Below are 71,594 nucleotides of genomic sequence, written 5' to 3'. Positions count from 1 at the left end.
GAATCTTTATTGATGGGTTTTAATTTAGAAAACAAAGGTTATGTCAGATTTCTTGCCAAATCGGTTTGCATATTATCACGTATACATTTTTTTAACATTTATATTGTGTTTTCAATGTTATTATTTTTTATTAATATTTTTTCTTGCCAAATTGGTTTGCAAATTATCACGTATAAATTTTTTTTTACATTTATATGGTGTTTTCAATGTTATTAATTATTAATTAATATTTTTAATTTTAGTCGTGCATGAAAATGTTATATGCTTGTGAAGTTTTAGAATTTATAATTTCTTACGTGCACTTTCCTAATAAAATAAAATAAAATGCATTGTTATAAAAAAAATAATAATAGATAAATATATATAGATATATATATATTATCAAATTCGAATTTGTGATATGAATAAATTTAAAACTGATTATATTGGTACATTGCTATTTATTATTATTATTATTATTATTATTATTATTATTATTATTATTATTATTTACGAAGAGTTTTATATAAAATTTTCAAATGTATATGGACTTTAACAATTAATTGTAATTAAATAAAGTGATGAAAAAGAATCAGATTTGAACTAAAAATTTATATATCTATATCTATATTATATTATATTATATTATACATATATAAAAAAGTGAATAAAAGGTCAAAGTTTTACCATTGTGAAATAACAACGTTGTCCTTTATTTACACTATAAGTAAAATCATATAAAAATATATATGGTTATAAAATTAAAAACAACACTTTAGTTATAGGACATAAACGTAAATCAATATTATATTATATGTAAAATAGATTATTATGATAAGATCAAAATTGACAAAGTGTGTGCAAATTAAATAATAATTCAGTTTCCAAAAAGATTGAAATACTTAAATATATTGTTTTTTTATTTTCTTGTAGATAAAGTGATCAATATTTATAAGTAAAATCGATTATTATGATAAAATCAAAATTAAAAAAATATGTGCATATTATATAAAAATTCAGTTTTCAAAAAAATTGAAATATCAAAAGACAACACACACATATTGTAAGTCCCGAAAATATTAAGTTCTTAATTAAGAGATTTAAGATTTAAATTCCGAATAAGAGAGAAAATATGAATTTAAGAATGTATGAAAATTAGAGATTTCAATTTCGAGTCAGAAATATTTAATTTGAAGATTTTTCGGATTTTAAGATTTTAATATCCGGAATTCTTAAATTAAATTAAAAAGATTAAAAATATTTGAATTGATATTTATGGAATTTAAGATGTGAATTCCAAGATTATAAATATCAAGGATGGAATTTGAGGATGAAATCCGAGCAAGGACCCATTTGCAAATATTGAGTAGTTCAAGGACTAAAATGCGATAAGGTCCGAAATGATTTAATTTTAATCCCAGAATATTTAATTTGAGAATATTTAGCGTTTAGAATGAAATTCTATTCTTCTTAAATTATTTAGGATTAAAATTGAATTAAATCGCTTGTTCGGGGACTGAATTGCAATTAGACCAAAGTTCAGGGACCAAAATGCAATTCCCTTGCAACTTGGTCATTAAAAACGTGAAAAGGGATAATATTCCCAGCCAAGAACGAGATAAGAGGGCAGAAAGGGTTCCAAGCCAATTTTTCTCTTTCAAGTCCCGATAAAAATCGATCCGCCCGGTAGAATTTTCGATTGATCGTATATTCGCGATCACAGCTCCGAGTGCTACGTTTTGATGTAAGTTTTATGAAGTTCTACCATGTTTGAATTTTATGATGTTGTTAGAATTAAGATTTGATTGTATAAACATGTTCTAGCATATACGACGATAGCATATCTAAGACGGATCGAGAAAAGATCGTCTTTTGGACATGTTTTGGAATATTGAAAGAATTTTCGAAAATCTGATTTTTTAGGGGTTGCATATTTCAAAAATTCAGCTGAAGAATTTATGATGTTATATTGTTAATATGGTGATGATATTGATGTTAATGTATTCGGAATTACCGATTTCGAACCGTTACGCCGCCAGGTTGCAATTTAATCCGATATCAACTATAGATTGAACTTAGCACTAAATATCAGATTTGATAATGATATTGAGCATGGTTTATACTTCATTTCAGTTGGGAATGGAAGTTATCGAAGTCGAATCGACGAGTTCGAGTTCTAATAACTTGAAGTGTTTAAGATTGAATCAAGAACACCTTCAATTAGCACTGATTGAAATGAGCAGAATTGTATGACCGATTTGGTTAGTTTTGAGATGATCAGCATTGACAACAGATTCAAGATGTTTGAATCCAGATCACAGGTATGGATAGACATTAATAAGATGGGCAGAATAACTCGAGATTGTTTCTGATTATCGAGTTGCCTAAAATCACATACATGCATGTTTTCATATATGTTATTGTTTACGTTTACATAGATGGGATAGATTATTCAAGATAGCTATCTTCTTGAATTCCCAGAATATTTATGTAAATGTTTACTTGTCTTCTATGATTTATATTATGTTCTGTATTGAACATGTTTTACGTATTCCATGTGCTGCTTACAGATTTGTTGGTATCCTTGAGTACTTATGTGATCATATGATTATTTGATTGATGTGTTCAAGATGTTGTTTTAGCTTATGTATATTTAATGCATACAGAATATGTTGCATTCATCTTGAACTCCAGCCTGAATAGCATAGATTGCAGAATGGCCTAGATTGCAGATGACGTTTGGAGAACTGTAGTGAATGGCATGGAATGTATATTTACTTCCAGAGTCAGATGACTCATGGCACGGAATATAGATTTATTTTCCAGAGCTAGATGACTCACTATAGTTGCACCAAAGTCAGAGGAATTGAGATATTTAACACCACCTCGATTGGGATAGTCGGTGGTCGGTTAAAGATTTTATTTCCCCGGGATCCCAGAACTACAATTTATTGATATCAGATTTGATAGCCTATTCCTTGACACATGCATTGCATTTATGCATTAACCTAGAGATTTCTATGGTTTAGAATATGCGTTTATAAATGCTAGCATGTTATGTTATGACATTCAAGATTTGAATGAGTTTATATGCTTGGTATTGAGATGAACAAATATACTATCATTTTTTACTTGTTATCACATGATTAGAGATTTATGAATCATTTGGCATATAGATATCATATGTTTAATTGATGTATATGCATGTTGTTCATACTGAGATTTATTCTCACCAGAGTTATCCGGCTGTTGTTTTGTTTGTATGTGTGCATTGCATCAGGTTGAGGCATAAGCAAGTCAAACTTGGCTTGGATAGCACGAGATTGAAAGATTAGAAGTGGAGACTCGGGTTTTAAGCAAATGACATGTATTTATGACTTGGTAAACATGTTAGAAAGCAAGAACATTTGTATATGTTGTTTTTGTCAAGTATTGATTTCTACTTGAGAGTTCATGTATTCTAGATCACTTGATATTAGTTTGAATGCATGTAAGAGTAATAGCACGTGGTGACTTCGGGTCTTAGCAGCTGTCGTATGATATGGTGAACTTAGATAAGATGACATCTCTTTTGTATTTATGAGTTGTTGTAAACAATTGAGATTTAGATCTATATATCAGTAATGTTTCGTGTAAGTCTTCATTATATATCATATTTGGTATTTGTAGATGGATAGACTTGAATAAACCAACTTAGAACAGCTCAAGAGCAGATTTTCAGCAGGCCGGGCAGAGCACAACTCGCTCGAGCGAAGCCTGGGCTCGCTCGAGAGAGCCATGGGTGTGACAACCCGAGTGGCTCTCGCTCGAGCGAGAGGTGAGGCTCGCTCGAGCGAGCCACCATGGGTTTAAAAAAAAAAAAAATTTGTGCTTGTTGATTATCTTGGGGCTTGATTTAATTATCATACTTTGTTGATGATTATTCATTAATTGCCCTTTGAGATGAGATTAGCAACCCGAGGTCCCCACAACAGGTGGTATCAAAACATAAAGTCTTGAACTAAGATAGAAGTTGAGCGGGGTAGATTGAGTCGCATGCATTGATAGTATTGCATGAGTATGCTTTATTTGCTTTACAGAATTGTATGCGACAATGAGTATTGATTGCCACTGCTAGCTTTACTGATAGAATTACATGCTTATATGTTGATATGTATGCCTGAGTTTTTGAATTCATTAGAATAAGTGAATTCGTTTTAAGCATGTAATATGTGAAAAATCATGAAAAAATGCAAGCATGTGTTCTATTCAGAAGCATGAGATTATATGTATGTTATACTGAAATTGTATTTTATAATCTCTGCCATATATATTGCTTCTGGTATTGAATAAAACAGATGATGTAGATAGCATGAGAACTTCAGACAGAACAGAACCGCGATAGAACAGAACAGTGTTGAGGTATGTTTTTTAGCCGATCGATATGATGAGTGCACTGAGGAGTATGTTAGTTGAACAACTCCAAAGCTATGAATCATCAACTTAGAAAGATACAGAATATGCTATGTCTAGAAAGGGGTTGATTTGAAGAGCTGGATCAGTTGTTCAAGAGAAGAATATTCAGATGAACATAGAATCAGCTTGATTTTATATCAACTCCAGGACTTAGCAAGAAGTTGGTGAAGTTGCCAGAAGAAGTACTGAAATTGTTTGGCAGGTAAGTAAACAGAATTGTTTCTTTCCATATATGCTAAAGAAGATAGAACAGTAGACTTTGCAGAATAGAAGCTAATAAGTTGATTTTAAGCCAGTAATAGAAGAATGAAATCATGAACTGGTAGTATGAGGCAGAGTTGAATTTTTTTTATTCACGCCTCTGTAATTGTGGAAACACTATAATCATCACCTTCATTAAACTTTCATAGCAGTATAGCTATGAAGCAAAAGATAGTGACAATAGCAGCAAAGATCGAGTCAGTCTAAATGCCAGCAGAGGAAGAACTATCAGCATAGTTCCCCTAGCTGAAAGGCTCAAGTTGTATCAGATAAGAATATTACAGGTAAGTGAGTTAATTCTAGTTGACCGCTTATATATTGATTGCATAGCATACATTCATAGATCAGTGATTTGTTATGTTATAATCTGTATCTGATGAGCCTGTATTCATCGTATTTGCTGAAATTTTGCCTTTGAGTAGATGGAATACATTTGTAAGATTAGTCATAGAAGATGAAATACAGAATTGAGGAAATAAGATTGAATGTGCGATATCAGGCGTGAGATATTAAGCTAGAATGCATTATAGATATTAATGCAATAACTGAGTACCAGTTACCAGTTGATTGAATCCGCGCACTGATAAAGAAATAGACATGACTAGAAATTTATGATATGAGTTTCAGAAAGTAGATTTTGTTATTTCAGTACTGGTTATATCACGTTTGACCGTGGAAGAATGTCAGTAGAAGTCTAGTCGATATATTGAACTAGTGCAGAATTAACCTAGAATTGACAGCTCTGTTAGTGGTTAGAATGTACAGACATAGTTCAATGATATATTTCGACCTTTCTACGACATGAATGCAGTTCTATATAGAGTGGTGTCTAGTACAATGGTATTGTAGTGACCCTTACCCGGATCACCTACTAAACAGAATTTAGGCATGCAATTAACTTAATAAAACAGATATCAGAATAAAACTGCGGAAACCAATAACATTATACAATCCCAAGTAAAGGAATCTGTAATTATCCAATAATATACAACCAAATCGAATAGCTGTATAAACCCAAACAACAGTAATAAAACCTAAGCGAAGCTCCAGCCGGCCAACCACTGACTAGCCTCTCCTGGATCCACCCTCCTCGTCCAATCGCAAACCTGCCCCATGGAATAGGGTGTCCAGAAAATACAGAGTACGAGACATGAGCATAAAACGCTCAGTGCGAGAGTATGAGTATACATGCATGCAAAGTGAACTCCCTATAGACTCGAGGTCAAGGATCAGATAACAGAGACAGACCGGGCCCTGGTATGTAGCACGCTGTGCCGTCGCTTCAGGAGGTGGCTCCCATACCGAGATAACCGTGGAAACACCGGACCCAAATCGATGGAAGTCCATCCACTAACAGGATAGGGTACAACCCTACTAACAGACATCTCGAAGGAGATACAACAAGATGCAAATGAATGCAGCATAATATCATGGCATATAAATCATGCAGTCATATAATACATGCATACTCAGTCAGGATATCTCGAACAGTACTTTCGTACCTCAAATACCAGGTAGGCACTACCAGCTCTAAGTCCAAGCCTAAAGTCCGCCTACACAGTGAAATGATACCACTATCATTACAGTGCTCTAAAAGCCTTAACTAAGCTATTGCATACTCCTAAATATTTATAGGAAGCAAAAGCTATACCTTCGTCCGTCGTTAGCCCTTTGATGTCGATGCCTCCAGAACTGGGGCACAACTCCGCTACGACTATCGAACGCCTCTCCGACCTCCGGACCAAGCCTAAGAAGACTAGAACAGCTCGAATATGACTAGAAATAGAGAGGAAATCCGGAATTGGCAAGGAGAAATGAAGTCTCGGCCTTCTATTTATAGACAACGATCGGAGCCTCCGATCCTCGATCGGAACGTCCAAACCTCGATCGGAACGTCCGATCCTGCCATCGGAGCTTCCGAAGATCCTGATCTGCCACGTGTCAAAATATCACTTGTTGACTTCGGATAGGGGTGATCGGAGCCTCCGGTCCTGATCGGAGCTTCCGATCCAGCCACACGTCATGGATGACGTAATATCATCGGTGCCTCCGATCCTCATCGGAGCTTCCGATCCCGATCGGAGCTTCCGATCGTCCCTTCGGAGCTTCCGATCCGTCCAATCCCCAATTTATTTGATTAGCATTAATCCTTTAATTACTCAATTAGGGTTCGGGCTACTACATTCTCCCCCACTTAAGATATTTCGTCCTCGAAATCAGATCTTAAGTACCGAATGCAAATACAGAAATCAGAAACATTCTTTATTCAAATCAAACGTTTACAGAGTTTGCAACTGAATACAACTTAAAGAATGAAATCAAAACAACTCAGGATGGTCTTTACGCATCCTGTCCTCAAGCTCCCAAGTAGCTTCCTCAGTGCCTCGGCGCTGCCACTGAACTAAAACCAAAGGAATGACTTTGTTCCGTAAAACCTTATCCTTAAAATCAAGGATGCGAAGAGGTTTCTCAACATAAGTCAAATCCTTGTCTACCTGAACCTCAGACCGCTGCAGAATATGAGATTCATCCGTCACATACCGTCGCAACAGAGATACGTGGAACACGTCGTGAATACTGGATAGATGCGGTGGCAATGCTAGTCGATAAGCCAAATCGCCAATACTCTCCAAGATCTCAAACGGACCGATAAATCTGGGAGACAACTTGCCCTTAAGGCCAAATCTGAGAATCTTGCGGAAAGGTGACACTCTCAGAAACACTTTCTCCCCGACCTCGAACTGCAAAGGCCTACGCTTGATATTAGCATAACTGGCCTGACGATCCTGTGCAGTCTTAATCCGTTTCTTGATCTGATCAACAATATCTATCGCCTGCTGGATAAACTCCGGTCCCTCACCCTGTCTCTCCCCCACTTCTTCCCAGAAGAGTGGAGTACGACAACGTCGCCCATACAACGCCTCAAAAGGTGCCATCCCAATACTAGTGTGATAGCTGTTGTTGTAAGCGAACTCGATCAACGGCAAATGATCCTGCCAGGCTGAACCAAAATCCATGACGCACGCTCTAAGCATATCCTCTAACGTACGGATAGTGCGCTCTGACTGACCATCAGTCTCTGGATGATAGGCTGTACTCAAACTGAGAGTAGTACCCATCGCACGCTGAACACTCCCCCAGAATCTAGAAGTAAACCTAGGGTCCCGATCGCTGACAATGCTCACAGGCACTCCATGAAGTCGAACGATCTCCTGAATGTACAACCGAGCCATGCGATCCATAGAGTACTCTCGGCTATAGGCAATGAAATGCGCTGACTTGGTGAGTCGGTCCACCACAACCCAGATAGCATCACAGTTCCTCAGGGATACCGGCAAATGGGTCACAAAGTCCATAGTGATAAACTCCCATTTCCATTCAGGAATAGGCAGACTGTGAAGCAATCCTCCAGGTCGTCGGTGCTCTGCCTTGACCTGTTGACACACTAAACATCTGGAAACAAACTGATAAACACTGCGTTTCATTCCCTTCCACCAGAAACGAGTACGTAGATCCTTGTACATTTTGTTGCTCCCAGGATGAATACTCAACTTAGTGCGATGTGCCTGAGATAAAATCTCCTCTCGCAACTCTTCATCCTGTGGAATCACAAGCCTACCAGACAAACACAGAAAGCCATCTGACTGATAATGAAATCCAGACGAACTACCCTCGTTAGCTAGACGAGCTAAACGCTGGGTCTTCGAGTCAGACATCTGAGCATCTCGGATCCGTGAGTACAAGGCTGGCTCAGATAATATCGCAAACATCTGGATACTCTGCATACCTTTCTTATGCTTGAAGGTATAACCTGAAGTACAACAGTCACTTATCGCACTAGACATCGAACAAGTCTGAAGTGCGGATAGTCGCACCTTGCGACTCAAAGCATCAGCGGTGAGATTAGCAGCTCCCGGATGGTACTTAATCTCGCAATCATAGTCCTTAAGCAAGTCCATCCAACGTGTCTGTCTCATGTTCAATTCTGCCTGAGTGAACAAATACTTGAGACTCTTATGGTCGGTGAAGATCTCAAATTTCTCGCCATACAGATAATGACGCCAGATCTTCAAAGCGAACACAATGGCTGCTAACTCCAAATCATGGACTGGGTAGTTGTCCTCGTGAAGCTTCAGCTGTCTAGAAGCGTATGCGATCACATGCCCATTCTGAGTCAGGACACAACCTAACCCCTGAAGAGAAGCATCCGTGTAAACTACATACCCTCCAGATCCTGACGGTAATGCTAACACCGGCGCAGAAGTCAACCGCCGTCGAAGCTCACGGAAATTCTCCTCACACTCGGAGGACCACTCGAAATCCACACCCTTGCGGGTAAGCTGCGTCAACGGTCGAGCTAACTGAGAGAAATTCAGAATGAAGCGACGATAATACCCTGCTAGACCCAGAAAACTACGGATCTCAGCAACTGTCGTCGGACGCGACCAATTAAGTACCGCTTCAATCTTGCTTGGATCAACAGAAATCCCCTCCCTGGATATGATATGGCCAAGAAAGACCACTCTATCCATCCAGAACTCACACTTGCTCAGCTTGGCGTATAACTGCTCATCTCGAAGAGTCTGTAGTACCAACCGCAAGTGAGAAACATGCTCTTCCGTATTACGCGAATACACCAAGATGTCGTCAATGAAGACCACGACAAACTTGTCCAAATACTCCCTGAAGACACGGTTCATCAGATCCATGAATATAGCCGGCGCATTAGTCAAACCAAATGGCATCACTAGGAACTCGTAATGCCCATAGCGAGTACGGAATGCAGTCTTGGCTACGTCCTGATCACGGACTCTCAACTGATGATACCCAGATCTCAAGTCAATCTTGGAGTAAATAGAAGTACCCTGCAGCTGATCAAACAAGTCATCAATACGAGGCAACGGATACTTGTTCTTCACAGTGACTCGATTCAGCTGCCGATAGTCAATGCACAGCCGCATCGACCCATCCTTCTTCTTCACGAAGAGAACAGGAGCTCCCCAAGGAGATACACTAGGACGAATGTACCCCTTGTCCAAAAGATCCTGTAGCTGATTCTTCAACTCACGCATCTCTGACGGAGCCAGACGATACGGTGCTCTAGAAATAGGCGAAGTACCCGGCATCAACTCTATGCCAAACTCGACTTCCCTAGCAGGAGGAAAACCCGGAATCTCATCAGGAAACACATCTGGAAATTCATCCACAACAGGAATGCTCTCTATCCCAATACTCTCAGCGGACAAATCAACTGCATAGATAAGGTAGCCTTCCCCGCCAGACTCCAGAGCTCGACAGGCTCTCAAAGCTGATACCAAAGGCATCGGGGGTCGCGCTCCCTCACCATAGAAAAACCAACTCTCACTCCCTTCCGGATGAAAGCGTACTAATCTCTGATAGCAGTCCACTGAAGCTCGATAGGTAGTCAGCACATCTATTCCCAGAATGCAATCAAAGTCGTCCATCGCCAGGACCATGAGATTCGCTAACAGAATGTTCCCTTCGAACTCTAAAGGGCAACCCATCACTAGACGCTTAGCCAAAGCAGATTGGCCCGTCGGAGTAGAAACAGACATCACTACGTCTAGTGCAATGCATGGTAACTTATGCCTCTTAACAAAACGTGCAGAAATGAAGGAATGAGATGCACCAGTGTCAATAAGTACAAGAGCAGGTATACCATAAAGCATAAATGTACCTGCGATGACTTTCTCATTCTCCTCCACTGCCTGATCATGTCTCAGGGCAAACACCTGGCCAGAAGCTCGTGGCCTCAAATGAGAACTCCCAGCAGACTGTCCCTGCGACCTCTGCTGAACGGTAGCCTGAGAACCCGATCCTGAACCAGAACCAGAACCGCCTCCCCCAGACAGTGGACAATCCCTCCGGATATGACCAGTCTCTCCACAACGGAAACAAGCTCCAGAAGCTCTGCGGCACTTGTCGGATGGATGGTTCTTCCCACAGTGATCACACTTGTCCTTCTTACCGAAACGGACAACACCTCCCGAACCAGAGGAAGAAGTAGACCCGGACTTCTTGAATGACTGGGCACGGGGGGCCAAAGAACTAGCAGGTCTCGACTGAGAGAAAGACCTGTTCCGCCGAATGCTGTCCTCCGCCTGGTGACAACGGCTCACCAAACCCTCGTAGGACATATCGTCGCCAACCGCCACACGGTCATGGATCTCAGGGTTAAGGCCCTGAAGGAACAGATTATACTTCATCTCTGAGCTATCAGCAATCTCGGGGCAATAGGATAGCAGATCAAAGAACCTCTGCTGATACTCATCGATAGACATAGTTCCCTGTCGCAGACTCAGTAGCTCGCCTGCCTTCGACTGTCGGAGTGCAGGAGGAAAATACCGCTTTTGGAAAGCTGTGCGAAACGCGGCCCAGGTGGCCACTCCTCTCGCCGTAACAAAAGGTGCAGAAGTAAACCTCCACCATCTGCGCGCACGCCCATCCAGAAGATAGCCAAGGGTCTCCACCTTCTGCTCATCGGTGCATTGGAAAGTCTGAAAAGTCGTCTCCATGCGGTCTAACCAGTTCTCCGCATCCTCCGGAGACTCACCTCCAACTAAGGGCTTAGGACCCATAGCTAAGAATCGACGCACAGTGAAACGCTCGTCGTCATGGTGACGATGACGCCGTTCTCGACGAGGCTCCCGGTCGGCATCTCCCCAACGCCCACCAACACTGCCATGAGAACTCTGGTCGTCACGATTTGACATCTAAAAAAATACCTCAAGATGAGACTAAATCCCAAGAAATCTTTTGCATGCTCTGATACCATAAATGTAGTGACCCTTACCCGGATCACCTACTAAACAGAACTTAGGCATGCAATTAACTTAATAAAACAGATATCAGAATAAAACTGCGGAAACCAATAACATTATACAATCCCAAGTAAAGGAATCTGTAATTATCCAATAATATACAACCAAATCGAATAGCTGTATAAACCCAAACAACAGTAATAAAACCTAAGCGAAGCTCCAGCCGGCCAACCACTGACTAGCCTCTCCTGGATCCACCCTCCTCGTCCAATCGCAAACCTGCCCCATGGAATAGGGTGTCCAAAAAATACAGAGTACGAGACGTGAGCATAAAACGCTCAGTGCGAGAGTATGAGTATACATGCATGCAAAGTGAACTCCCTATAGACTCGAGGTCAAGGATCAGATAACAGAGACAGACCGGGCCCTGGTATGTAGCACGATGTGCCGTCGCTTCAGGAGGTGGCTCCCATACCGAGATAACCGTGGAAACACCGGACCCAAATCGATGGAAGTCCATCCACTAACAGGATAGGGTACAACCCTACTAACAGACATCTCGAAGGAGATACAACAAGATGCAAATGAATGCAGCATAATATCATGGCATATAAATCATGCAGTCATATAATACATGCATACTCAGTCAGGATATCTCGAACAGTACTTTCGTACCTCAAATACCAGGTAGGCACTACCAGCTCTAAGTCCAAGCCTAAAGTCCGCCTACACAGCGAAATGATACCACTATCATTACAGTGCTCTAAAAGCCTTAACTAAGCTATTGCATACTTCTAATTATTTATAGGAAGCAAAAGCTATACCTTCGTCCGTCGTTAGCCCTTTGATGTCGATGCCTCCAGAACTTGGGCACAACTCCGCTACGACTATCGAACGCCTCTCCGACCTCCGGACCAAGCCTAAGAAGACTAGAACAACTCGAATATGACTAGAAATAGAGAGGAAATCCGGAATTGGCAAGGAGAAATGAAGTCTCGGCCTTCTATTTATAGACAACGATCGGAGCCTCCGATCCTCGATCGGAACGTCCGAACCTCGATCGGAACGTCCGATCCTGCCATCGGAGCTTCCGAAGATCCTGATATTCCACGTGTCAAAATATCACTTGTTGACTCCGGATAGGGGTGATCGGAGCCTCCGGTCCTGATCGGAGCTTCCGATCCAGCCACACGTCATGGATGATGTAATATCATCGGTGCCTCCGATCCTCATCGGAGCTTCCGATCCCGATCGGAGCTTCCGATCGTCCCTTCGGAGCTTCCGATCCGTCCAATCCCCAATTTATTTGATTAGCATTAATCCTTTAATTACTCAATTAGGGTTCGGGCTACTACAGGTATTATGATAACTTGTATAGAAGAGCATTACTTAAACTGAAGAACTTTAGAAACAGCTAGCAGATTGCGTAGAAAAGAGTTATGTATTACCGAAATGATGATTAATTCTATGACAATAAGTTAAGTCGAAAAGAGTATATTCGACTATTGTCAGCTGAGAATTAAGAATTAATAAATGAACTCATATCAATAGAGAATAAGAAAAATCAGTTACAGTTGAGCTTTTTCTTCAATTTTGCTGAAGCTATTCCATCATAGAAATCATGATTTTTGAATTTCTTGCTATCGATTCTGAGGTTTTTGTATTCGACCTCGATCGATTTTGATTGACTCTTATTCCTTTGCTAGAGTTTGTTTTGATTCATTTGCGTTGAGTTTTGAAATGCAAGTGAGTTGTTTTCACTTAGCAGATTTTGTCATTTAGAATAGTTGATTTTGGATGACTTTGAATTGAGCAAGTTCCTTTGATTTAAAATTTGAGAATTATTGATTATTTGATGTGTTTATTCAGTATATCTTGATGTATTTGGCTCGTAACTGATAGAAATTCAGATTCAAATCATCAGTAAGATTTATAAGTTGTAGCTAATTGCTGGATTTATTGAGTACATATATATACTTGTTGAATGTTTATGCTTGACAGATAATCAAACGATCAGAATTGTTGCGATCCAAGCTAAACTCAAATTGGTTTGGACAGATAAAAGCAACATATTGCTTGAGAACGCTAGATTAAGATAAGAGATAAGACAACAGAGCAGAACAGATGAATTTTTGCGGTGAATAATCATTTGATTATGCCAGATATTATAGATATGGAATATCAGATTCTGAAATAGGCATATGACAACAGATTTAATATCCATTCAGTTGTCTAAACATGTATGACTTACACGTAGTCAGTACTTGGAAATTAGTATTGGAAGAAGAACTGAAAACAGACACGACAGAATTGACAGTACCAATACTAAAATTCTAGTAAAAGAAGCAGAAAAGAAGAACGCAAGTGGTTTATGTAACAGATTAGTTACATAAGAGTTGAAATCAGATCAATTTTGTGAAAGACTTTAGTTTGAATCTACTCGAATCGTCATGATTTTGCGGTTTAGAGTGTAGTAGATTTCGACAGATTTATGAATATGTTGTATTAGATATGATACAAACATAAAAGATACTTGTCATGCATTTAGCAAGATGATCAGATTACATGAATTATGGAAATCTATTGTCAAGATAGAGACTTTAGATTTGTTTTCTAGATTGTGGCATTGATTGTCAGATGTTCTGAGTGTTTGGTTGTATGAGATTTCATTATACCATCCTCTGATTAGTGGACTATCAGATATGATTATCCAGATTTCCGAGGATATGCTCAGAACTATAGTACTAGATTCGGTACTAGTTGATTGATTATTTGCCACGTGATTACTATGATTCCTGTGACAGCTATTTGATAAATATAAGACAATATTTTGATGATTGATTGATCAGAAACACATAATTGTCTTTATATTGAAACAATCTTACAGAAATATCAGCTATCAGACCAGATATGAGTCAAGAAACGATAGAGAATGTGAAGATTGCTTCGAACAGAATAAGAATAGAGCAGCATTAACAGAGCTAGTAGATGAGTAACAGATAGAGATTTGAAGCCTGAACATAATGATCAGAAAAGAAATTTTTTCCCAAGAATCATTAGGTTCAGAAAGATATTTTAGAAGCTATGAGTATTTGATCTAGCTAGTTGATTAATACTCAATCGTGAATTGTCAGATAGATGAATTGTTATCCATATGCATTGGCTGAAGAATATCAGCTAGAATATGTATGTGCATTCAATTCAGATACAACAGAAGTCGATAAGATTGTAAGCAAGACAGACTAACTAATGCAGAGTTAGATCACGAGAAAGAGCAACTTAGATATAAGTTGACTCAGTGATTATATGTATTGCAGAAGCAATCAAAAATAAGATTAGGATACGATAGAAGAGAAGATATCAGAATAGATATCGAAAGCTCAGAGAATTGAAGTCAGTATTACTTCAGTCAGCTATACATCTTACGAGAATCCGCAGTCAGATCGAATGCGATTTCGAGGACGAAATCATTCCTTAGAGGGGAGGAAATGTAAGGCCCGAAAATATTAAGTTCTTAATTACGGGATTTAAGATTTAAATTCCGAATAAGAGAGAAAATATGAATTTAAGAATGTATGGAAATTAGAGATTTTAATTTCGGGTCAGAAATATTTAATTTGAGGATTTTTTGTATTTTAAGATTTTAATATCCGGAATTCTTAAATTAAAAAGATTAAAAATATTTGAATTGATATTTTGAAATTTAAGATGTGAATTCCAAGATTATAAATATCAAGGATGGAATTTGAGGATGAAATCCGAGCAAGGATCCATTTGCAAATATTGAGTAGTTCAAGGACTAAAATGCGATAAGATCCGAAATAATTTAATTTTAATCCAAGAATATTTAATTTAAAAATATTTAGAACAGTAGACTTTGCAGAATAGAAGCTAATAAGTTGATTTCAAGCCAGTAATAGAAGAATAAAATCATGAACTGGTAGTATGAGGCAGAGTTGAGATGAGATTAGCAACTCGAGGTCCCCACACATATCATATATATAAAAGTTGAAATTAAAATTTTAATTAATTTTCCTTCACATAAAATCTAAAACCATTTAAAAAAATTATGATGATCTTGCATTTAAAAATATCATATTTCTAATTTTTTATAAAGTATTATTTATAAAGTCACGTGAAATATCAAAATATTTTTTAAATACTTGAAATATTTATTAGTTGCAATGTTAAAGACTATATTGATTATTATGATAAAATCAAAATTGACAAAGTATGTGCAAATTAGATAAGGATTCAGTTTCCAAAAAGATTAAAATACTTTGTTTTTTTATTTTATTGTAAATAAAGTGATCAATATTTATATTATATGTAAAATCAGTTATTATGATAAGATCAAAATTAAAAAAAGTATGTGCATATTATATAAAAAAAAATCACAAAATCTTAATTAAATACTATTCATGTTTTTTAAAATATTGAAACACCAATTCTTGATTTGTATTTGTTTGTATACTGAATAAACATATTTTTTTAAAAAAAATCTTATATATTTTAATTCGTGTAAGGACCTATTGAAATAAAGAATTATATCATGAGTTCATATTTAAATATATACAAATATTAGATTTGGAAAAGTTATTAATATATATATATATATATATATATGAGCTTCTTTCAAGTGCCCACCTATCATGCCCACCAATGATGTGGCACTATTCTACTGGATGTGATAAAGATGTGGTTCAATAGAATAGTGTCACATCATTGGTGGGCATGGTAGTGGGCATGATAGGTGGGCACTTGAAAGAAACTCATATATATATATATATATATATATATATATATATATATATATATATATATATATATTAAATAATATACAAATGTTGAAATAAATCAATTTAAATATAGTCAAGTTTTAATATAAAATAATAAATAAAAAATACATCAACACACACATATCACATATATAAAATTTGAAATTAAAATTTTAACTAATTTTCCTTCGCATAAAACCTAAAATCATTTTAAAAAAATTATGAGATGGTCTTGCAATTAAAACTATCAGATTTATAATATTTTATAAAATATTATTTATAAAGTTCCGTGAAATACCAAAATATTTTTTTAAGTATTTGAAATACTTATTAGTTGCAATGTTAAAGATTATATTGATTTCATAACTAAACATGTAATAGTTTTTCTTTCAAATAGTATATATATTACTAGAACGACAACACTTTAATAAAGTGATGATAATGGACCGGGTCTAAACTTAGTCTTATATTAAACCCGTCCCGGAGAAACGAGTTTAGACTCGCCCTAACGTGTTCACAAACAAGTCCAAGTGGGTCTTCGCGTTTGACCAGCCCCACCATATAAATTATTGTTAATAAAGATGATAAGAATATTGATTTTTTCATAGAGAAAAAATAATGCATGATAAATGGAAAAAAATCGTGAAATAGATAAAAATTCATTATATAGAGGAAAATATTTATTAATAATTTAAATTAAGGTTTAGAATACATTATATATGTTATTATTTTTATTACATAAATTAATATTTGTAAAACAAGTAATTAACACATAAATTAGAACATTACAAAATGAATATTTTATTTAATTTGATTAACATATCTCATTTATTAGCAAATACATAAGAAATCATATATATCGATTCAGAGCAACATACATAAGAAAGAAAATAAAACAAATGCATGATACCAAAAATGTCATACTTTGTCAATATTAATCAACCAAATAATTAAAATTCGAGTTAATAATTGCATAAGAATCAATATCAATATTTTTCTAAAATAAAACTATATTAAAATTTAAACATTATATTTATAGGCTAACATGAGTTATTGATAATGTATTATTTTAAACTGTTATAATGATGACTGTAAATTGAAAATGTAAACTTTTGGTAAAGTAACAAACGATTGGTCATACAATTGATATCAAAGATAAGGTCATGTGTTCGATTCTCATTAATTACAAGAAGTGCAATGAAGATTGTTGAGTGCAATAATTGTTCTTGCTGTGTAAAACAATCAAACCATGACACTTGATTGTTGTGCGGTTTAAAAGATTTGAGTTGCATTACTACCGCCAATTATAGCTTTTGGTAAAGCAGTAAACTATCAGTCCTCTATATTATTACAAACTATTAATAAAATCTTCTTTATTTATAGGACAACATTACTTCAAAATAATGCAAAATTTTAAAGGCACTAAATTAAAAAGAATATATATTTATTCTCAAAATGGATAAGACAGTTGAAATACAAGATGAAATGTTAACATTTTTAATCAAAAATATTCAAAATTCGAGTAAAAATTTAGCAAAAAAAATTATTGCAAGAGTGGATTTCAAACAACTTAACATTAAATTAAAAATAGAAAAAAGCGTCCAATAACACATTGATTATTAACGATATTGACTTACAAGTAATAGAAGATAATAACACAAGAATGGAGGTTGGAAACAATGAAATTATTTATACTCTTGCAAAGAATTTTTCCAGTATAATCCAACAAAAGAATCAAAGAATAAAGATATAAAAATAAAAATAATTGATAGAGAAAATATCACAAAAATTATTATCGAAGATGATGAGAAAATTAATTTTTTTTATAAATGGACTGTAAATGAAAAATCGTGAAAGAAGGAAAAATTGTTATGTAAAGAAGAAAAGACGTTGTAATTTAATTTAAAATTTAGAATGCATTATTTGTATTATTATTATTATTTTCTCAAAACCAGTAGTTGTAAAATAAATTTTTCAAAATTATATATTATTTGATATATTTTTTCTTAAATTTTATTTATTAAATATGTCACGACGTCATATTATATATTTTCCTATTTTTTTAAAAAAATTATATATTTTCTTTAATGTCTAATTTATACAAAATTATAGAATTTTTTACAACTATTATTTGCAACAACGTCTATAAATTCAATTAGACTTGCAACATATAAAATTTTGCAACAAAGATTCTTCGCACTCATTTTATAATACATGTTGTAAATATCATATTACATTGAATTTAATATTTACTAAATATCATGAAAATTATTAACTAACTGCATATTTATTTTTTCTCATCTCAACTTATTTATTTAACAACGTTGATCGATAATAGAAAGCATTCTCACGTGCAACGCACGTCACTTTTACTAGTTATTATAAATATGTGAAACTAGTTATTATCTATTTTTTTAACAATATATTAAATGTATGCTAATAAAAATAGATAATAACTGCATGTGTTCAAATAAAATAGTTAATATCCATTTTTCCAAAAACAGAAAGCCAAATGTTTGTCACAAGATATTATCAATTATATATCAAAATTTATCTTTTTACATATCAGAGATTGTTGTCTTTTTATATTTTATAATTTTTTTTTTAATCCATAGCCAATAAAAATATGTTAATTGAGAGCCACAATATGATATGAAATTTCATGTTGTTATTATTAATTTTTATGTAAAATAAAATAAATTAACAAAAATGGTTACCAAACACATTTTAATTTTTTTAACCTATAAAACACTAAAAAAAATGTTTTTAAAGTTATAGTCCGATCCAAACGGAGCCTATATCTCTTACGTACATGTGACATCAATCTAAACTTAATTAATTTATGTTGTCGTAAAATCTCATCTCCAATTGCCAAATTATGTCTCAAAGCTAGTCAATGTTAGTTTCCATCCTTGAATAGTTGAATATCATCAATTACAACTTCAATGTTTAAACAGTCGATCGATGATGCACAAATTTGAGCAATTATTTAACCATATTCGTTGGTCTAAACGTACTTAAGAAAGTGTTTATCCGGTATTATGATTTTGTAAAAGTAATAAAGTTTACAAATTATATATGAAAAATGTGAAAAAAAGAAAAAGAAAACTATATATAGTTGACAGTATATATATATACATACATACAGGTATATATTTTAACAAAATTCCTTGTGTTATTCATACAATTGGGAAGGGACAATATGTAACACATGGGAAAATACAGGGACGGATCGAGGAATTTTATCAAAGGAGGGCAATCGAATAGAACCAAAGATCACAATATATATATATATATATATATATATATATATTAATTACTTATACTAAAAAATATATATTTTGTAGTTTGTCGAATAAAGTTATTATTAATTAATTATTTTCAAAAAAATATCAAATTGTAAAAGTAAATTATATATATATATATATATATATCTTCATTCGACAAACTGCAAAATATATATTTTTCAGTATAAGTAATTAATCTTCGTAATAATTTTCACCGCAAAATTTACCAAACTCACAAACTTGTAAGAAAATGAGTATGTCACATCTTTTCTTGCTTCAATAATTTGTTTTTAGGTTTAAAATATTTAAAACTCATTTGTGTTTAGGTTAAAAAACTTATTGCTTGGACTTCAATTTTTTTAAGACTATGAGCCACAAATTTTTAAGTCACTTTGTACATATTAAACAATAAAAATTAACTTAATTTTTTTGGGTTTTCTTTTTTATTTTGGTGTTTGGTACTTAATTTATGTTCATAAATTATTATTTTTAAATATAGGAGTATATTAATAATTTTATTAAAAAAAATTTAGTGTGAACGCAATATTGCGATTTTTATCCAGAATGAATGGAGGTCACTCATTCTGTACGGACGGGACGTTGCGTGTCAGTTGAATATTAATATTCATCACTTGCAAGTGTCTATAAATAAACATATATTTTAAGTTATAATACAAGCCAAATGAAGCGCCGGCATTAATATATATATCATCATGGTTGAGCCTGACTTGCATCGGAAGAACGCAGCTCTGCTTGTCATCGACATGCAGGTCATGTCCAGTTATTGCCTATAATACACACACACACACACGTATGTCACCATGTATTTTTTTTTTTTTTTATATTATTTTGGTTGGATGGGGGGGAATATATAAAATAAAATACTAGTGAGTCTGAGTGAGGGGATTTTAACGTTGGAAATTATAACACACACACAATCTAATCTATATAATTACGAGCGTATTATCTCTGTATGTTTTAAAAACGTGACATTTAAAATAGTTATGACTTCTCGTCAGTTCCCGTAAATATTCCCTCATCTTTGCACTCACCACATTCAAATCCCAATCTTTTTAGTGTTGTTTTAAGAAATAAAAATATTTGAATTTTTTAGACACAATTTTAAATTCAAGTTTCTTATAATTAGGTTGGGATTTGTGAGAGCCTAAAATTAAATCAACATGAATGCATTTAAAAGTAGTGTCAAAAACTTGGGACAAAATCTCGGTTCAGTCCTAAATTTTTGGACACATTCCCGGTTCAGTCCTAAATGTTTGGACATTCCCGGTTTCATCCCAAATGTTTCCCAAAAATTTTCGGTTCAGTTCTAAATATTTTTACGTTTCCGGTTTGGTCCCAAATATTTTCCAAAAGTTCTCGGCTCAGTCCTAAATATTTTTACATTGCCGATTTCGTCCCAGATATTTCCCAAAAGTTCCCGGTTTGATCCTTCCATCTACATCGTGTGTTAAAACTAACATCGCGTAGTGTTTATCATTTATGATTGAGTTTTATATTATTTATTATATATTTAACATTACACAACTTGTAAATAAAACAAAATTTTATTAGAGTTTTTATCCAAATTTAAATCAATTTTACACAATGTTCAAAATGATAATATTAAATTCATGATGCTACAAAATAAAAACTTAAATAAAATAAACGGAACTTGAGGAATTAAAATTTAATGATGTTATTTCACATTTCTATTAATTTTGTTATATTCTCATTCATGATGTTTGCACATTTAAGGAAAAATTTGGAGGTTGAAAAAATATATCTTTTTAAAACTCTTTTTATAAATTAAAAAATTAGGATATGAGAAAAATTTACTATTAAATAAAACTTAATTTCATCTCACTACTTCAACGGTGGTCAAATAATTCATTATATTTTATCAATTGTTAACCATAAGTATTTCTTCTCTTGAAAAGTTTGTTGAAAATTTCAAATATTTTGTGAAATAAGTAATACTAGTTATTTGCTAAAACATTTGTTTATTTCTTTATGATTGATAATATTTTTAACTATAAGATTGCACGGTTTAATTATTGTTTTATTCTATAATTTTATTTTGCATAATTTAGATTATATTTTCATTTGAAAGACATTATTATTATTATTATTATTATTATTATTATTATTATTATTAGCTTCTATTTTATTTAACTTTATCTTTTGTTTGTAATTTTTTTTTATCACGCTTTGTTTGTAGATGGAAGGACCAAACCGATATCTTTTGGAAAACATTTGGGACCAAACCGAGAATTTTTGGGAAACATTTGGGATGAAACCGGAAACGTCCAAACATTTATGACTAAACCGCAAATGTGTCCAAACATTTAGGACTGAACCGAAATTTTCCTCAAAAACTTGCTTATCACATTCACCAAATTTGCTTTATCAAAATGATGTATTAAATACACACAGGGCGGAGGCATGTTACGGTGGCTCCCAAATTTCCATTCCTTCTCTTTCCTTCCCTTCTCTTCATCTTGTTTAAAGACTACAAAATAAAAGGTGTGTTCCATTTTTATTTTTTTTTTTACTCTCTTGAATTATAATTCGCTTTTAAATTTTTGTGAGACGTGTTTATTTTTAAAAAAAATCCATTTTATTAATGTTTTATTACGGAATTTTTAAAATAACTTTTTTTGCTTCATTTATTTCTAACATGTACTCGAAAGGATTCTTAATATTTTGAAATATATTGATTTTTTTGTTTTTTTTAAATATGTAATTATATTATAAATATAGTCAAAATTATCCTTCATAATATGATGAAAGGTGAAATTCTTAATGATTGTTTGCTAATGTATATTGAGAATCAAATTTCTGAAAAGTTCAATATAGTTCACTTGTCGTTGTAGATGATTTTGTGATTTGGAAAAAGAATTTTTAAATTCTAATAGATTCGTGAAATAATGATATATTCATAATTTTTTATGAGGAATATTGATGTAGTATTTGATACAAATATAATATATTTAAAATTTTATTGTTATATATAATAAATGTTTCATTTTTCTCGAGTTTCTTATTGGCCCCCTGGTATCTAGTTCTGGCTCCGCCCCTGAATACACACACACACACATATATATATATAAATTTTCAATTATCTGACAAATGATGCACAATGCACATTTCATGCCCGACCACTAAAAATAAAAAACAAAAACAACTAAAACCCGAGTTTTAGTAGTTTGGAATGAGATTGATATGAATTTGTTGGGTATCTTAAAGCTTCTATATATATTTATATATATGATGACACAAAAATGAACGGGAGCTTCTATATATAAACAAAGATTGAACTAATTTATATTTTTCATTATAGGAGAATTACATTTTTGGTCCTATAATTTGCATTTTTCATTTTTGGTTCCATGTTAAAAGTAAATTTGCAATTTTATTCCTTAAACTTGCATTCTATTTTTCATTTTTCGTCATATTAACATTGAATTCGCATTTTTAGTCATGTAATTTACATGATTTTTTTCATTTTAAGTCATGTTAACACTGAATTTATATTTTTAGTCCTGTAACTTGCATTATTTTTTATTTTTAGTCATGTTAACACTGAATTTTTATTTTTTTTGTCTTGTAACTTCCATATATATTTATTTTTTTGTCATATTATCAATGAATTTACCTTTTTAATTCCATAAATTTCATACTTTTTTATATTTTTAATGATAATATATCATGATTTACATATTTTAAAATTTTTAAAATTTAAATGAATTAAATAAAAAAAATCAACTAAAAATTATTCAAAATAGTTTTACACTAATTAAACATCATCTTATAAAATACATAATATAAATAAAATTATTAATCAAATGTGAATTATGTTTTTTTCGGTTTAGTTTTGATATATATAATCTGAAATCGAACTACATAGTTTTCGATTTTAAAATTTATATCTGAAACTCCAAATTTCGATTTTCGGTTCGATATTTTGTTTTTTGGGTGTGAATTTATGGTCTTTTTTTTGTTTTAACCAAAGTTTAAATACTCAAATTATGCATCTATGTTTGTCACATACAATTTTTGGCAGAAACTACAAATGAAAAATGAAAAAAAAATTACAAATTACGTGATCTATTAATGAAAATTCACCTTTAATATGAATAAAAATAAAAATAAAAATATACGGAAGTTACAGGACAAAAAAAATAATAATTCAATGTTAACAAGACTAAAAATAAAAAAATGCAAGTTACAGAACTAAAAAGGTACATTCAGTGTTAACATGACTTAAACTAAAAAAATCATGTAAGTTACAAGACTAAAAATGCGAATGCAATATTAATAAGAGCAAAAATGGAAAAAATAATGCAAGTTACAAAAATAAATTGCAAATTTATTTTTAACAGAATCAAAAATAAAAAAAATGTGTAAATTATAGGACGGAAATACACTTCTCCCTTTTCATTAGGAAGATATATCGAGAACTTGAGAATACTACACAATATATTTAAAATTATAAAATTATCTATACAGTTTATTTGAAAAAAATGTTTTAATAATACAATTTTTTTTTATAATTTTATAATTTCAAAGAGTATATCTCGTTGCCATTTTCGTAATCAAATGGATACAACAACAGTGAAAGTTGATGGTAGTTAATTTAGCCACGTGGAATTGAAACTAGCCATGCACATTTTGTGTGTGTGTGTGGTATCAGATTTTATCATTTATAATTATAACAATTATTATCATTTATAATTATAACAATTAAATGGGAGAACTATATATATTATTTATGTAAAATCATGATAATGCTGAAAATATCTTATAACTTAACTATTAATATTTTATGTTTTTAAATTTTGATTACAAATCCCTGAAAACACGTACGGGCATTAAAAATATGGGGATGTATGTGCTCAATATTAAAAAATACAGACAACTTATAGATCGTTCTTTTTTTACATGAAGATTTAGCAATTTCGATATTCTACGGGCATAGTATATACAGTTACCTCCAATTGCATTAACTGAATTTCCTATAATTAATTGACAGAATGATTTTATATTACCAAGTAGCACGATTCATCTACAAGGTGCCGAAGCTATCGTTCCAAATGTAGTGAAGGCAGTTGAGGTTGCTAGAAGCCGGCGCATTCACGTTATTTGGGTACATTTAATTTTTTTTTAATTGTCTTCTATAAAACTTCAGAAAAATATAAATAACATTTTGAACAGAATTCCTTTTTTTGAATTTAACTATTTTTAAGAAAAAATTAAATTGAATTTGCAGGGAATTATTTAAAGGGATTTAAATGCATATACAAACATGCACGAGGCGAATTAAGGTTCCCAAAATTCGCTGCAAAGTGATTTTGTGGTCTTGTCTACGGGTGTGTGTTACTCTGATTTGTAATCACCTTTTTGTTAGAATTTAAATATTTATGAAAATATGATAAGCGTAGCCCAAAACTTTGGAGATCAGAGTCAAACTTCATTTAAAAATTGAACCCCTTTAAATAAAAAGTTATTTTTTCAATACTTTTTTTTTTTTGAGAATCTAATAAAAAAATTTTTTACAACATGACATCGCAAAATTTTCGAATCATTTGCGAGTTGCTTATTAAAAAAAAACGTTAATAGTTTTGCCAAATTTGTCTCGATTCTTTATATCTTCAATATTCAAGAGAAACAACTAGATTCATATTTACATGTGAACCAACTTCGATGGCATTAACACTATATTTTTCATTCAATTAGTTTTGTTTTCACAATTATAGCTCGAATAATTTTATTATTATTATCATCAATATCATCCGTAAATAAATCTGCTTCTTCAACGTTACCGTCGTTTCGATTTTCTCTTCCATATATATCTATCAAACTACCAATTATTTTTTCGTCGTTACTTTATTATTCCCACTAAATTATTTATTAGTATCTCTAGCTAGTTGAACTCTGGGTTAACAGTACTTGAGTATACTTCTTCGCTAATTATCTTCCTCTCCTAATTGAATCTTTCGGAATTCGAAAAAAAGTTTGAAAAATTTTGAATTTGTTGATAATTCTGCACGTCTTTATCCAATTTAAAATATTATATGTACTATGAAAATTACACACATGCGTACGTACAGGTGGTACGTGAGCACGATCCTCGAGGGAGAGACGTAGAGTTACTGCGCAGGCATATGTACGCTTCCGACGAGCCAAAACCCGTTTCTAAAGGGAGCCACGGGGCACAACTGGCTGATGGGCTGCTGATGGAAGAATGCGACTATAAGCTTGTGAAAACACGTTTTAGCGCTTTTTTCAACACTAACCTTCATTCATACCTCAAGGCCCTTGGAGTCCACAATTTGGTCATCACCGGTACTAATAACAAACTCTACTATTTATATTAATTTGTACTCACATAATCATGCAACCAAATTAGAATTCAATCCCCCGTCTGCATATCAATTAGGTATCCAGACTCCCAATTGTATCCGGCAGACCGTCTTCGATGCGGTGTCGTTTGATTATTCATCCATTACTGTTATAGTCGATGCCACCGCTGCCGCAACTCCAGATATCCACAATGGTACGTAAATATAAGTCTCATTTCATCTTTTTTTTCCTTCTTCGCTAAAAAAACGAAAGGCGATCGAAATTTATATTCATTCCGATCCTACTATATAATTAATGGTTAAAGATATATATATGTGTGTGTGATTGGTGTCGCAGCTAATATTTTGGACATGTCAAACGTTGGAGTGGCGACACCGACATTGGAAGAATGGTGCGGTGGGTGCGTCCTTTAAGAGCTAGCAGCCTAGCTAGCAATTATGAATTATCTAGTGCAAGTGTGCACAAATATGTTAAAAGGTCCGATAAAGCCTCTTAATTGGTACACTGTTAATTTCTTGTTGCATAGATGATTAACTGCAGTAACAGTACTATTACTAAGATACAAGAGCGCAAGATGATTTATTTACATAATTATATATATTATATGTTCCTCAATTACTTGATTATAAATTCAGAACAAGGCGTGATGGGGTTGGCATTCCACCCTTTTACGTTCTCTTACATACATATATATGTAACATATACAAAAATAAGAAATGAATCCTACATAATATTTACATATCCCGGCGGTTCTTGATTATATACATTCCAACATGGAAATTAAAATATATATATCCCTAGCTAGCTAGCTAGCTACGTACCTTCAAGGAGAAGAGGGAGGAGATGAAGAGGCTTTGAAGATGAGGAAGTTGAGTGTTTCAAGTGTGAAGTATATGAAACTCCCCTTTTTATGCGTGAAAAAGCACCCAAAGTTGGATCCCACCACACATTGCCATCCATTCCCATATTCCTTGTCAAATTCCTGCACATATATATACATACAAAATATCTTCACTAATTCATTGATTTGAATTGAATCAAATATATATATATAAAAAGGATATATATATATTTAATTAACTATATATATATATATATATGACCTTCTTGATGTGGGCAGCAATAGATTTGTAGTCCAAGACATCGTACAGATCCAGAGCTTGGGAAGCAAAACTCATTGCTTGGATCTGCATCTTCAATGACATATCTGTATCCTCTACCAAACCTTTTCCTTCCAACATCTTTCTCAACTTTTTTTTTTTTTAATTCAAATTTTCTGCATCTAGAGCTTAAATCTTGAGAGCCCGGGAGAGATATTGCTTATATAGAAAAAGATTAATGTGTGTGAAAGATTGCAGAAAATGTTGAGCCAAGTGTTTCCATGCAGCCATTTTTTCTCAATGTACCAGGTTTTAATATATAGGCGGTAGAAGATGCCATAGGAAATGGACAAATGACAAATGTTCCATTCTTCAATTATTATTGTAGTTTGTAATTCTTGGATCCTGATGAAAAAAAAAGTTGGTTACTATAGCATGTGGATCAGGTTCCCATATTGTTCAAAATCTAAACTCAAAAAATTTAATCGATCATATAATATATTCATTGGAAGGTGCTTGTAGCTTAATATCCAACTTGTAACTTTGTATAGATACATCTTTCCTTTATATTGATTTTGCGCTTGTGTTTTTCAGTTTTGACTGTTTTCGAGAAATTAATTTAAGCAAGTGTATGATCATATTCTTATGTGATGATTAACAGTATTTTGAATAAAATTTTGTTGGGATATCAACCAAAGTCCCACATTGGTAGATCAAGGAAATGATCATGCGTTAATAAATGAAATGATATCTCCATTGCTATGAGGCTTTTTGGGTGATTTCAAAAGCAAAACCATGAGGGTTTCTATCCAAAGTAGACAATATCATAACATTATGGAGATATTCGGATTCCGTTGTCACAACAAGTGAGGCTCCCGGTAAGATCCGTGTTAAGCTCTCGAGGGGTCATGCTCCCGGGAATTCATGTAAGGCGTGTGCCTCAACGCAGTGAAGTGGAGTAGCCTTGATTGGAGGACGGATTGGGAGGCCCGGACCATGTGAATAATGGTGTGACTTCGTTTGAGGAAAGGATTGTTGGGATATCAACCAAAGTCCCACATTGGTAGATCAAAGGAATGATCATGGGTTAATAAATGGAATGATATCTCCATTGGTATGAGGTCTTTTGGGTGGTTCCAAAAGCAAAAGCATGAGAGTTTCTACCCAAATAGGCAATATCATAACATTATGAAGATATCCGGATTCCGTTGTCACAACAGATTTGATGTTGTATATTCTAAATATAGCGAATATTTGTGGGGGAGGAAAAAAAGAAAAAGAAAAAAAAAGAAGAATTTCGGTGGATTATCAAGAAACTTATCTTGAAAGCGTGGCCGACATTCATGGTCCAATATTTATTTTGGCACACATTCCAAGATTTTTATGTTCTTTTCCTTTTTCTCGATTAAGTATATGCTACCCCGCAGGTAGTGCCCTGCGGGTGATGTGGCGGCTCATGATTGGTTAAAATTAGTGGGCCCTACGTGAGATCCACTAATTTTGGCAAATCATGGGGTTACACATCACCCGTAGAGTAGTGCCCTGCGGGCGACATATACTAAACCCTTTTTCTCTGCACTTTAAAAAAATAAATAAATTATATATAGATCATTAAGCAATTACAAATTGAGGAGATTACGAATTCGGAATAGTATTTTCCATAAGTTTGTATGTGGATTTATTGGAGACAAATTGAGGAGGAAAGAGTATATGGGTTTCCGGGTTGGGTTTTTGCCGAAGCTAAATAACACGTACTGGGCTACACAGCTTTTTGAGCTTTGTGCTTTGTCGAGTAAGAATAATTTTTAGGCCCACTGGAGTAATTGGTTGTTATTCCTCACTGATGGGCAACCCTATTTGGGTTATCAGGGTTTGGGTTGGGGTGGCTAGCTTGATATTTTTTTAAATATTATTTTCATATTATATACTCTATTCGTCTCAATTATATAGTCAACGTTTTCTTTTTTATTTGTTCCAAATATATAGTCATATATCATATTTAGTAATATTTTTTTACACTCCTTTACTAATATACCCCTATTAACTACACCTTGAAAATTGTGCAATCATTTTTTAATACATTAAATAGGGATAAAATAGAAAGTTTGTATAAAATTTACTTTCCCAATAGTTTTTTCTTAATCTGTGTGAAAAAAAAGTAGGACTATATATTTGAGACGAATGGAGTATATATATTTTTTATATTTGGTGGGTTGGCTCTCGCCAAGTTGAGAGCGGGCCTGTCCCCAGCTCGTTTGTTGTCAGGCCGAAGCAAAGCGGAGTGAGTTGATCGGCTTGACAGCTCTAATTGTATGTTGTTGGGATATTTATTGTTAGTTTTTTTTGCTCAAATTAATGATTTTTCATAGTTTTTTCAAATTAAAAGTGATATACTATTTATAAAAAAAAATTAAAATAAATACGATTGGATAATAAAATTTATTTTAGGAAAATAAAAAAAATATAATCAATAGTTATAAAATAATTAAGGGTGTCATTAATTTTAATTTTCAATAAATTATTTTGTAATTAGTATGAGGTTTCAACTTTAATTAAATGGTAATAAGACAATAATGTCTAATCTTAAATATTTATTCATTTACGATCTTATTTTTCTATATTATTAATTAAATTTTAGTTATAATCCTATATATTTCGACTTTCGATAATTTTTGTCTTGTGACACTATATACAAATCATGTAATGACGGTAATGAACTTTGTAAACTAAAAATATGTAGATACTCTATACAAACCGGCGGTAAATTTTTGTAAAATATGAGAATCAATATTATATATATATATATATATATGAGTTTTATTATGATGCCCAACAACTATGCCCAACTCCGTGCCCATCATATATATATATCTATATATATATATATATAAATATAAATTGGGCCGGTGACCTAACTTTGGTTTGGAGAATGTTTTTGTTTACCTTGCAATATGTTTTCGTTTTCTCTAGCTTGTAAATGAATTAATTTAAATATTATAATGTTTTTTTTTTGAGCAAATAATATTATAATGTTTTAGGAAAACATCATACTCATAAGATGAAGTGCAATAAGGAAGCTGCCGGAACGTTGGTGGCAAGGCCAGCCTGTCCGAGTGCTGCGTATAACTACTGCATGCTCATTTTAATTTTGTCTTAAATGAAGATGATATCATGAATAGTATGTTTTTTTCTAAAAAAATATATATATATTTCAATTTATGAGGTGCAAGTTAAAATGGGGATATTTTATTGTTATATGATATAATAATATTAATTAGCATAAAGATGAAATATGAGAATTGGTCCTCGATCGTTTATTAAAAACATTAACTCATAATTAAATTAAACTCAAGAAAATATAATAAAAGTGTTGAAAAATATATTATTATTATTATGTTGAATATTGAATGTTGAATGTTGAATATTGAGTTGTAAAATGTGAAAAATTAGTGTGTGATGATGTAGATGATGATGTTTTAATTTTTGGACTAATCTCAAATGTGGATCTATAAATAGGTTTGTGATGAAAAATACAATTGAGTTGAGAGAAAAATATTATAAAATATAGAGTTTGATATATTTTGAGTTTTGGAGTATTTACTTTTTACCATAAATTTTTACTTTTTCACAACATGTTATCAGCACGATCGCTCGAAGGTTCTCTATAATTTCCGACGCTCCAAAATACAAGAAGAAGTCAAAAATATTCAACAAGTAAGAATTTTTATTTTACTGTTTATATATTTTTATTGTGTATATATTAATATATAATATCATGTTATGAAAAAAAAAATAAGTTTTTTTTCAAAACTTGTTATAAATCCTGGGAGGATGTTAAGACGACATCCCACACTCCCGGTAAGGGATACAACAAGTATAAAATCCTCTAAGGTTCTTAAAAAATATAATCATATTTGTATAATTTCATGTTATTATATAAAAGGTTGTCTATGACACCGATCTTATAATAATGTGATATGATATACTATACCTGACTTTATACTAACTATATTGGTATAATTTCACAATATTATATAAAAAGCTGTCTACGACACTGACCTTATAATAATGTGATATGATATACATAATTATTTAGTTATGATTATCATTATATGCATTGCATCATTATCACGAATTTTTATTCAACATATACTCGATTTTTTCTTTACCCTCAACGGTCACAAACGGCTAGTTTTTGGCCTATAAATATGTTCACTCAAACTTATTTTCAATCACACCAAAATTCACTCTTTCTCTCAAAATATTTTTACTCGATTTTTCGAAGATGGAGATGATGGCATTTATAAGGCTATTTTTCATAACGATTATGATCATCATGCTCACGAGTCTTGTACTCACCAGCGATTTTCCACCACATACTTTTTATCTATTTGTATACGCACTTGTAATTTTTATTTTTCCATTATTTTGTATTGTCATATTAATGGAAATTAACTAATAAAATGCATTGTTATTTTTCTAGTACCACCATGTCAAACTTGGCAAAGCTTGAATTCGTTGCACTCGATATCACTGAAAAAAATTATATGTCATGGACTCTTGATGTTGAGATGCATCTTGAGTCATTGGGTCTAAGTGAGACCATCAAAGAAATTAATATATCAACCTCACAAGATAAAGCAAAGGCAATGATTTTCTTACGCCGACATCTTGATGAAGGGTTGAAATGTGAGTATCTCACAGAAAAAGACCCAATGATTTTATGGAAATGGTTGAAAGAAAGATTTGAGCATATAAGGGAAGTGATACTCCCGACCGCCCGTGATAAATGAAATACGTTGAGATTCCAAGACTTTAAAAAAGTCAGTGATTATAATTCTGCGATGTATCGAATAGTCTCGCAATTAAAATTATGTGGACTTGAAGTCACAGAGATGGAAATGCTTGAGAAAATATTTTCCACTTTTCACGCATCAAATATAACTCTACAGCAACAGTATAGAGTGCGTGGTTTTACGAGATATTCTGAACTCATTGCATGTATTCTTGTGGCGAAAAAGAACAACAAATTGTTAATAAAAATCATCAATCCCGACCCACTGGATCAACGGCATTTCCTGAAGCAAATATCGTAATGAAAAATGAAAATCAAAATCAAAGGCATAGACCAGATTTTGGTCGTGGACGAGGTCGAGGACGTGGGCGTGGACGTGGACATGGACGTAAAAATGATCGCGGTCGTGGTTGCGGCCGTGGATATGAAAATAATCGAGATAGTTACTTCAATAACTCATCTCAAAAGAACGTCACGAACCACCCACCAAAAATGCAGCATGAAAATACGAGTGAAAATGAAAATCACTCAAAAAGAACTGAGAGTGTTTGTTATAGATGTGGCACTCCAGGACATTGGTCACATATTTGTCGAACCCCTGAGCACCTATGTAAGCTCTATAAAGAATCGACAAAGGGGAAAGGAAAAGAGACCAATTTTGTTGAAAATAGTTATCATTTAATTGGTTCAACTAGTTTCAATACTGCAGATTTTTTGAATGATTTCGAAGACATTGATTAAAGATTGGTGGAACTCGATTGTAACAAATTTGTATTTTTCATGCATTCTTGTATTATAAAGCATGTTATATTTTGCATTTGTATTGAACTTAATTTTTCTTTATTTCATTTTTGTGAAGTTTGATATGGAAAATGCTATGAGCAAACATGGAAATAATATCATGAAAATTTGCATACCGGATAGTGGTACAACGCACACTATTCTGCAAGATGAAATATATTTCTTGGAAATAAAACCAACAAAAACAATGGTGAATACAATATCAGGTCCTGTAAACTTGATTGAAGATTGTGGTAAAGCACAATTTTTGTTACCAAATGGTACAAAATTTCTGATAAATTATGCTTTATATTCACCACAATCGAAAAGAAATTTGTTGAGTTTTAATGACATATATTCTCATGGATATGATACTGAGACGATAACTGATGGAAATCGGAAATATATGTGTCTTACCACATATAAATCAGGAAAGAAATATGTGGTTGAAAAATTATCAATGCTCCATACTGGATTGCATTATATACATATAAAGTCAATCGAATCAAATATGGTGGTTAATAGTTCTTCAATATTAATCAATTGGCATGATCGATTGGGACATCCTGGTTTAATAATGATGCGAAGAATTATTAAAAATACGCATGGTCATCCATTGAAAGACCAAAAGATCTTTCAGAATAATAAGTTTCAATGTAAATCATGTTCTCTTGGAAAACTTATTATAAGACCATCGCCAGCTAAAATCCAAACAGAATCACCCATATTTCTTGAACGTATTCAGGGTGATATTTATGGGCCAATTCATCCACCATGTGGACCATTTCGATATTTTATGGTATTGATCGATGCCTCCAGCAGATGGTCACATGTATGCTTATTGTCAACTCGGAATGTGGCATTTGCAAAACTAATGGCTCAAATAATAAAATTACGGAATCAATTTCCCGATTATACAATCAAGAAAATAAGACTTGATAATGCTGGAGAATTTACTTCCCAAACTTTCAATGACTATTGTATGTCAATGGGAATTACTGTTGAACATCATGTTGTTCATGTTCATACACAGAATGGATTAGCTGAATCATTGATTAAACGTCTACAATTGATTGCTAGACCAATGATTATGAGAACAAAACTCCCTATTTCTATATGGAGACATGCAATTTTACATGCTGCGACATTAATTCGCATCAGACCAAGTGCATATCATAAATTCTCCCCATTGCAGCTTGCATTTGGTAAAGAACCAAATATTTCTCATCTGAGAATTTTTGGATGTATGGTGTATGTGCCTATTGCACCACCTCAACAATAAAAAATGGGTCCTCAAAGAAAAATCGATATTTATATCGGTTATGATAGCCCATCAATCATTCGATATCTTGAGCCTCAGACAGGCGATGTGTTTATAGCATGTTTTGCTGATTGTCATTTTAATGAAGAAATCTTTCCAATGTTAGGGGGAGAAAAGAAACACATCGAAAAAGAAATTACATGGTATGTACCATCATTGTTACATTTTGATTCAAGGACCAAACAATGTGAGAAAAATGTACAGCAAATTGTGCACTTGCAAAGAATTACAAATCAAATGCCAGATGCATTTACAGACACAAAAGAGGTAACAAAATCATATATACATGCTGTAAATGCCCCTGCTCGAATTGAAATTCCAAAGAAACAAATTGAAGACACTCATGATGTTAACGCTTGAAGCGTGGAAGGCCAGTCGGTTCCAAGGATAAAAATCATCGGAAAAAAAAAGGCATAGAGAAACACGATGATCATAAAATACAAAATGGTGTTCCAGAAGAAACACCTGATGATGAAAATGTTCTGTCAGAATCACAAACTGACGAGAATCGTGAAATCTCTATCAATTATATTAATACTGGAAAAATATGGAACCAGAAAAATATAGAAGATATTGATGATATATTTTCTTATAATGTGGCATATGACATCATAAATGAAAATGAGGATCATGAACCAAAATCTTTTGGTGAATGTAGAACTCGTCATGATTGGGCCAAATGGAAAAATGCCATCCAGGTTGAATTGGATTCGCTAAATAAACGCAATGTTTTTGGACCTATAGTCCTCACACCTGAAGGTGTAAAACCTGTTGGATACAAAATCGAAAGCGAAATGAGAAAAATGAAATAGTCAGATATAAAGCTAGACTTGTTGCACAAGGTTTTTCTCAAAGACCTGGAATTGATTATGAAGAAACGTATTCTCCTGTTATGGATGCAATTACGTTTCGATATTTGATTAGTTTGGCAGTGTCTGAAAATTTGAAAATGTGTCTTATGAATGTTGTTACAGCTTATTTATACGGATCACTTGATAGTGATATATACATGAAAATCCCTGAAGGATTTAAGATGTTTGAATCAAAAAATTCAAAACCCAGAGAATTTTATTCTGTGAAATTGCAAAGATCATTATATGGGTTAAAGCAATCCGGTCGAATATGGTATAATCGGCTAAGTGAGCACTTGATAAAAAAAAGGATATATAAATGATCCAATATTCCCTTGTGTTTTCATCAAGAAAACAACATCCGGATGTGTAATTATTGCTGTATATGTTGATGATTTAAACATCATTGGAACGAATAAAGAAATTCAAGAATTTATGATGTACTTGAAGGAATAATTCGAAATGAAGGATCTTGGAAAAACTAAGTATTGTCTGGGTTTGCAAATCGAACAAAAAGAATGTGGAATTTTTGTTCACCAGGCAAATTATACAGAAAATATCCTTAAACGTTTTAATATGGATAAATCAAATCCATTAAGTACTTCAATGGTTGTAAGATCATTAAACATAGAAAAGAATCCATTTCGTCCATGTGAAGATGATGAAGTTATTCTTGGTCCAGAAGTACCATATCTAAGTGTCATTGGTGCCCTTATGTATCTTGCAAATTGCACTAGACCTGATATATCTTTTGCTGTAAATTTATTGGCAAGATTTAGTTCATATCCAACAAAGAGGCACTAGAACGGAATTAAACATATATTCTGTTATCTACGATGAACAACAGATTTGGGACTTTTGTACTCAAAAGACACCAATCAAAGTATCATTGGTTATGCTGATGCTGGATATTTATCTGATCCACATAAGACACGTTCCCAAATTGGATATGTATTTACTCGTGGAGGCACCGCAATTTCTTGGCGTTCACAGAAACAAATACTCGTAACAACTTCATCAAATCACGCCGAGATTATTGCATTACATGAAGCAAGTCGTGAATGTGTATGGTTAAAGTCAATGACCAAACATATTCAAATATCGTGTGGATTGATAGTAGACAAGAAGCCTGTAACACTATATGAAGATAATGCTGCATGTATCTTCATATAGTGTCACAGGCTTCTTGTCTTGAGTGATGAGTATATGTTTGGTTCTGTCACTCAAGATAATGCTGCATGTATCTGATGAGTATAATGGATTGACAGTAGACAAGAAGCCTGTGTATGGGGGGATACGTCAAAAGTGACAGAACCAAACATATCCCCCCAAAATTTTTTGCCTACACTCAAGAGCTTGAGAAGAATAAAGATATTGATATCTGTTACATTCAATCAAGTGAGAACTCATCAGATCTCTTCACAAAGGCACTTCCCACGACGATATTCAGAAAGCATATATACAACATTGGGATGCGCAATCTACGGAATATGTGAAGAATCACTCATGTTAACATGAGGGAAAGTTTACGTGGCTGCACTCTTTTTTCCTTACTATGATTTTTATCCCACTGGGTTTTTCCTAGTAAGGTTTTTAACGAGGCAGTATAAAACACGTAATGAAGACAGTCATCATATCACGATCATCATCACAAGGGGGAGTGTTGAAAAATATATTATTATTATTATGTTGAATATTGAATATTGAATGTTGAATATTGAGTTGTAAAATGTGGAAAATTAGTGTGTAATGATGTAGATGATGATGTTTTAATTTTTGGACTAATCTCAAATGTGGATCTATAAATAGGTCTTCATTTGTGATGAAAAATACAATTGAGTTGAGAAAAAAATATTATAAAGTGTAGAGTTTGATATATTTTGAGTTTTGAAATATTTACTTTTTACCGTAAATTTTTACTTTTTCAACAACAAAATTTTTTTTATCTGTCTTAAAATGGACTACGCCTCATTTGTAGTCATCGGCCACGTTAAGTGTCCGAAAATGACCACACGTGGCAAATTTTGTAACGACCTCTATATTCGGTTACATTTATTTGGTCCTTTATTATAAATTTTTTTTTTTGTGTAATCTTTATATTTTGACGTGCCTAATTCAAAAACAAATGTAAAACTCAAATTAAATATTATACACTAATCTAATATTCCTTCATAGATCCAAAAGATACCTCACAAGTCGACTTTATTAAAAATCTAGAACACAAAAGCCAATAATATATATATCTTCTATAGTACCTTTTTGCACTAGTAGAAAAGTCGCAAAAAACTTCGGTTATTAACTGAAGTCGTAGATAGATAATTATCGAAGTAGTGTCACATGAAGTAATAAATACTTCGGTTAAAAACATAAGAAACTGTGCTAGATTTTTGTAGGGATACTATATTTGAGCGATAATATGCGCAAGTTTTTAAATTATTATCGGACACAAGCACAACACTAATTCTAAGTGCACTCAAAGGTGACTTCTTGTTCATTGCTTTTTCATTTCTTTTTTTTTTTCCCAAAAAATTTGAAGCTCAATATTCTCAAAATTAAATAATCGACTTGATAAACAATTAATCTATAAATATACATATCCGAAATCCAATAATCATGCAATACTAATTAATCGGCTCGATTCAGTTTGGGGTGGGGTACGTAGGTTGACACCAAAAGTTTATAATCTCCCATTTTCTTGTACATGTAACATGACACATATTTCTACAAGTGCATGTAGAGCGTAAAAAAAATGAACAAAAACCAAAACCCACAAAAGCTGATCCAAGAAACCAAGAAATTCCTCCACAGAAGTGCAAAAACCCTGAAATCCCTCTACAAAAATCTACCCAAAACCTCCCGTTCCGATAACAGCAAGAAACTTCTTCACAACATCTGCATGAAAAACGACGTCATAGATCAAGAAAAATGCAGCAAAAAAACTAGTTTAACGGCCAGTACTACTGTCGACCCGAATCTGCACAGCAAAAGCAAATCGAGCTGGGAGTCGGAAAATGGCGGAGGGAAGCGGAGTTTCCGGGCGGCAGAAGGGTTGGCAAAAAAGATGAAACTAGGGTTGGAGATGATGGATATAAATGACGATCAGGATCATGTTTCGGACATTGAGGAGATTCTCCATGACTATTCTCAGCTCTCTCACCCGCCTTATGTTGAAATAGTGGACAAGTTTTTCATGGATATGTATACAGAATTCTTCATGGGTTGCGGTGTCCATGGTTCCATGAGGAAGCTGCAGGTGGGATCGAACAGTACAGTCCACGGTTCTATGAGGAGTACTCTTGCCCCTATCAAGATCTAGATATAATTATTGGATCCAGCAAAATTTATTAAATCATGATATTAATTTGATGATGTGGATAGGAAGTTTAGGAAGCACTTCTCGACATTTCGTTAACAAAATTTTACAAAATATCAAAATTTTGTTAACAAAAAACCTGAGAAGTGTTTGTAAGAAACTCTGTCAAACACTATCTAAATCTTATTTGATCGCTCTTCTCGTGTCCACCAAGAACACGGCTGATAATTCTGCCCTTAATTCATTGATGGAGAAATTGCTATATTTTTTTGTTTTGGTATAAAATGTTTACACAAACATCTCAATAAATAAATATATATATATATATATATATATATGATAAAAAATGTTGGCTCTATCAATATTTTATTTTTGTTTTACACCGTGTACATCGTCTTAATTATACAAACTGAAATCTTATTTTATTTTATTTTTTTAACTGCCAGTGTTGATTTAATTTGTGCTTCTTTATAATGTGCAACAATGAAAATAACGAACATAGGATTTTTACATAGTTTGGTCCAAAAGACCTACGTCTGAATCCACTATTATTTGATATTGTTTGGTTTGATGTATTATTAATATATGTATAACTTATCCCAATTAATTTCGTCTTATTTTCGTAATATTATTTATCTATTTATTAATTAATAATTTTACATCAATTAAATCAAATAAATTATAATCTATCCATCAAATCAAATAATGTATTAACTATTTTTTTCTTATTTTTTTTTAATTTACATTATATTACTTATCTATGGATTACTTATCTTATCACTCAAACCAAACGGTGCCACATTTTTGAAAAAAAAGTGACAATTAAGGTTTATTAATGAAATACAAAAGGCTCTCACCCTAAATGACATACGACTTATATATGTAGAATAAATCACTTGGCAAACATAATTCTTGTCTTAAAATGCATCTTAATTTGACCGACCTTCCTTAATTCGATGCTACATATTATTTTCTCTCGTTAACGTTACATTCCTCTCCCGATGAATGTGCAACCAATGCCCAGTTAATATTAGAATTTTTTATATGAATACTTTTTTACTATGCTCTTCATCCATTATTTTGTGTTTATTACATCATTGATCATACTCTATAATGTTCAATTTATTTTAAAATAAGTTCATCCAAACACTTTAACAACTTATTTAATTTAAAATAAGACGTTACAACTTACAAACTCTTAAAACATCTTATAAACTCTTTAAGCTTATAATATGTTTTAGATAAGCTTACCAAACACCAAATTAATAATAATAATAATAATAATAATAATAATAATAATAATAATGCATGTATTTGTATCGTGTCTCGGAATTTTCCCACGGGTGCTAACTCTATCCATGCACGATGCACTGAACAATGAATCCTGTATTTATTTCACTTTTATCATTGAATTCGATGACGTTTTCTAGGTTATCCACACTTATAAAGTAGTGTTTGAGAGAGCTTTTTAAAATCATTCTCAGCTTTTTCGTTAACAAAAATGTGAAATTTTGCAAAATTTTGTTAACGAAAAGCTGAGAAATGCTTTCTAAAAGCTCTTTCAAACACTACCTAAATATGATTCTAAATTATGAACAGCACACATGCAATTACCATAAAAGTTGGGTAAAAATCTTTAATTTCTAGTGAAATACCTAATCGGTAATATTATGTACATTCAATGAAAAGCCAAGCTAGCCACCATCACTTTGGCTGAAACGACATAAATCCAAAGAAGTTGAGTCTTCCCCCTCTTCTGCCTCAAATGTAACTAATGACGAAGCATGCCGCATGCAGTTTCTGCCATTTTTCTTGAAAAGAATTACATTCAAACTTCAGGGCCTCAGCAAATACAAATTTGTAAATCGTCCCAATTTCATCAGGATTAATTCTGAATCGATATATATATAGGTTCGTATGCAAAATTACGGGTCAAGTTTGTGACACGTGTCTCTTGTTTGAGTCAGCACTACAACAAAAACGACAAACGACAACGGATAAAATCCGTTGTCGTATGGGTTTCAAAACCGTTGTACTTTAGGGTGTTGTCAAAAGTATACCCAACGACAACGGATGTTGCTTTCAAAAGACAACGGATTTTATCCGTTGTCTTAGCTTTCAAAAGACAACGGATTTTATCTGTTGTCGTTAACTTGAAAAGACAACGGTTTTTATCCGTTGTCGTATATCAAACTTTTAACAACACCGAAAATTACAATAATTTTAAAATGACAAAAACAACGGATTTTATCCGTTGTGGTTGCTCAAATAAAAAACAAAAAAAAAATTAATTTTAATATACAAATTTTCAATATTATAAATAAAACAAAATTTAAAATTTATAAAATAAAATTTAATATACAATTTTTCAATATTACAAATCAATATTCTAATTCTAAATCAATTTACACTAGAAAATATATAGATCAATTTATGAACTAATTAATATAAATTAACTTGGAACACTCCTTCAATAGATCGAGTTATCCACCATTATCCCCTGCAACAATTCAAAACAAGATTACAACAACAAATAAAAATTATCGAGAAATGGCACAAGCATAAAATAAATGTGAATTTTAGTTTTCACAATGGTTTTTAGTAATCAGCCTACCTTGAAGCATTGAGCGGTCCAAGAACATAACGCATCGATCAGAATCCTCCTCCATACTCATCGGAAACATAATCCACGAGATTCCTGTATATTAAAATTTAATTTTTTTTATTTGCTTCTGTAATTACAAGGAATTATTCTTACTCCTAATTCAATTAATACCACACACACTTATAATTTATTTGTTACTCAATTAAAGTTTACCTTGTATGCCCAGTACAAGTATGAGCGCTCATAATTGATTTCTTTCCCCAGTCGAGCAACCACTTTAGATGGAGTCCAGAGTACATTCTGGAAACATATATATACACGAAACGAGACAATAACCTCATAAACAGAGATGTGTAACCAAATTTTTTTTTTACTGATGATGCATCACTCAATGAATACCTGTAGCTTTTGTTCATCCAATAAAAAATTTATAAGAGTTTATACACACCAAAACTCTCACAAGCATACATGCAGAGAGGAGGTCATAAATTCTGAATATTTTAACATCGTATTGGACAAAAAACTCGAAATTTACAAAAAGGAACAGAACAACAGAAATCACCTGTTGTTAAAGAAAAGGTTCAGCTACAAAATTACTGGGAAATCCTGCATTAGAATATGAAGCACAAGTAACCACAAGGTTGGCTACAGGCCATGCTGCACTCTTGTCCTTCCATATATTCATCTGGAAAAAAAATCAGAGGTAAGGTAAAAATGGACATTTGTACAAGAGTTTGTGTGTGTGGTTCTCTGATCATCTCTGTTGCCAAATTTTTTCAATTTAAAACCTCAAACAAAAGAAAAGAAAGAAAGAAGCAATCAAGAAAGTAAAAGAAAGAAATGAAAAGCGAAAACATTAAATTATTTAAAATCCATATGTAGAACAACCCACGTAATCAAGAAACTGGAAATTATAAAGGAAACATTCAAACATGGATCATTTCAACTGTCACCAAGCAAACAAACACCTCTGAAATGTTCGGCACCTATCACGTAAAGTTGATCGACTAATTCATAAATTATATAAATTTAAAAAAAACAAAAAAACAAGAATTCAAATTATTCTATGACAATAACAATTTAAATTTTTTTATTCAACCACTTAGAAAAACGAAAATATGGAAACAGACAACCTTTGAAAGTGGGAGCAAGGCACTTTAAAATATCCTCCTCCACACGACCAGCCGTAGTTACCACTAAATCAACCTGTGTATAAGTAAAAGCATTCATGATTCACCATAATATCTATCTGTTCAATATTTAAAAACATTTACATTAATGTTCCAAAGATTGTAAAGGAACCCATAAGCAAGAACAGAGAAAATTAAACCACTCACTCACCATCTGTGCTGCTGGAACATAAAAAAAATCATATATAATGGGATTATATATATATATATATATATATATATATATATAGAAATACCAATTACAGCCATAGCTTGAATGTACTCAAAGTAGATGTACCTGTTTATTCTGCAACTTCGGGTTTATTTCTCGGAACTTTGCCATTTTTGCTTCCAATTCCAGGGTATAGGCCTGAATTTTCCAAGTCACGACATATATAAATAAAACTATTAGTTAGAATGTCATATGAGAATGACAGAAAACCACGACAACAAAAGTTTGATTCACATTTGCTATGAAATTAAAGTTCAGATATCAGAAAAATCCTCAATCTTTTGTAACTCTCACATATGGCATAGTTTAGATGAAAATTTAACACCAAAAAATAAACCACGACAACAAAAGTTTGATTCACATTTGCTATGCCAAAACAAACACTTTGAGAACTCAAACAACAAAATTTCAGTAAGAGACTTCATTGATAGACGAACAAATTCATCACAGACCTGATTTGGGTGCATACAACAGTATTAACTGTTGCACGACTTTCATACTCTCTGGAAACCTGGTGCCCTATGCCACATAATGAAAGTAAATCCATGAGAATTAATCTTAACTGAAAAGCTCAAGACCAACAGTCTCTCCTTGATGATGAGCAGGGAAAAGAGAAAATATTGAATATGAAAAGTTACATATATTATATAAAAACTTCAGACACCTCAAGCCCCAAATCTTTACAGTACCGTCTTCAGAACCTGAATATAGGCTGCACTTATTAGGTGTAATCTCGAGCCTCTTTACTTGCTACAGAGAAAATGACTATCAATTTCTACTATCTTCAGTGCACTAATGCTTTGCAAAATTGTGTTGTAGAAAACTCTGAAGAGGTACAATAACAGAAAGCAAATTCATTTCTGCCAGACCTTTTGTAACCACTAATGCTTCAAGCCAAACACTTAACATATCAATGAGTAGACTAAATGGTTACATCACTGTCATAGACCTCAAATGAAATACAACAAACATTCTGATATAGAGGAGAAAAAATTCTAAGTAAAACGTTAAAGGATTTTTTATATTTTGTCAAGAACATTAAAAACCTAATATAGGTTCATTAAAAACGTGAAAGGATTTTTTGATATATAGGATTTTTTATATTCAGTCATCAAAATATAAAACTTCCAATGGAAGAAAATAAACAAGAAAAACATACCTGATTTGCCTCGATGGTCAGCTGTCCAATTGACTTCGTAAAAGTCTCACTTCTTCTTCCAGTTTATTTTTCTGATGGGTCACCTCATCTAGTACTTGCTGAAAACTCGAAACATCTGGTGTTTCCCATCAACTGCAGATATAAATGTGATATGCATTCAAAAATAGATCCAAGCAAAAAAATTACAATTTCAGTAAATATCCACCTAATTGCATATATAAATGTGTTATATGCATATAGAATTCTTGAGGCCGTGTTTCTAAGGACCCGAAAGAATGCTCCAGCAGTAACTCATATCCACGCAAACTCGGGTCAGAATAGATAACCATGTATTTTTCATTTATTTAACTATCTATCTTATTTTATTAAGATTCGTCGCAAACAACACATACAATGAACTTAAATTAATTAGAACGCTATGTAGAATTCATTTACCTTTTAATGCCAAAATCCTAGAATATGTATTCATAAGTGCAGAATTTGCAGTAATAGGCCGCCTCAGTGGCTGATTTGGAAAGCTCATATCAACAATCATAAAGTTGTTTTGAGAAGTCTCCCAAACACATATAGACTTATGAGATTCCATCGTCACATATGTAAAGGTAATGAACTGAGGATTGAATTATTGATCCCTATCCTAATCAGTTGCAATCACACCGTAAAACACTAAACATCCAATCCCAAAACCACAATCTCAAATCACCAAAAAAACTCATAATCATAACAAGATATACAGATGTACAATAGAACTAAACAATACAAATAAAAAGGCACAATTGCCCAATTGACGTCAAGTCGCGATAACTATAGGCACACGCATCAACCAATTATAAAAAAAATCGAATAAAAATTACAAAATTAGCAGCTAAATGATAAAAAAAATTAAATAATTTGAACAATCAGTTAAAACAATTACCGCGAGGGCTTCTTTCATGGTAATTGGAGCATTAGTGGTCGCCATGATGAGCGAGTACTCAGAGCTTCGAGGTCGGAGCTCCAGATCTGGAAAATGATGGGGGAATCGAGAGCCAAAACCTACAACGTCACGGTAGGTGCCTCTGAGATCTGGAGCAGCAAAGAGAAACCCTCGCACATTTCGAGTACTCGAGATTCAAGGCGTAGATCGAGCTTGCAGTGCGAGAAACAAATCCCCTAAACTAATTTTCCCGGCAGGAGTCTTAGATCGGGCTTGCAAGGAGTCGATTCGGCTCTGAAATGGAGAGGAAAAAGGGTGAGAACAAAACACCTAAACTAATTTTCCCGGCAGGAGGCTTAGATCGAGCTTGCAAGGCGCCGATTTGGCTCTGAAATGGAAAGGAAAAGGGTGAGGGCATGGATCTTAAGAGATGAGTCTTCTCTCCTGCACCTTCTCTCGTTCCACAAGTGTATGTATGTATATAAATATAAATATAAAGGGATAGTTTGAAAAATGATCTTGGTCAATCAAATTTTTTGATTTATGACTTTTTTTCAAAAAAAATTTGCAAAATGACCTTCAAATACAAAGTAAATGCAAAAACAAAATAAAGAAAAAAAAATACAACAATTTAAATGTTGACAATATATCCTAAAAAGGAAGCAAATAGACAACGTATTATTAGAACCGTGGTCTTAAACCCAATAAATCATTGTACAAAGACAACCGTTTAAAAAAACCATTGTGATAGCTCCAAAAAAACGCTCATTGACAACGATTTTTAAAAACCGTTTTTTATACCCTTGAAAGACAACGATATTGCAAAAACCGTTGTCTTTGATAACAAAAAAGCGCTAAAAGACAACAGTTTTTGTTAAAACCGCTGTTAAAAAGTAAAAGACAACGATTTTGGCATAAAACCATTGTCTTTTGACTGTTGTTGATTTATATATTTCTTGTAGTGCAGCCAAAAAAAATATTATTTTATATGCAAAAAAATATTAATTCTTATTGTAAATATGAGTAGGATTGATCCGTCTCACGGCTGTCTCACGAGAAACTACTTATTTTAGAACATTGCTTTAGCTAGAAATTAATATATTAAAAAAATTCTCACATAATGTGAGGGAGGATATATCATAATGTTTTAAAAATATCACTTCTTATTGATGAAAACTTTTATATATTTTTAAAAAAATTCCCACCAATAACGGGACTAGGGGTGATTTTTGGGTATATCGTATCAAAAATGTATGAAAAAAATCCATACAGATATCGATACTGAAATTTTGAAATTTTGGTACGGAAAAAATCCATATTGATACCGTATAGATACTGAAAAAAATTTGATATACCAAAAAAATGTTTGTATATCGAAAAAATTTTGGTACTATACGTCAAAAACTCGGTATTTTAATCCATTATGTCAACCTTAAACGTAATATATTATTTAATTATTATATTATTTACTTTTCAGAAAATCCTACTTTAATCTAATACGTTATTTTTTAAGACTCTTATTTTAATTTGAGAAATACTAGAAACAAAAAAAAAATAAAATCGACTTGGCTGATAACCACACATATAAAGCTCAATTTATACCAAAGTCCTAAAAAGCGCGAAGCGGTCCGAAGCGTGCGTGGATGGCAAGCTCCAAGCTTTTCAGGCTTAAGCGGGATTAATACGGGCTTAAGCGTGAAAAAGTATTTTTTATTTTTAGTGTAATTTTAATTATCTCAAACCAATAAATAGATAAAATAATTCATAAATATGATAAATTTAAGTCTAATGCATTTATTCTCATATTTATAAAATAATAAAAATCTCAAAATTACAATCTTTAGTTGTTTTTGCAATTAGACCATATAAAAAAATGTTAAATATTGATCAAATCATTGTCAGATACGCTTAATCATAATTAAAATTTAAAAAATAAACATCTAAATTCTAAAACTAATTTATTATTTAAAAAAAACATACATACCTTCAAAATTAAAAAAATATAAAAAAACACACTTAATCACACTTAAGCTCGCTTAATTACGCTTAATCCAGACAAACTATGATTTGACCGTTTTTTTCCCGCTTTGCTTCAAAGCGGAGCTTTTTCTCCACGCTCCACGCTTAATCGCGCTTAAGCGCGCTTTTTAGAACACTGATTTATACACAAGAAGCTCTTCAAATTTCAGACAGTTACCAAATACAAGAGGGAAAAATAATTAGTAAATAATTAATATAAGGGCAAATTATTTTAAACTCCCCACTACCAAACTTCTCTTTAACTTAACTCCCTACCCACCATTTTCTTTATTTTCACTCCCTAGTGGTCCCCATATTTGAATTAAAATATAATTAAAATTAATCCTTTGTACGTGGCTTTTTTATACCTATCGAACCAGTCCCGGCCATGCAAGACTATTAGTTACGCAAGGTTTCCAGCCGATATACTCCAGATTAGGGTCCAACATGCTTCCGTAAGATGAATTAAATTTAAATACCTCTTTGACCATAATGTCGTCGGGTCATACCTGCCGAATTTTACGAAGTGCTCCTCACACTCCAACCACGCAGTCGCAGCAGATGGTTTCTGCACAAGCTCCTTCAACGACACCCAGCACAGCCTTAATTCGTTTTCTATCTTAAGGCGTATGGTATATAAATTTAATTATAAAATATGAGCATGAAGAACGAGAGATTTAGAAAATTTATTCAGACATAATATTATTACATAAATCAACTCCTTTGAAGAGGAGAAGACAACTTGTTTAGCTACTCATAGTAGCCTTGTTTTTGAAATACATAAAAAAAAAACTTAATACAATAGAAAGAGAAATATTACAACAATTTATTTGTAAGAAAACTGAAGGGAATGATCGATATCTTCAGCTTCCTCAAATGCCTGTATTTATAGCTGTAGTTCCACTCGTTTCACCGAGAAACTTCAGGGAATCTCACAGTTGTCTTGTAATTTTTTATGTCATTATTGATGACATCTTTTACTAGTGGAGGAGGCAGCAGTTTGAAATTTTTTATGCCATTATTGATGGCATAGTGGAGGAATCACATGTCTGCCACTTTCTTTTGGCTTTATTCTCATCACATGCCTGCTTTATTGTTGTCGGGGCATCTTTTGCTTTTGAAGTAGGCCCCTGTGAAAACGCATCTTTTGTGGTCCTTGTCCACCTTTGCTTGTCTCGAAAAAATCCTTTCGATCCGTTCGGGGTCTAAAGGTTTTTCCAAATTCTGGCTCCTTCTGATTTGGGCATTCTGGGCAGATATTCTCTGACCATCGTCCAATATGAGCCATGTTACAAAATTTTCGGCGAGTTTCTTTACTCCCCGGCAGTTTGCTGTTCCACAAAAGATTTCTCTTCTTTTTGAAGAGTTCTTCCGCAAATGCTGTAGTTTTTCCTGTCATTGTGTTCAACAGGAACGATCCATTCACAGAATTCTGATAAAATTTGAATAGAAACTTGACTTTGTCCATCTCAGTAAGACAGACCCAAATACCCTATGCCCTTCTGGTTGAGATCTCATTTTCCCCGAAAGTGGACACCAAGGGTATTTCTTCAGTTTTAGGATCCTTGATAAATTTATGACTGTTTATATCAGGTCTCCTCAGCTTGATGAAATGAAAGGGTTCGTGTGATCCTTTCACTGTTGGTTCTGGAGCTGCACTAAAAAAGTATAACTCAAGCACATCTCCTCTAGATAAATGATCATTATTTGCCCATGTTTCTTGGACTGCTTCCTGGATCTATTTTGGTAACTATGATATCTCCGGAAAGCTTGGTGACGTTGTATAAACTGAGGCCAAAGCCCCAAATTCATACCAGAGTTTTACATATTTAGGATTGACATTATTTTTTAGCCAAACCCTTGGATATATTCCGGCAACATCAACCCTGCAAGTGTTCGGGTTGATTTCACTCCTTGTATTCAATTTCTCCCACCTTTGTTGATAAACCTAGAATGGAGAAATAATAGATGGATTAGTATCAATCTTAGATTTGCCCTTGTCAGTGTTGGGCCTAAGATTGATCCCTTCCTTTTTTATCCCAGAGGCGGAGGGTTGACTTGATTAGTTATTCTCATCTATTGTTGCTTCATCCAGATCATCAAAGGCTGATGATAGATTAGCACTTGTTTCTTGAGTTTTGGATTCCTCAACATCTTGTTTCACAACCGGTGGTTGTATTTCTTGTTCTTGTAAAACCAATGGTTTTAGCATATCTTGTTTATGAGAAACCAATGGTTTTTCTATAGCCTTCACAATTGACCCTTGAATAGCAGCTCATAGTTGTGTTTGAGCTTGCATACATCCTGTAATTTGATTAGATACTTTGATCCGATCAGCTTGTTGTAACCTGCCGGCCATTTCAGCATTAATGGCTAACTGGTTGAACTCGTTTTGAAGCAACCCAAGGTGTTCCCTGAGATGCCTCTGCATTTTCATGATGAAATCCACGTCACTGCCTTCCATATTTTGTTAAGAAATCTGCAAGAATATTTTCATGAGATTTAATAATATAATAATATCAAAAATATAATTTTGACATAATGCTTGCCATCTTAATAACCTAGCTTTCTCAGGTTTAGATTCAATCTTATTTTTTAGGAAAGCTTTTACCTGGGTGTTATCAACCTTCAGAGTGAATTTTTTAGCAAGTAAAAATAATGGCCATTTTTCAAAATCCCTTTTAACTGCATAAAATTCCTTCTCGTTGATATGCCATCTAATGGCCTCAGATTCTGAAAAAAGACCGCTACAGTATATGCATGGTATTTCCCCATCTGGAGTGATCTTGGTAAGGACTGCTGCCCACCAATCGTCGCTGGCATCCGTAAATAATACCAGATCATCTTCATCTACGGGTATAGCCATTTTTGGGAGATTCTTACATATCTTTTTTAATTGGTTTACCCCTTTAGTATGGTCATCGGTTCATATAAACCTAGCATCCTTTTTTAACAAAGGACTGAACACCTTTCTGTACATTGCTAGATTGTTAATGAACATCCCTGCAAAATTAACTACTCCAATAAAACTCTGGAGTTGTTTTACACCTTTGAGTTTATCTGGAAAATTCTTTACCTTTTTCACAATATGGGGTTGTAGAATTATTCCAGTTTCATCAATCTCAATACCGAGGAATTCAATTTTCCTCGTTGCTATGACTGCTTTCTTTTCAGATAAAACCAGTCCTTCTTGTTTATAAATTTTAGAGAAAATCTCTAAGTGTTTAACGTGTTCGTCTATATTTTTTGATGCTATAAGAATATCATCAATATAAACAAACATAAAGTTGAAATAATCTTTAAAAAGGTTATCCATCTTTCTTTGAAATATCTGGGGTGCATTAGCTAATCCCATAGGCATAACTTCCCAAATATAGTGTCCTTGTGGAGTAGAGAAGGCTGTGAATTTCTTACTTCCTTCTTCCATTCGAATCTGGTAAAATCCAGACTTACAATCAAATTTTGAGAACACTCTAGCATTTCGTACACAGCTAATTAGGTGTTCTCTACTCGGTATGAAGACCCATCAAACTCCAAGATTTTACTAATACCTTGGTAGTTAATAACTAGCCTGGGTTTCCCTCTTTTTATTTCACCATGATTTCTAACCAGAAAACCTGGGCTGCTATATGGTGAAACTCCTTCTTTGATTAAACCAAGGTCCAAATGTTCCTTGATAATCATTCTCATATCCCTTTGATCTGTTATGTTCATCGGGATAGGCTTATATCTGACGAATTCATACTCTTTGCCTTCCTTTAGAGTAAGACTGACTTTGAGTTGATTTCTATCTCACCATGCCAATGGATGCTCGTTGTAACTTTCTTTGAGCCTCTTTTGGACATCTTCAAGGGATACTTTATTCTCTAACTCTATATCTCTGTGATTTAGAGTTACCTTGAGAAGCTCCATATCCTCTGTTTGGATTTCTTGTTCTGTTTTTATTTTCAACATGGTTTCTCCAAACCTTCTTGGATCTTTCATTTTTGGGTGAAAAAGTTGTCCTTTATCACCACGCTGGCTGCGAAATATTATCGGCAATTGTCGATAAAAAGCAACCTTGAGTCTTTGAACGATAATTTTATGCTCACAAATTGTAGTGAACATAAGTCTTCTTGACTCATTGTCTTGTGTGTACTTCTTAAACATTTGTAAGAAGTTATTTCCTAACAGGATATCAGCTCCTGTATCATGAAAATAGATTGGTGGTGTTTTTACCTTGTACCAAGGTGTTTGACCTGCACCTCCCATAAGGATCTCTGCTTGTTTTATTCCTTTGCAAAGAATTAAAATTCTTCGAGAGAAATCTCGTCCAGCAATTTTTGGCAATTCCTCTTCACATTCTTCAGGGAAGACTCCTCTTTTTGCTGTACAAATTCCAGCTCCCGAGTCAATATAAGCTGCAAAATACTCAGCCTTATATTGTTCATATAACATCCCTATCGGAATGTATATGGAGAAAGGACTTGTTGGCATTTTTTAAAGGGATTACTAAATGGCCCCGCCATTTTTAACAGACTGTGTTGTAACTCAGTAATCCGATTAAGACTATTTACCTTTAGTTTCCCTAAGGCCTCAGAAGGTAGAGTATGGTTACTCCTATCTACTTCTTCAATGCGTTCTAGTAAATCATGTTCATGACTTACTAATTTCAACTGTTGCTTCTTCCTCTGTCTGTGAACAGAGTTCTCGAATCTGATTAAGGGATTGTCCCTTATCCAATTCTCTTGGTTTTCCATTTCGTAGAATTCTTATTGAATTCTCCAAGTCTTTTCTTTTGCCATGAACTCTATTTCTTTTTCAAGGTGTTTCCATGGTTTATGGTCCTCCAGGAATTCTAGACCAAGAATGAGTTGATCTATTTCTTTTCCTGGAATTCCCCAGATTTGAACTTCCAATTCTCCAATATTTATCACTCCTTGGTAAGTTCCTTTTTCCTGTTGTTCCAAATAGTAAATCGAGTTACAAGGGAACAAGTTCCGATGACTTGTAATTTCGAATACTATTTTCACTTCTTTCCATCCTTCTGGAGATCTAAGTTTTTCTATTATAGAAAACTCTTTTTATTCTGGTGGAATTTCTTGAATAGAAGATTTGTCCCATCTCCTGCTTGTCATTCTGTCTCCTTGAAAAGATAACCTTCGGGGTTCTATTTTAAGGTCTCTGTATAGAACCGGTCTGTCTTGAATTTGAATGTCTGTTTCCTGAATTAAAGGAAACTCGATTCTTTCCGGATATATTGCTTGAGCAACTTTCCCAAAGATCTCTGGAATTTCAATGAACTCATTTCTAATAAATAATTTAGAATGGTGAGTATTAGAAAGAGCATATGAAATTTGATACGTAATAGAATATGGCCTATTACCTTCCTTCATTAGTCTTTTTTCCTTGAAGTTTTGATGCAAAGTCAAGGCTCGACTAAAATCTCTATCAGCTAAATTGTAGGCTATTCTTGGATAAATAACTCCCACAATTTTTTCTGCACATAAATTTCCCGAGATAGTTCCTAGAACCGCATCTTGTATATTCCCCATTCTTTTATCGCATACTACGATATCTATGGATGAATCTATTTCCTCTTTAAAAGTAGTCTTGATCATAATCTGGATTGCTCCAATATGAATCCAAGACATTGTCTTTGCTACTTCTGCTTTTAATTTCTGTAATTCTTCTCGAATTTCTTCAAAGGGAATTAACTGCATTTCAATTTGATTACTGGTTAGTTCCATAGGGATCGCCATTTCCCTTCTGGATACCTTATAAATCAAATTATGTCTTCTTTGTCTTAGCCCTAGGTTTCCTAAGACTCTTTCAACTTGTCCTGCCGAAAATCCTTGGTATTTCTGTAATGTTGGATTTTCTCTCATAATCCTTTGGACCATATTATGAGATATCGTGGTTTGACTAAAGAACTCAGCCAAACTTTCATGTGTTTAATGGCGAAACACTTCCTCTTTACTCTGATTTTGATTCTGATTCATTTTCAGAAACTTCTCGACTAAACAATATCTCTTCTTCGTATATGCTTTCATCTGAGGGGATATCCTCAAATTGATATACTTGGACTAGATCTTGAAAGAAGACCGCATCATCCATATCTGGTATTGCTTCAAAGAGTTTAACTCTTTTTTTCTCGTTTTCTGCACAATTTGTAGATATATGTCCTCTTGCTCCACATGTCCAGCAGTTGCAATCCTTGAAACTTTCACTTGCTCTTGTATGAGTTCTTCTGAAATTTTTTCTTGATGGTGTTCTTCCCCTGCTTTGTGATGAGCCTGTTGCTGGGAATGTTCTTGTAGGTCCACTTCTTCTACCTGATCTATAGGATCTGGCCTTTTGTTTGGACCAAAATGTTCTTGGTTTCCAAGAACTTTTCATTCTTTTATTATAGGGATTATTTCTGAATTTTTTCCTTTTAAATCCCTGTGATCTGTTTCCAATGATCGTTGGAAGATCATTTTCTCTACAACACAAAGGTGTACGCTTATCTATACCCCTTATTTTCTTGTAGTTCTTCTGTAATGCTGCCATATGGCACCATTCTACTAATTTTTCTTTCAAAAAGGAGGCACGTCTTGCCAATGTATCAAGATTTCCTGGAACATATTCTTTAATCAGCATTTCTCTTCAGGGACTTGGCATTTTTGCAAAAAATAGCTGAATAGCTTTATTTTCCTCGACTCCCGAATTCCATCTGTATTTAGTGAATAACATAATGTATTCATTAACTAAGCAGATATCATGTAACTCGAGGCTATAAAGAGCTTGTGTATATCTTCTCTTTTTCTCTGTATCTTGATTATTGAAATAGTCTATCCCTATGAATTGTGCTTTAAATATGGTGGCCATTTTTTCTCCAATCTCGCTGAGGGATTCTTCTGCTAAGATTGATTCCTTAGTTTCTGGCATAGTCATCTCCCATGCGATCTTAACAGATCCCATTAGACTCATTTCTAGAAGTTTAACGAATCCTTCTTTATTGAGATCTAATGTCCCTGTTGCTATTCTCATAGCTGACGTCCAATCATTTATAAGATCTTCTCTGTTTTTGAAGTCCAAAACATCGAGGTTTAACATAACCCCGTAAGGATGTATTGGATCTAAAACAGTTTTTCCGTAAGGAGTTTGATGGAGTGGGATTTTACTCCTTCTTGATCTGATTCCTGCTGGATGTGAATTTTCTCCAACCTGAAACTCACTATGTGGTTCTTCTGTTTAACCACATATCTTGGGGGATTCCCTATGGGTTGTTGACCCTGAGGGGAATTCATTTTTAGATCTACTACTTTGAGATTCGCAAAAAAATCCGCAAGATCTTGTAGATTCTCGAGATTTAATCTTTCTAAAGTAGTCATCAGATAGTGTTTTTCTCTGATACTGCTTTTATAAGATTAATCATCATTTCATCATTGGTTAAAGGTTTTTGGACCATTTTGGTTTTACCTTTCTGATGTAACAAAGGTTCGGTACCAAATGAGAGTGGTAACCTTCCTCCTGTATTTCCTTTTCTAGAACCCGATGTGTGTTCTAGATTTATGATTTTATTTTGAAGATCTTTTAGGTTTCCAAGAATTTCTTCTTGTTTCTTAAGGATTTCTTCAATTTGCCGAGGTATTTCATACCGCTGATTGCTTTAATATTGTACCGTCTTTTGAATTTCTCTAAGATCTCCGGAGAGTTTAGAGGAATCTGGGGTAATCTCTAAAAATTGAGAGTTAGAAATCGTTTTTCTTTATCTCTTCAAAATTAAGAGCATTAATCATAACCTGTTGTAAGTAATCTATTGTGAATAGATTAACTTGTTTATAGGATTTCATATATGAATAAAATCCTCTTGATTCAAACCTTCGTTTGAAGTCATCTTTTTTTTAAAAAAAAATATTCTCCTCAACAAAGAAAAGCATGAATTATCGAATAATATTATGTCTGAATAATTAACCTAAGACTTTGATATCATTTTACGGATAATTCTTTGTACCATGAATAAGCACAAAATCTTCAGATTTTAGCATAAAGTCTTTAGATTTTAAGCATAAAAAAGCATAAATCCAGTACAAGAATTAAACAATTAAATATTCAAGTTTTGTGGTCCTAGGGAGCTATTGCAAAGAATCTTATGAGTAGAAAGTTAGGACAAAGTTTAGTTTGGGTTTGGGGATTTATCACCAATTTGCTCTGAATATAAATTTAGATTTTTAAAATAACAATAATAAATAACGGTCCAACATGCCACAACACGCAGCTTCCAGACACGTTGTTATACTTATAGCATCGTAATTAACCCAATTCATAATTTTAAGTTCTTTAAGATGCACTTACTTAAGTCGAAATAAGTGATTTTTTAAAAATCCATTTTTATAACTTTTCAAATATGTTTTTTAAACCTCAAATTTAAAAAAAAAGATTTCAATATATTTATTTAAACACAAAATTATTTCAACTTTTACTTTAAAAAATGCTTTTAAAAGCCAACTTAAAAAAACACTTATTTTTTAAAAAATATACTGAAAGCAAACGGGTCCATGTCTTGATTATCGGTGTATGTATGTTTGTAAATTTGTTGGGTATATATTTTTAATTAAGATCATATCACGTGTGTATCTGATCGAATGGGATTGTGAATTTTATTATGATTTATGAATTTCATTACATGACAGGTACGCTAACGAGTTTGTGGACTACTTTATTAATGTTATTTGAATTTTTCTTTCACCATAGGGGAGGCTTGCAAAATTTTGACCAATATTGGAAAAAAGATATTAATGTCAGTATATATGTATATTTTCCTTAAGCAACATATATAACACAATATTTAATTTTATTATGGAAAATTTTTACGTAATTTTTAAAATATATACGAGTATTTTCAATCATTAAAAAATAATTGTTAGATTTTGACTTTAAAAAATCACTTTTGTGTATTTCTTAAACTCAAATTATGTGTTAACTTGTGCTTAATTTAATTGAAATCCAAAAATAGTCATATGGTGATTATGATTCTCCAAAAGTGATTCTAATAAAAAGATAAATTTTAAAATCACTTTAATCACATATTTATTAAATACTACTCAACTTTGATATTTAGATTTTCACATTTATTTTCAAACAATACCAACTTTTAATTTTTATTAAAATTTTATAATCTATAATGAATCCTACAAAAATATAATCTTTTGCAAAAAAAAAAAAAAAAAAAGTGTTAGATTGTGAATTCATTGTCAATGAGGATTGCATTTTTACATAAACACAATTTGGTTTAAAAAAATGTAATATATATGGAATAAGAAATATGAATATATGAACTTAATTATCCACAATCAAATTAGGGACAATGAATATTGCATTTTTATATAAATACAATTTGGTTTAAAAAAACGTAATATATATGGAATAAGAAATATGAATATATGAACTTAATTATCCACAATCAAATTAGACGAGTTACCCGGCCGATTAAAGTTGTCAAAACGAAGTGGCTGGTCCAAAAACCTCAACCCAACTCTCTCCCATCTCGATTTACAAGTTATATAAGGTTAACCCACCAGTTTTATTTTTATTTTTTTTAAAAAAAAACTTTATAATCCATCTTAATTAGATGAATAATTTGTTAAATATTGTCAGAATGATCACTTTATACTTGATTTTACGGTTTTAATTTAATCTGTCAATTTTTAATACTGACATCAGATCATAAACAGATTAGTTTGACTCTAGTCTATGCAATGTTTTTAGAATTATATATGCCTTTTTATGCTTATTCAATTATATAATTTAAAACTATATATACATACATATACATATCTAAACTTTTGAGTAAATTCATCATTTCGAAATTAACTGAAAATTATCAATGAACGCATATATATATATAGATATAGATATATATATGTATGTATGTATGTATGTATGTATGTATGCATGTAAATTAAATAACACTAGTTGTAATTATTATAATAAAAGAAAGTTTCAAATTTCAAACAAGAGTACAAATAATATCATAGAATATATGTTCTTCAATTTTAGCTTAAACCACCCATGCATATTTTCTCCATCGATCAATCTTTCACCGCTGCATCCACGTAGGTGTGTGGCATCGAAGGAATCGATGGCAGCAGTGTCGCTGGATTAGAGGATAAATTATTATTCTTACATTGGACGACACATGCGGCCTCGCATATAGGAAATGTGTAATTAAAGCAGTGAGCGCTGCACTTAGCCATACATAACATATATTTGAAGAAACCTCTAAAACTTTCAACATTTTCTGCATTCGTAGGGAATGCCATAAGTGTCATTACCAAAACCAGAATCGCTACCATCTTGTCACCTTTCATCTTTGACTTTACTGCAATCGATTAATTTTTTGTTCACACGTTATTCTTTTGGATTTGTTCTTATTAATGGTGTGTGCTTATATTTATAGGCATACATAGTCTAGATTATCGAGATATGTTTGTAACTTTGTTGGATATTTTTTTAAGACCGTATGACGTGTGTATGTGAAGGGGATTGTGAATTTTATTATGATTTTGAATTTCATTACATCACAGACATATTTTTTGTATGACATTCGCTTAAGATATCTGTATAAGAACTAATATGAGTTTGTGGAATATTTCATTAATGTTATTTGAATTTTTATGTATCACCATAGGGGAGGCTTGAAAATTTTTGACCCATATTGGAAAAAAAATATCAATGGTATTTTCAATAATCAATTTGGGCGAATTCAGGACTCAATATTTGGGGGGGGGGGGGGGGGGGGGGGGTGTTTGTATAAATTTTAGTAATATGAATACAATTTTTTTAAATATATATATAATACCTAAAGTTAATATCAATTTTTTAATTATAATATTTGATGATGTGGATAGGAAGTAAGTCTTAGCTTGTTTAATTTGATCGTTTGTCTCGTGTCTACCAAGAACACAACTGATTTTACGTTACATCGAGAGAGAAATCTCGAAATGTTATAATTTTTATTTTTGTATAAGGTGTTCGTGGGAACATTTCGCTCTATAAGATAAAAAAAAATATGAGATCTATCAATACATTTTTATTTTACATTGAGATATTTGCGCGTACATCTTTTTGAAGCGTATAACATCTTAATTACAAACTGATATGTTACTTAGCTTCTTTTTCATTTTTTTTCGGCGTTGATTTAAGTTGTGCTTCTTTACAATGTGTAACAACGAAAATAACGAATTGAATACAAGATTTTTAAGTAGTTCGGTCCAAAAGACATACGTATACTGAATTCACTAAACATTAAAAAAGTTAGAAGTATGGACTTGTACGTTCAAATAAGAAAAAAATAACAAAGGCTCCATCTTTTGTTGTTGTCCTAATGGCAGACTCCTTATGTAGAAATCACTTGGCAAGCATCACTCTTGTCAGCTTGTCTTAAAATCCATCTTTGATCGACCTCTCTTCAATGCTACGGATTGTTTTTTTATCGAAACGTCACATATATTCCTCTCCCAATGAACGTGTAACCAATGACAAGGTTAATATTTAGAATTTTTTATATGAATACTTTTTTAGAGTTTATTACATTATTGATCATACTCTATAATATTGTTCAAATTATTTTAAGAAACATCTTTTGATTCTCTAACGTAATAATATTGTATGTACTTGTATCGTGTTTCAGAATTTTTCCCACGGGTGTTGACTCTATCCTAAATCATAATACACGATGCACTGAACAATGAATCCTGTATTTATTTCAGTTTTATCAGTCGATGATGTTTTCTAGGTTTTCCTACACTAATTAATATGATTCTAAATTATGAACACAGAACAGAGACAATTACCACAAAAATTGGGTAAAAATCTTTAATTTTCTAGCGAAATACCTAATCAGTCTAATATTATGTACAATCAATGAAAAGCCAAACTAGCCTCCATCGCGTTGGCTTAAATGGCATAAATCCCAAGAAGTTGAGTCTTTACTTTCGAGTTCCCTCTTCTGCTTCAAATGTAACTAATGACAAAGCATCCCCCATGCATTTTCTGCCATTTTTCTTCAAAAGGATTACATTCAATCTTCAGAGGGCCTCCGCAAATACAAATTTGTAAATCGTCCCAACTTCATCAGGATTAATTCCGAATCGATATATATATAGGTTCGTACGCAAAATCCCTAGTTAATTAGACGTAGTTGCATGATTTTTGCCATCAAATAAGCACCTCAATGCTATCTCATAAGCACTAAAAATGGTTCCATTCACTATAAAAGCCCTGGTGACCGCTGTCCCTAAACCCCTCCAAAGCACTTTATACCCTTCATATTTCACAATCCTTTTAAAACAATCGACTATCCCCGCCTCCGAGCAACCCGACTCGGATTGAATCCTCGTTTTGATCACGTCTAACGGGTAGCAACAAATCCAGCTCGTTACACCCGCGAGGCCCCCGGCAAGAAGCATGGTTTGGAATGTCTCTTGCCCGTTTTTCCGGCATCCCGGATGGAGCCGTTCTCTCATGTACTCATACGTCCAGAAGTACACGCCGTGTGCCGGTGCGTCCCTTAGTACTGTGATGGTTATGCCTCTGTATAGGCCTCTCCACCCTCCGGTTTGGAGTATGCTTTTCGCGACGTTTATAGGGCCATTCGGGAGGCTTGATCGGTAGGCGTTTTTGATGGTTTGTTGCTGCAATTGTAGACGGATTTTTATGAGTTCGACGGGGCTGAGGAGCAGGCTTTGTATGGCTCCGGTGCCTATTCCTCCAAAGGCCACTCCTGTGTATGAGGGTGGATCATCTGCTGCTATGTTTTTATCCAATGCTTGGGATAACAAGGCGTATGTCTGGAAAGCAATGGCATTCTGCAAAGTTGAAATTTTGTTAAGAAAAAGCACGTAGTTAAATTTGGTTAAGGAAAAGCCGAGACCTGTAGAGTGACGGAAGCAAAGGGAGCAGCCATGCCTCTGTACAGAGCAGAGGGCCCTTCACTCGCAACCACACGGCGGAGAATGCCGAGAGCAGATCCTGTCCTCGATTGCTGCAGCCGGACCCTCAGCGTATCCAGCGGATAGCCGGTGATAACACCGGCGGTGCCGCCAAATCCTCCGGCGACAAATTCCCTACCCCAGCTGCTTGCAAGAAATTCGGGCCAAAAGTCCATCCGTTTTATGATACTTTTAGACGAAAACACCAATTTATGCTCAAATTTTATCTCCTTTTCTTGGAATATATAATCCTAAGAAAGATGCCTATTCTTGTGAAGGGATGGATTTAAGTTTGTAACAGATTTCTCTGGGATTCCAAGAACCAGATGATGCAAAATTCGTCTATATATCTACCCAAAAAAAAACGAACAAGAAACTAATAAACAATTTGTCTGATTGCCGCTGGCGAGAATTTCCATCTACAGATTCATCTATTCTAGCTCCCACTCTGTTTGGGTAATATAACCAATTTATACTAAAATTTTCTCCTTACGTCAGAATCCCAATACAAAGGGATACCTATTTTGTAAAAAGATTCAACTTTTGAACAAAATTCGGGAGCTCCTTTCTGAGTATGGACCTCCACTGTCTGCTTTTTGGATCAATTTGTATTTTCTCCGAATCCCAACATAGAAAGACACCCATTTGTAAAAGAATTCAAACTTCTTTTAACAAAAGCTGGCAACTTTTTAGGGAAACCTTTTCGTATTACAAACTTCTATGTGGAGGAAATTTTTTATTTATTTTCCGGAAACAGAAACTGAATACACAAGCGGTTGAATGTCACATATTCTTTTCTATTTTGGGCGAATTCGTTCCTTTTCTAATTTCTACTTTTATCTGTGTGGATCGGATCGAAGGACAAAAACAAACAAAGAAACAAAAATTATTATTATTTAGTGTGATGTAATGAATCTGTTTATGTTAAAATATAAATGTGATCATTTTTCTATCATTTGAAAAATCGTTTATACATAAATCTTTTATAATTGTAATGAATCAGTTTACGTTAAGATATTACTCTAAAGATAAGATCGAATAAATTATTGTACACCAAAATCTTATGAAACCATTTTATTGGTCAATTTTGTGAGATGATTGCCATATTGTGTTACACATAAAAACATATTATTTTTCATTTTAAAAATATTATTTTTTATTATAAAAATGAACAAAATTAAATTATTTTATAAAAAAAATTATGAGATCGTCTCAAAAAAAATTATTCATCTTCGCATTGTATCGCGGCTAAAGAATTCAACGTGTTAGTTACATTCGATTTTTTTTATTTATATATTAAGCTAAAAGTTGAATTATTCGGAAAGCATACGAAGTTATAAATTAAAACCAAATCATTTTACTTCCAAAATGAATTACCACCTTTACTTCACCATGCCACGCACCTTTGCGTGATGCTTCGTAAAATTTAAATAAACAACATATATCATTGTAACGTTCTATATATTCTATTAATATCCACAAAAAATATTAAAATTTAATTTATATTTCATAATTTATTTATATGTGATAAAAAAATTACTGTTATTTGTAACTAATTTATAAAAATTTATAATTTTGTTGACATAAATATATCTTTAATAGAATTTTGTAATTGTTAACGTTATCAATCAATCAATACTAAATACATAATTAATGGCGGCTTTGCCGTGTGGTTCTATGCTACTCCTGGTGAGGAACTCCCAATGCCCATTAATTGACATCTGTCCCAATTGTCCTTTTTTTTTTTTTCTCTTTCCTGTGTTTTTTTAAAATAAATTTTTACTTCTTTTTTTGACTTTAAATTGAATTATCCATGGTTCTTCCTTCTCTTTCTTTTCTTATTTTTTGCTTTGGAATTTTTTAATTTTTCGTTCTTTCCAAATATTTTTTTGAATTTTTTTTATTTTCTTAGTGTTTGTTTATTATTTATTTTTTCTTTAACCACTGGTGGTAAATTGATTTTTGTGATTCAGTTTAAAATTTAAGACTTTATATGATAAATTTTAAAAATTATAAGGTATTTATATTTTGTTCAATCATGAAATTTCTCGTAATATTCACACATTAGTATCTAACATGTTCTCATAAAGATGATAAAACTCAATTCTGCAATAAATAAATATATATATATATATATATATATATCATGACTCCACAATATTATAGAAAAACAATCAAATTTTACAAAAAAATAATTATTCAAATTTTTATATTTTTAATATGAGTTTATAACATTCTAAAAAAAAATCAAATTGACATACTCTCCTAGATGCAAACAAGCAAGATATTCTAAAAACTATTCTTGCAATCTTTCAATATTGTGTTATAGGAATCTCATTTTATTTATTATATTAATATTTTGTTTATCTACATAAATGAAGAGAGTAATATAGCACGAAAATAAAATCTATGTCCAAAATAATGAAACAAAATACATTTAAAAAAACACTAAAAAAACCTTCCATTAAAAATTTAAAAAAATTTAAAAAAACACTACAAAAATTTAACAGAAGCTCGTTCCATATTATTTTTAATTTATACATGTAATAACAAAAATCATTTAAAAAAAACAAGAAAGAGAAAAAAAAAAAAAAAAAGAAAAGGGAGACAAAAGTAAGACGTGTCAATCAAAGAGCATGACAAATGTCAATTAAAGGGCATGAGGAGCTCCTCATCCGGAGTAGCATAGAAGCGGGCTAAATGCATTCAAACCTCCTGTGAAAAACCGAATAAGCATATAACACCTTAAAAGATTTTAATAAGCTGAATGATCCTTCATTTTTTAAAATATTTGCGCATAACACCCTTAATTGTCATGTTGGTACACACGCGCGGTAGTTACAATTGTTCATATTATTTTATACATCATTTTCCATAGTTGCCCTTCCAATTTACAAATATATTAATATTAAATTTTCTTTTGAAAACTAGCGGATGACTCTCAACTTTCAAATTTATTATAATGAAACAAAATGCAAATAATTAATGTAAAATTTTAATTATAATAAATGTTATGTGTAAAGGAAAACGCTATATTATAATTAAAAATGATGCATATAATTAATACATGCATAATTTTAATTTAATCAAAATATATTATCATTGTTCTCTAATTTTGAAAAGTCATTCAATTAGTTTAACATTGATCGGTTTCCGAAAATTTAAAATTAAATTATTTTATTTTATTTTAAACAAACATCTTAATAATTTGTAAATTATAATAAATTTTTTAATATTTTTTACAATAGATTAGTGCTATGATCTGATTGAATCAAATAATGGACGTCAATTGTAAAATTTTTCATTAAGGAATAAATTGATCTTAATAAAAATAAGATTGAATAACTTTAAATTATTATATGAAATTAAATTTATTTCAACTTTAAATATAAATATTAAAACTATTAAAATATATCTATGAATAAATTAGATTGATCAAATATAAATTGTATCATTTTAAAATATAAAAATTATTAAATTATTAAATTAATACATAGACCCATTTCGAAAAAAATGATACGCAAATGTATTTTTAAAAAGGCCAAAATTTCTTCGTAATAATATTTTTATTAACCACGCGTATTATTTAGTTATTTAGTCAAACAAGATGCAAATTGGATCGCAAATGTTTGAAATAAAATAATGCAAAAAATTATGCAAATTATAATTTTCAAAAAACAATTAATGTGTACCCATTTTATTTTTTTATTTAAGATATTAATTTATTATTTAATGGAAATTTTTAAAATTGACGTTTTCTATTTTGATCACGTTACGAATATATTGTGAAAATAATATCAAATAAATTTACATACTCTAAGATGTTTGTTTAAAATAAACTAAATTAATTGAATTTTAACTTTTCATAAATGGAAGGTTAACTAAATGAATGTTAACTTTTCAAAATTAGAGAGATAATATTTTTTAATTAAATTAAAATTATGCATTAATTATCTGTACCAATTTTTTTATATTATAAAATTTGATTTTTACGAATCATATTTGATTATAATTTAAAAATATACATTAATTAAATAACATCTTGTTTGATTATAATTAAAATTTCGAAAGGTAGGGCTATCATCCAGTTTTCAAAGTAAAAAAATTAATATTAATATATTTGCAAGTTGAAAGGGTAATGATGGAAGATGTTATATAAAAATGTTAAAATAATATGAATAATTGCAATTATCGCGCGTGTGTTACTAACATGACAGTCAGGGATGTTATGCGCTAATATTTTAAAAACTGGGGGACCATTCAGCTTATTAAAATCTTTTGGGGAATAATATGCATATTTGATTTTTCACAGAGGGCGTAGATGCATTTAGCCCGCATAGAAGCACCCCGGCTTTGCCTAGTGATTATTAGATGCATTGTATAACCCATTTAATAAAACGTGTTCAAAACAAATGGCTCAGTCTAAATTGATTAAATATATAGTTTTAGATTGAAGTGCCATACGTTGCCAGCATTTTAAGTATATCCAAACACTCTATTGGTTGTGTTTGCCATCGACAACTACACGATTTGACATTTTCTGAATTATTATAACCATTAAAAGCATTTTATTTTTCATAAAAAAGCCTTTTATTTATTAAAAAAAGCCTTTTATAATTTAAAAAAATAGTGACTTTTGTACGCGATGCATTCTTTAATAATTTTTTGTGTAAATTAATTTTTTTTTGTAATTTAAGGATGATATAATGATTTAAATATTCCAAAATTTATATAAATATGAAAGGATATTTATTAATTAACAACTATAAAAATAGATAAAATACTGTAATTATAAATAAATTATCAATAATTTAGTTACCTTAAGTATGTATATATGAAAATACAATTATAATTTTCATTGGGTTTATATAATGCTATTAGTTACATCCAATATTCTAAAAACATGATTAAACATTGAATAAACGGAATTAAAATGTTATGATTCGAGGAAAAATAGTAAATTCTAAGTTGACTATACTAAATGTCTTTAAACATGTTTTTTAAAATAAAAAAATATTTTTTTTTATTTTTCTAAAAAATTATATCAATATATAAACCCTTAGAATAAAAATCATTTTCTTCAAAATCAACGAAATACATCATATCATATATTTCTCAAAACATTTCTCTCTTCAAACTTCTCGTACTTGGTAATATTTAAATTTTTTTTATGTGATCTATAGACACTACATAAAATTATAATTTTGAGATTTTTGTTATTTTAAAATTTTGATAAATTGTGCATTAATCTTAAATTTATTATATACGTGTTATTTAGGATATATAATGTGAAATGTCTAAAAGACATAAAACCCCTAAAAAATATTAATAGGCTAATGAATCCTTCATTTTTAAGAAATATAGCACATTTCACCCATATATTATATAAATTCAGGCACATTTACCCCTTCTGAAAGAGGATTTTATGATAATTTTTTGAAAACATAGGGTCTAACATGCTATTTTTTTTATATAAGATGTTTTTCGCTTTTTTTATTTTTCACAAAGGTTGATACAATTAGCCATATTGGTAAGATATAATTAAAATTTTAATAAAATTTAAAAACATATCAAACACATTCATTGCATCAAATGGCATTTTAACTTGGGCCACTATTTTATATAATTATAGGCCCAAAAAATATCACCCGGCTTCCTAAAGGGCCCAGGTTTCAAACCCAATCCTAAATTTTTCGCTTCACAAAAAAATCTTTCGGTTCTTTAAATTATTCGATAATTTAATTAAAAAAAACCTCATCGTGAACGATATCTGCTTGAGTGTCAGTGAGAGCTCCGGCTAAAGAAATGGCTTTCTCGACGGCGAAACTCACAGAATTGCCGCCGCATATCTTCTCCACTCTGTCTCGTAAACCACCGCATTATTCTCTCGTTGTTCTCAAGCCTTTATCTTCTGCTCTCCGCTCTACTAAAGTAACCAAGACATTCCCAAGAAGGTCCAATATTGCCAAAGAGCCGGAGAAGAACTCCTCCTCGTGGATCAACAAGTGGAGCTCTCCACGTAAGGGCAAAGTTTCTCGTCCTGAACCCGTTCCCAGACGAGCCGACCCCTCCCCAGCTGAGACTCGGGCCGGGACCACTGCCATTGATAGGATTGTGCTTCGGTTACGTAATCTGGGGTTAGGGAGCGATGATGAGCGAGAATCTGGGGATATTTCAGGAGGGTTGGATTTGGATTCGAAGTTGGATGAAATGGGAAACGGTGCAGTTGAGGATGCAAAATTGGGGGACTTGTTGAAGAGGGATTGGGTCAGACCTGACACTTTTTTAGTTGAAAATGAGGGTAATGATTTGCTTCCATGGGAGGAGAAGGGCGAGGACGATTATGATGAGGACTTGGATGATGGTGGAGTTGGGGTGAAGAAACGGGCCGTAAAGGCCCCGACTTTAGCCGACTTGACTATTGAAGACGAGGAGTTGAGGAGGCTAAGGAGAATGGGGATGACTCTGAGAGAAAGGATTAATGTGCCCAAGGCTGGTGTAACGGGCGAGGTCTTAGAGAAGATACATGATAAGTGGAGGAAATGTGAATTGGTGAGGTTGAAATTTCACGAGGACTTAGCTCATGATATGAGGACCGCACATGAGATAGTAGAGGTTGGTGAGTTCCGATATAGCCTCGAATGGGGAAAATAAATCAAATTTCATTTGTTCTCAAATTGTCAACTTGAATTTTTGATTCGGAGCTATATTTCATTTTACATTTATCTTTAGTACTATTTTGTTAGCTCATGTTATCGAATTGACCATGCTTGTTGGGACTGAAACCCAACTTGGTCGCTTGTTGGTGCTGTTCCATCCATATTTCTTACTGTTTCTTTAACTAACAATTTGTGTGTAGACCAAATATTCTTACACCTATTTCTCTCATCAGCGTCGTACAGGGGGATCGGTGACATGGAGGTCTGGAAGTGTTATGTTGGTCTTTAGAGGAACTAACTATGATGGTCCTATTTTGAAACCTGACAGAGGGAACGGTGAGACTATTTTTGTCCCTACTGTTTCCCCTGCTGAGGATTCAGCTGCTAGCAATAGTAATGTTAGCAAACCAGTTGTCAAGAACCCGTACCCAGTTATGGCTTGTCGTGATGAAATCATGACAGAAGAGGAAGCTGAATTCAATAGCCTATTAGATAGTTTAGGTCCACGGTTTGAAGATTGGTGGGGTACAGGAGTACTTCCTGTCGATGCTGATTTACTTCCTCAGACTATTTCGGAATATAAAACTCCAATTAGACTTCTTCCCATTCGAATGCGTCCGCAGCTAACCAATGCTGAGATGACTACCTTCCGAAAGTCAGCTAAAGCACTTCCATGCCATTTTGCTCTTGGTAATTTTAGCGCTGCATTGTTGTTTTAATATGCTATAAGTAAATTTCTTGTAATCAATGTATATCTCCAATTCCCCAGGGAGAAACAGAAATCATCAAGGTTTAGCAGCAGCCATACTAAAGCTTTGGGATAAAAGTTCAGTTGTAAAAATTGCTGTCAAACGTGGAATCCAGAACACAAACAACAAAATAATGGCTGAAGAACTCAAGGTACGCCCAGGTCTCATCTCATTTTTTCTATTTTCATGGTGCGATACATTCTCCTTTGCAATATTGTGTGACGTGTACAATCTTTTGAGATGGGGATTAGTAATTTTCTTATGCTATAGGGTGATAGGCATGAAAATCTTCGTTTTGGTGGTATGAGAAAACATTTACGTCCTTCAGTCAGGCCGTCGGTAGACCTGTTTTGCTTTATTGAATTTCAATGACTGAAATTGGGATGTCTGAATTCCTTTGCAGAATCACATTTAGACTCTTGTTTTTGCGTTCATTAAGGTTGCATTTAGATCGAAATATTTGACTTGAGAAATGGATTTTAGAGTGTGGCTTTCAAGTTCTTCTATAATTTAGCATTGGAAATGCATTCTTATGATTGAAAGATTAAGATGAAAATAGTGGTTCAAAAATTTGAATACCGTGTATATAAAAATTATCCAAATGTGAATTGAGTGTAATTAATATTATGATATATATCACGGGTTTGAAATTTTTCGCTCCCAATTCCTCAATTTAAACACACCGACAGAGTTTATAATGTAAGTAAAACATGTAGGACATATATTTGCATGTGTGTGATTGATGGAGGCTGGGAGGAAGGGATTATTGGCATCGCAGTAATGTGTTCATGTTAATACTGGACTAGGAAGTCACTACACACTCAATATTTTCATAATATCTGCAAAACATTACATTTAAATCCTGGTATCTTATTAGAGATCTGGAATTTGCTTTTGATTTCAGTCACAAGTCATTCTTACTTAATTGCTCCTTTTCCCCTCTTCTTCTCTTCTCCTGGTCTCTTTGGCAGAATTTAACTGGGGGAGTCTTGCTTCTAAGAAACAAATATTTCATAGTTATGCACCGAGGAAAGGATTTTCTTCCATCTAGTGTGGCTACTTATTTAGCAGAAAGACAGGAATCGGCAAAACAGGTACAGGATGATGAGGAGAAAATGAGAGTTAGATCAGCAGCAGTTTCAGTTGGTCAAGATAAAGAAGCCCAGACTGGTACTTTGGCTGAGTTTTACGAGGCTCAGGCACGATGGGGGACAGAAATCTCTTCCGAAGAACATCAGAAGATGATAGAAGAGGCAGACAGAGCTAAGAGTGCCAGAGTGGTCAGCCGACTTGAACATAAGTTAGCCATTGTAAGTATGCCCTGTGTTACTATGATAATCTAGTTTTGCTGGTGCGTTACCTACTTATCTCTATATTTTTGTAGAATTATGATGAATTCAAGCTCTCCACATCTCATCACATCCATCCTCCTATTAATGTTCCTGTATAGTATGAATGTATTGTAATATCCAAATCACTAACTGTAGGACAAGATGTTTCCTCATTCGTTGGTTGAGAATTGAGATTCAGGTTTTTAACTGACTATGCAATTACAGTCTCAGGCAAAGAAGCTCAAAGCAGAGACTAAGCTGTCTAAAATTGGGTCATCCTGGATGCCTGCCAGTCCTTCAGATGACCAGGAAACAATCACAGATGAGGAACGAGTTATGTATCGCAAGGTTGGATTAAGAATGAAAGCATACCTGCCATTGGGTAAGTTGTCAATGTGATAGAGTCTAATGGTAGAAGGGAATTTATGTCTAGTTGAGTTCAGTTTCCATTTTTCAGTCAAAACAAGTGTTCAAAGTTTCAAAAAATGGAATATCATGTTTCTTTATGATAATCTCTCAGGGATTCGTGGTGTTTTTGATGGTGTTATTGAGAACATGCATCTACACTGGAAACATAGAGAACTTGTAAAGCTGATATCAAAGGAAAAAGAACTTTCTTTGGTTGAAGAAACAGCTAGACTTTTGGAGTATGAAAGTGGTGGAATACTAGTGTCAATTGACAGAGTCCCCAAAGGTCATGCTGTAGTTTTCTATCGTGGCAAGAATTATCACCGACCTCTTACCTTAAGGCCGAGAAACCTTCTAACGAAGCAAAAAGCATTGAAGCGTAGAGTTGCCTTGCAGCAATATGAGGTTGGGTCATTCATTCTCTACATCTAGTTTCCAAATTTATAACAATGAAATGAAATATAATTAAAAAAACAAGCAATGGTTTTATTAAAGCATGACCTCATAGTTAAATGATTGTTGTGATGCCCCTTTGATTTGTATATTTTAATCAGCCTCTTTCTTGATGGTGCAGGGTTTCACTCAGCACATATCCGAATTGGAGAAGAATATAGAGCAGATAAAACACGATAATGTAAGTTGTGGTTTGGAGGTTGATTGCGATCATAATATCTCTCGATATGGTTTAATTTTCAAGTATATATCAATCTCCTTGAGCTGCTTACTAGCATGTCAACTCCATTTCTTAAGTTTTCATTTCTTGGTGTGTTTTCGCTATTTGTTTGTGGACTTTTCTGCTATTTTAAGCTGTTTGTTTACTCAAGTTGTAGGTGAAGATCCTTGTGAACCTGACATATATATTTGTTGTTAGTTCTTGGAGTGATTCAACTCTCTTACCATTAATTCCTTGTATTCTTTTGTTGAAGGGATGAACTGCTGAAGACAGTGGTCGTCGTCATTTATCTGTGTACTCCAAATTTATAATCATAATTTTAAAAAGGATCTGAAGCAGGGGTAGTCACCTTTTCAAATATTGTATTTTTTAATGTGCTTTTAGTGTCACCGACATCACATCCTGTAAAAAGTTCATGCGCCCCCCCGCCCCCCCCTCTTGAACATTTATCGGTTAGAATTTGTTTATCTATTTTAGCGTGTTTATACAACTAAACTCTTCCATCCTAACTCTTTATAGGGTGGTTCCACTAATGTGGAGAATAGCAAGCCTGGTAAGTTACAAGATCACGACAAGTTCAACAGTGTTTTTGCTGATCAAGTGAGTAGTAATTTTGTTTTCCACGTACTCATCATTTAGCATGTATACTTTTCTAGTTGAGTCGTTCATGGTATCACATAAAGCAAATGCCACCTTGAAAACCAAAATTTTAGACATGTCAGGGAAATGACCAAACATAAGATAAGAAACAGGTAAAAAGAGTGTAATGTTCAGTCCTCTGTGCAGAGTGAAGATGAAGATTCAATAGCTGGTTCTGATGGTGATGAAGACGAAGAAGATGTGGAGGATGACGAAGATTCTGACTTTTCCAGTTTCGAAGACTTTGATTCTCCTTCGCGTAATTATGGCCAAGAATGACCGTCCCACTGCTTATCATCTAAAAAAAAGGCCAGATATAAGAAGAAAATCACGCTTGCTATATGATGAAGAGGCTTTGTTGTGCCTGTTTGCCAAGAATTCAAGAAACAACGATTCTAGAGCATCAATGGCAATTGAAAATCATGATTTGGGGATTGCACAGGTTGTAATGCAATCGCCATGTTGTGTCCCAAAAGGTGGGAATTTTTGGAGTTTTATCGGCCGATGTAAATTATTTAATGAAAGAACAACATCATATAGGGGGGTTGTAGGTTCTGCAGTGTGTCTGTAACGACTTAGAAAATAACAAGTAAACTTTTCCATATGAATTATTTATTCATTTCAACTCCATTTGTTGGTGTCTTACCCATATTCAAACACTTGAAGCTTAGCCACTGTGACTCTCATGCATCACTAACAGATAAAAACGTAACATCTTGCCGGTTTACATCGTGCTATGCTATCATGTTTGCTGGCTTAACTATTAAAACATCACAAGAATTATTTTAAAACCTTGGATTTGGTCGACCGTTATTCAAACTAGGTAACCATATGATGCATAACGAAAACAAAAATTTCAAGGATAAACCTAAGATAGTACGAGGAAAATACAAGGAAGATGGTCGTTGAAATTTTCATGGAAATCTGATACAATGTTCTTGAACCTCAACTTAAATTCAGGCAATACAGAATGAATTCTTAATCTAATTTTTTTTTTTTGGGATGTGAGTTCAATGGGATTAAACCCAGAGGCTAACTAGGAAATTGAGAAGGGAAAGCAATAACAAAAATAAAAGAAACAACATTAAAAGCTACGAAATACAATCAGCAGAATTATAATTGTCCGTAGGTGGAGCAAAAGACTCGATTATATCGGAAGTTCCGACACCACTTGGCTTTCATTGACGAAGCATTTGCTGCAATTGAAACACTTGATTTCTTTGATCAGCAGGAAGCATGCTAATCTGTTCAGGAGTCAGACTCATAACTTGCTGCAGCAATGCCTGCTCCATCTCAGGAGTCAACTGCATAGACATAAACATTAGATTATCGGCCTCTGGAGGAATTCTAATTCAACGTGATGAGAAAGTTTAAACGAGTATATTACAGATGGTGGTCGAGGAGGCTGATTGATGGTACCCATTGGACTGGCAACTAAAGGTGGTCCCGGAAAATGTGGTCCTTTAGCTTCGGGCATTCCAGGCCTCCAATTGGGTCCTCTATCCACTTGGCTGGAGCTTCCTACTTGATTGAATTCCATTCCAAGGTGAGGGCCTCCTGTCTGGAAGCAAAAATAACAAGGGAGTTTTCATCTCAAAAAAGTCATCACAAAAATACAATGACCGGTGGGACAAAAGATTGTATGAACCCATTCAATAAAAAACTAACAGTTTCCATACATTTTGTTGAACTTCACGTAAAATAAAATGTAAAACCTGATAAAGTGATGGGGGAAGGGGCTGATTAGGGAGTGGTGGCTGTCCTTGCAGAAATGAAGGTCCCAATCCGGCAGAAGGCACCGTTCCTGGCTGAATAACACACGCATTAAAATGGAGGAAAGAAAAGGAAAACAGGATTATTGGAAACAACACAGAAAATACACAAACTCGTTTAGCTTAAAAGTCGATCTTTAGTTTACATGGAACATGGGTTGGGAATGATGCATCTGTTGTCCACCAGGATGCTGGAAACCCAAACTTGGTCCCATTTGAGTATGAACCTGATGGGAGAAGGG

The 71,594-nt window shown here is 33.0% G+C and overlaps 5 protein-coding genes across 9 annotated transcripts in view; 2 read left to right on the top strand and 3 right to left on the bottom strand.

The window, feature by feature from the left end:
* The first annotated feature begins 20,221 nt into the window (after positions 1 to 20,221).
* Positions 20,222 to 26,493, top strand: LOC140874766 (probable inactive nicotinamidase At3g16190). Of its 3 annotated transcripts, XM_073278152.1 has the most exons (7): positions 20,237 to 20,312; positions 21,761 to 22,065; positions 24,575 to 24,688; positions 24,812 to 24,911; positions 25,653 to 25,887; positions 25,982 to 26,098; positions 26,242 to 26,371. In XM_073278152.1, exons 4-7 carry the CDS (start codon positions 24,834 to 24,836, stop codon positions 26,316 to 26,318), a joined length of 507 nt encoding a protein of 168 aa, XP_073134253.1. In that variant the 5' UTR covers positions 20,237 to 20,312; positions 21,761 to 22,065; positions 24,575 to 24,688; positions 24,812 to 24,833; the 3' UTR covers positions 26,319 to 26,371. The 3 variants fall into 3 exon arrangements, with proteins under 3 accessions (XP_073134252.1, XP_073134253.1, XP_073134254.1); XM_073278153.1 differs by lacking the exon at positions 21,761 to 22,065 and having other exon boundaries at positions 20,290 to 20,312; XM_073278151.1 differs by lacking the exons at positions 21,761 to 22,065; positions 24,812 to 24,911 and having other exon boundaries at positions 20,222 to 20,312; positions 26,242 to 26,493.
* Positions 26,494 to 26,727: 234 nt separating this feature from the next.
* Positions 26,728 to 27,382, bottom strand: LOC140874767 (dynein light chain 1, cytoplasmic-like). The gene is made up of 2 exons (XM_073278154.1): positions 27,009 to 27,382; positions 26,728 to 26,887 (listed from the first exon to the last, which is right to left on the bottom strand). The coding sequence occupies exons 1-2, from the start codon at positions 27,144 to 27,146 to the stop codon at positions 26,729 to 26,731; spliced, it is 297 nt and encodes a 98-aa protein (XP_073134255.1). The 5' UTR covers positions 27,147 to 27,382; the 3' UTR covers position 26,728.
* A 30,642-nt stretch (positions 27,383 to 58,024) lies between these two features.
* Positions 58,025 to 59,724, bottom strand: LOC140875610 (mitochondrial arginine transporter BAC2-like). Of its 2 annotated transcripts, none has more exons than XM_073279334.1 (2): positions 59,064 to 59,724; positions 58,025 to 58,998 (listed from the first exon to the last, which is right to left on the bottom strand). In XM_073279334.1, the coding sequence occupies exons 1-2, from the start codon at positions 59,295 to 59,297 to the stop codon at positions 58,318 to 58,320; spliced, it is 915 nt and encodes a 304-aa protein (XP_073135435.1). In that variant the 5' UTR covers positions 59,298 to 59,724; the 3' UTR covers positions 58,025 to 58,317. The 2 variants fall into 2 exon arrangements, with proteins under 2 accessions (XP_073135435.1, XP_073135436.1); XM_073279335.1 differs by having other exon boundaries at positions 58,025 to 58,980.
* A 5,165-nt stretch (positions 59,725 to 64,889) lies between these two features.
* Positions 64,890 to 70,200, top strand: LOC140887658 (CRM-domain containing factor CFM3, chloroplastic/mitochondrial). 2 transcript variants are annotated; one of them, XM_073295066.1, is made up of 9 exons: positions 64,890 to 65,736; positions 66,014 to 66,470; positions 66,550 to 66,680; positions 67,501 to 67,839; positions 68,086 to 68,242; positions 68,381 to 68,673; positions 68,843 to 68,902; positions 69,461 to 69,541; positions 69,728 to 70,200. In XM_073295066.1, exons 1-9 carry the CDS (start codon positions 64,927 to 64,929, stop codon positions 69,857 to 69,859), a joined length of 2,460 nt encoding a protein of 819 aa, XP_073151167.1. In that variant the 5' UTR covers positions 64,890 to 64,926; the 3' UTR covers positions 69,860 to 70,200. The 2 variants fall into 2 exon arrangements, with proteins under 2 accessions (XP_073151167.1, XP_073151175.1); XM_073295074.1 differs by lacking the exons at positions 69,461 to 69,541; positions 69,728 to 70,200 and adding an exon at positions 69,195 to 69,376.
* A 287-nt stretch (positions 70,201 to 70,487) lies between these two features.
* Positions 70,488 to 71,594, bottom strand: part of LOC140874810 (cleavage stimulating factor 64) — a 3,402-nt gene continuing 2,295 nt past the window's right edge. Inside the window, exons 4-7 of the mRNA XM_073278229.1 lie at positions 71,499 to 71,594; positions 71,296 to 71,388; positions 70,968 to 71,141; positions 70,488 to 70,884 (exon numbers count right to left, since the gene is read on the bottom strand). The exon at positions 71,499 to 71,594 is cut by the window's right edge and continues 474 nt beyond it. Coding sequence (XP_073134330.1) covers positions 70,759 to 70,884; positions 70,968 to 71,141; positions 71,296 to 71,388; positions 71,499 to 71,594 — 489 coding nt within the window. The 3' untranslated portion in view covers positions 70,488 to 70,758. The remainder of the gene's footprint in view (positions 70,885 to 70,967; positions 71,142 to 71,295; positions 71,389 to 71,498) is intronic.

Source organism: Henckelia pumila, chromosome 1 (assembly GCF_033568475.1).
Source record: "Henckelia pumila isolate YLH828 chromosome 1, ASM3356847v2, whole genome shotgun sequence".
Taxonomy (NCBI): domain Eukaryota; kingdom Viridiplantae; phylum Streptophyta; class Magnoliopsida; order Lamiales; family Gesneriaceae; genus Henckelia; species Henckelia pumila.
Note: the sequence above shows the minus strand (reverse complement) of the source record. Positions and strands in the feature narration are given on the sequence as shown.

Excerpts from the sequence above, each read along its gene's own strand:
- LOC140874766 (XM_073278151.1), top strand. The coding sequence starts at position 20,256 with ATGGTTGAGCCTGACTTGCATCGGAAGAACGCAGCTCTGCTTGTCATC. Across the intron at positions 20,313-24,574 it reads TGCTTGTCATCGACATGCAG|AATGATTTTATATTACCAAG; the intron begins GTCATGTCCAGT and ends ATTAATTGACAG. Across the intron at positions 26,099-26,241 it reads AACTCCAGATATCCACAATG|CTAATATTTTGGACATGTCA; the intron begins GTACGTAAATAT and ends TTGGTGTCGCAG.
- LOC140874767 (XM_073278154.1), bottom strand. The coding sequence starts at position 27,146 with ATGTTGGAAGGAAAAGGTTTGGTAGAGGATACAGATATGTCATTGAAG. Across the intron at positions 26,888-27,008 it reads TTGCTGCCCACATCAAGAAG|GAATTTGACAAGGAATATGG; the intron begins GTCATATATATA and ends ATATATGTGCAG.
- LOC140875610 (XM_073279334.1), bottom strand. The coding sequence starts at position 59,297 with ATGGACTTTTGGCCCGAATTTCTTGCAAGCAGCTGGGGTAGGGAATTT. Across the intron at positions 58,999-59,063 it reads TTGCTTCCGTCACTCTACAG|AATGCCATTGCTTTCCAGAC; the intron begins GTCTCGGCTTTT and ends TCAACTTTGCAG.
- LOC140887658 (XM_073295066.1), top strand. The coding sequence starts at position 64,927 with ATGGCTTTCTCGACGGCGAAACTCACAGAATTGCCGCCGCATATCTTC. Across the intron at positions 68,903-69,460 it reads AGCAGATAAAACACGATAAT|GGTGGTTCCACTAATGTGGA; the intron begins GTAAGTTGTGGT and ends AACTCTTTATAG. Across the intron at positions 69,542-69,727 it reads ACAGTGTTTTTGCTGATCAA|AGTGAAGATGAAGATTCAAT; the intron begins GTGAGTAGTAAT and ends TCCTCTGTGCAG.